Source organism: Apis laboriosa, unplaced genomic scaffold, assembly GCF_014066325.1.
Source record: "Apis laboriosa isolate Shangri-la unplaced genomic scaffold, ASM1406632v1 scaffold9_cov152, whole genome shotgun sequence".
In the NCBI taxonomy this organism is placed as follows: domain Eukaryota; kingdom Metazoa; phylum Arthropoda; class Insecta; order Hymenoptera; family Apidae; genus Apis; species Apis laboriosa.
Genome location: NW_025224966.1, coordinates 426,717 through 479,726, shown reverse-complemented (window position 1 = coordinate 479,726; position 53,010 = coordinate 426,717). Strand labels below are relative to the sequence as shown.

At 43.2% G+C, this 53,010-nt stretch overlaps 1 protein-coding gene across 1 annotated transcript; it reads right to left on the bottom strand.

Annotated features, from left to right (window-relative positions):
- Positions 1 to 1,612: 1,612 nt before the first annotated feature.
- Positions 1,613 to 51,801, bottom strand: LOC122719946 (uncharacterized protein DDB_G0283697-like). Its single transcript, XM_043946232.1, has 6 exons — positions 49,433 to 51,801; positions 30,418 to 30,757; positions 28,044 to 28,276; positions 3,596 to 3,780; positions 3,384 to 3,515; positions 1,613 to 3,316 (listed from the first exon to the last, which is right to left on the bottom strand). The coding sequence occupies exons 1-6, from the start codon at positions 51,101 to 51,103 to the stop codon at positions 3,175 to 3,177; spliced, it is 2,703 nt and encodes a 900-aa protein (XP_043802167.1). The 5' UTR covers positions 51,104 to 51,801; the 3' UTR covers positions 1,613 to 3,174.
- Positions 51,802 to 53,010: the final 1,209 nt, after the last annotated feature.

Below are 53,010 nucleotides of genomic sequence, written 5' to 3'. Positions count from 1 at the left end.
AGAACAAATAATAAAGAAAAGAATAGAGATATAGTAAAAATTAGAGAATCAACGCCATCTATAAAATGCTACAAACGAAATGCATTAAGGATAGCAAAATAGAAGATAAAGACAAGATAAGAATTAATCATTAGCGCTATCTATGAAATTCTTTTAAAAAGATGTCTTTGGCACTGATAATCAATTCTTGCTTTGTCTAATTTCACATTGCTTCTCTTATTATCGATTCAGTATAGAAAGTTGTTTCTACAATAGTTTTACGCTATTTACGAATAAATAAATCGTATATTTTTTTACACAAGTAAGAATTTACTTTTTAAACATTATGATAATTAAATTAATTAGTTCCTTGACTTTTTTATATTTTCTTATACTTTTATCTTCGATATGTCTAGTATCTTATATTATATTATTCAGTTATTCAATATTTTAATTTTGTTTCATAATCCTAATATTCATTTTTTTAAATTATTTGATTTCCAGAATAACATCGAAGAAATATTACAATTTATAATCAATGATTTTCCTTTATATTAAGTAATATTTTATTTTTTTTATATTTTTTATAAAAATAGATATAATTAAAATAGGACTTAATTATCTTTTTATTAATATCAAAATGAATATAATTAATTGTTAATAATAATTAATTTATTAAAATTATTTTATTATAAAATTAAATTATTTCGAAGATTCAATTTTTCGTTTCTAAAGTTTCTAAATTTCTTTCCTAATCTGTTTATATTATTTGTATCATATTTATCTTTATCTTAATTTATATTATATTTAAAGAATAAAGATAATTTTTATCATATAGTCTTTCAAAAAATTGAAAATCCGCGTTCGTAAACTCGATATATTTCGATTCGTGCCCTTTTCCCTCACAATTTGTAATTCGATATTCGATGTGAGTGTGATTATATAGTATGGATAATTATCATATTCAAACGTATCATTTTTTTCTTAAGATTATGATTTATTACGGAATATTCAGTTCTATAATTATTCTTCATCGTTCGTATATTAACATGCGATTAATATATATTTCTTATTTTAAATGAAAATTCTTTGGTAATTAAATTATTATTTTTCTTTATTTATTTATTTGACGATTACGAATAATTACGAATAATTTGTATTATATCTTTCTAAAATGAAATTTATGATAATAGATTTATTTTAGTTGAATCGATTATTTCTACATTTGAAAAAAAAAGACAAGAAAAGTGCTTTAAAAAATATAAATAATTAATGTATATACTATTTAAATTATAGCTATTTATAGATTATAAAATACTTTTAAATCGATATGTTAGAACATGCGACGCAAAATTCAGTAAGATGTCACATCTATTCTATTTTTCATCTATGTTTTATTTTAAAGAATAGGTCTAGACGTTTTTGAATCGTCTAGTGAATTACTAAAAGCATCGCTTCCTAACATAACTACTAGATGGCCATAGTGATCCGATGATGCTTAACACGGTTTTCTTTCTCTTGCTATAAAAAATATATAATTAGTGTTTGTGCGAGTAATTAGTAGCATTAAAGTGTTTTTGATTAAAATAAAATTCCACAAAAAATTTATTTAAAGTTATAATTTTATTGAAATTATATATATTCATGAATCTTTTTATACAACTTTATTGATTTATTGACTACGTCTATATTTATATATGTATACATATATGTATATTGGCTAGAATTGGTAGCGAGTACAACAGCAAGCTGAATGTTAAACGGCGTTCTATACATTTTCACGATTGATAGTAGAAAATTAGGCAGAAAAAAATGAAAGAACGCCTTTGACTTATCACGTACATACATTGGATCATAGATCAAAATTAAAAAAATTGCTGATTGCGCGGAAAATGACATGATTGAACGTCATCCGTTACAACGAATTTGTATTTGTTTTATATTTCGCATAATATGAAAATGAACGTGCATAAAAGTATCGAAAATGAAAAATCAATGCAAGTAAAATCTTAAAACATAGATCTATACACAATTGTACACGATGTTTCGATTGGCTCGTAAATGCTGGGCAAGCTGTCAAATCGGTTTCACGATTAAGTTGGCTACTAGATACGTAAGTACATAAGTACATACTACGATAATAAAGCGTAGAAAACACGATTAGGAGAATACGATACGAAACACTCACGAAGGATGCATCGGACAACTCGTATTTTTACTTCCTTTCTTTTCTTTTCTCTTCTCGTATACTTAAATACAATATTCTCATCTCGTATACTCGCAAGATCCATCATCTGTACAGATAGGCGATGATCCTACGGTGGGTTCATCGGAAAAAAAAGTTATTTATATCTCTCGCCTGTATGTGTTCGTATCGTTCGTTTTTCGCTTCTTTCGATTTGCTCTTCGATGAACACAAATATCTCTTGCACATTTACGCGTGAACATAAAATCGTAGGAGAATATCGAGAGATTTACGTTAAGTTTGCGCGCAATTACTTCTCGCGTTTACTATATTTCCTCGCTTTGGTATACGACCGTCGGTGTCCTTCGCACGGGCGATTGACTGTATAAGTTCATCGAACTCTCGAGGGGAATCGTCTGGCGCAGAATGGAGACAGGATCTCGGACTAGGCTCGTCGTCCTATGACAATAGAGTCTATTATTATATCAAGAATAATTCCATCTCTCTCTCAGATCTGTAACAAGTTTTCAGCGGTAGCCGAGCAAATCACGATTATTCACGATTTACAAGATCGAAAGATTCGACATGAATCACAACATGATTTGAATCCGTTGAATCGGAATCGACGAAATTTCATCGATTCGATCGAAGTATCAAAGGAAGACAGAATTAATACGAAGGGATGCGATAATCTCGAACCACTCGACGAATCTTCGCGTTTCATCGAGCCGTTTTGATCAAAATACCTCTTCTCGATTTACGATAACGATAATAGTAGAAAAATACGATATAATAGCGGTAAAATCCGGGATGGAAATATATGTAAATTGATTCGAAGAGTATTATTACATATACATATGTATATATCGAGTCTTTCGCAAAAGGCACTCGGAAAGGAAAATGGCACCGTTGATTATTCGTCGCGCTCTCGCGATTTTTCACGTTCCTCCTCTTCCTCCACGGTTTCTTCTTCCCACTGGCACGATTATTCTCGTTCCTCCTACCTCCCTCTAGCTCCTGTACCGGTGATGGTTCGTATAATGATTAACGATCGTGTCGAATTTGTCCTTTTTCCGGGGACACTTGCCTTGTCGCCTCATGTATTCACCAAATTCACAGCTAGGCATCGCGCACTCTTCGTTTTGTATACACCTGTAAATAAACGCAAGGAATTCGAACGAGCATCGTGATCGTGACAAATCGGAAGAGTATTACTCACAATCTATCGGCGAGAGAGAAATAACCTTTCCCTCGTCTGATCTTGATACAGTTTTGACGGTTCTCGTAGCAGTTGCACTGGCACACGCCATCCACGGTGATCCTCGGTGTGAATTCCGAGGGACACCGGCACCTGATCAATTCGGAATTGAAGATTAATTTTTTTTTTTTTTTTTACTCGAAAAATAGGCGAAAAATAAAGGAAGAACTCACGGTTTTCTCGGCTGTGCCCTTCTCATGTTTTGAGGTTGCGAGGAGGACGGATGGTGTCTGTAGACTCTGTGCTCCAAGGGTTTCTCGTTGCTCGCGTCGTACTCGGTCCTCTCTCGACACTCGCATTCCGTGTGATTGTAGAAAGACAGTTTCTCCACCACGCTACCGCCACCCACATTCGTGGTCTGCAAGAATAACCGAGGATCCCTCCTTGTCACATTATTCAGGATCGGAATCGGGAAATTTAATTATATAGTTTTTTAATCTTATCGGTCGGACGGTTTGAGGTTAGGTTGTCGATTCGAACTTATCCCCGATCCGCCATCGATCCACATTGACGATACATCGAAACGGGGGAATCGGGACACGGATACGAACGAAATACGAGATATATAGAAGTCGAAAGACATTGTTTTGAAAGTGGGGTCGTTGGAAAAGTTGGTTTCGCGTTTGGTTTCGTTAATTGCTACCGCTATCGACGCGCTCGGAATTAGCGGATAATTCTAATCTGTCTTGCATTTCAATTGCTCTCTTTCTCTCTCTCATCATCGGGTATCGGGAATGTGGAGTAGAAAGCTCGTAAATCTAATGAGAACGGAGGGGGAGGGAGAAAAGGAACGAAATGGCCGATCTCCCGTGGGAATACAGATTAGTCTGGCTGCGTTTTTTTTTTTTTCTTTTTTCTTTTTTTTCTCGAAACGCAACTGATTCGAGATCGAGGTTTCGGTTTAATCCGAGCGACAAGTAGGATCGAGGAGGAGTCTGATAGGTCGTGCGCGTAATTGAGTCGCAGTTTAAGTGGGTCGAGCATCTATGGATCGTGGCAAGGATCGAGATACGACAATGGGCTAGCGGAACGAAACGTCGCGATCACTTTGTCCGAGGGTAACTCGATCTCTTCTTCTCGATCTTTTCTCGATCCGATTTGATGGATCAGGCGGGTAGCCGGTGACAATCATTTGTTTCCGCCGGTTCAAAGGTTTTTCTCGATTATTATATAACGCGATAATTGTGATTATTATTATATTATCGACCGAGGGGCAAATTCGAACTCGTTGGCGATGTCTCTCAGCCTTCGCTCTCTTCGTGTATCCTTGTTACACGGGCGAAGATATATAGTCGACACGATTGGTAACGCGAATGCGTTTATAATCGTGTACAGAAGAAGAAGAAGAAGAAGAATAAGAAAAAGAAGGAGATTCAACGTGTTCTAGGTTAATAAATACTCGTTGCTTTAATCGAGATGCAAAAGTGAAGGGGGATCGGTGATTAGCGCGAGAGAGCGAAGGAAGGTTGATTTTTTTTTTTTTTTTTTTTTTTACGATGAAATTTCATTAGTTAACGTTATTCATCGGCGGTTGCGTACGGCTCGAAGACAGATAGACATTGGAGGGATAAACGAGAGAAAGAGGAGGAGAGCGGAAGAACGGGAAAATCGATAATCGTGGGTGAATAAAGAATCGTGGAGGACAAATCGATCCGAAGAGTAAAGACGGTCTCTTCTCGATCCTTGCCGGATCTTTGTAATACGTTTGCGCCGAGATTGAGGTTCGCGATCGTTTCTTGACGAATAGCCTGACCGTGGTAATAAATTTCATTCCCCAATGGCGTACTCCGGTGAATTCGCTTCGGTGAAACCTAACGGTCGAATTTAATCGAAACGATCCAACTCGATTATCGTTTACGATTTCTCATCGCCAACAAGATTTCCGACATCCGGATCGAGTCCACTTGGAACAAAATTCCTTTCCCTTTTATTATGCAGCAATACTCGTACGGGACGAGTAGAATCCGTTGAATCGAGAAAGTACGCGGGCTCGCCGCTGCCGCCACTGTCGCGCTCTGCCGTTTAATCCTCTCGGTAAAGTATTTATATAATGGCCACTACGCGCTATCTTCTCGCGACGAGTTTTCCGTTCCGAATTTTTCCGCATTTTTTCCGCGCGATAAAAATCGAAGTTGAAAAATCATGCGATCGAGCAATCGAGTATTTCCAGTTGCGGTGCATTAGCTTGTTTGCCTTCGCGATGGAAAGGAGATTTTAAACTTGCGGTGAATGCCGTATACACTTGTAATGTGCTTATAACGTATAACCAAGCATCGAGTACAATTTCGCCGATCCTTTTTCACGGGAAAATTGGGGAAACGATGGAAACGAAGCAACGAATCGAATTCTCTGTTTTTCATAGGTAGGGCCACGACCAGCAGCTGACCGGCCGGTTCTCATTAACATTCCCTGGTATCTCGCTCGGGGCATCCACTCGTGAATGAAACACGGGGGAAGCGAGCACGAAATCACGCGCGCACGAGTCCCGGGATCGGTGAACCGTGCGTTCTCTACCACGTATCATTATTTCGTGCCCCGTTTCCCGCAATTTTCGGGACGGCGCGTCGTCGACTTCGTGACTCGATTCGCCACGAATAAAACATAGAGCCTCGCGACTTCCATTACGTTCCGAAACGGTTGTAACCGCTTGTGTACAATATATACGAGATGGCGGTTAAATCGCCTTCCCGATTCCAACCAATGTTTGACCACCATCGACGAACTACTAGAGAGAGAGAGAGAGAGAGAGAAATTTTTCTCGTCTCGCGGGTGGTCGTTCGATTCGCCGTTATTACTCCAAGAAATGGTGTATCTCTCTCCTTTTCTCACCGGAGAGAGATAAGTGTATACTCGGCCGGCCCATTCAAACCGTACTACTCTCCAGGACCAGATATCGACTGGGGCGCGAGTCTAACCAATGTTTTGGCTGAGAAAGAATTACACCGCGCCGCCCTCCCTCCCTTCCTCCATCTTCGGACAATGTTTGTATATCTTTCGCGATCCTTCTTCCACTCGTTTATCTTTGCGCGTGAGATCTCGATCGCGTATTCGACCGCGGTCAGTTTTATCGGATTTTTCGCGAGATTCGATCTCTCCCTTATCGTCGCGGGTGGCGATAACGATGCTTGTTAGGACGTATAGGCGCCAACAGATACACGACGATACACGATCTCGTTACTCGGATAAACACGAAGCTTGGTATTTTGATATTTGTTAGATCGAAGTTTATTCTGTTGTAAGGAACATAGAAACGAATCTATACGTAGAAACGAGGCGAGAAGGTGGATTTGCCTCGAGAAAGCATCGATCGATCGAAGCGAATTCGCGAGCGTAGGAGTCCCGGAAGTTCGATCTTCTTTCTAGGAATGCGATTAAACGCGCGCACGTGCGAGCATCGAGCGAGTTTCTGCGAGTTTCTGCAAACAGCTTTCTCTCGCGTTTCGCGATTCGACGTAACGATCGATCGAATCATCGTTCGAATTCGAAAAGTGTTGCGAAACGATAATTAATTCGTGATCGGCATGAGAAGAAATGGCGAATCATTTCGCCTACGCGCTCGATATATTCCGTCGGATATGCTCGACCGTGAACTGGTTTTTACGACGCGCGCTTCGACATCGATTCTATCTGTGTAATTGCCTCGAGTCGACGTCGAGATAGAACGACTACGATTCTTTCTAACATTTAATAACTTCCTCCTCGAAATAATATATCCTTCGTGGAACGTCGATATTTTTCATCCATTCTTCGTTCTAACGCGCCGTTTAAGCTCCCGTTCATAAGGGAACTCTCATCTTTAATCTTTTCTCGTCGGTTGAACAACAAATCGACGAAGGGATCTTATATCTTATTATAGTTGGCTAGACGGAGAGCGAGAGGAATGAAGATGTTTCACGGGGAATTTCGATCGCGTCGAGGCGTACGTTGACGCGAACCGCACGAGCCGCCGCTACTCGGATCGGTTTACGCGTGGTACGGTCACGGTTTGCACGGCATGCGGATTTATCGACAGCGCCAACTCGCCTAATACCATTTCAAGCGGATATATATTCCGTGCTCGTACATGTATTGTTCGAGGAAACGACTTGAGAGAAAGAAAAGAGCGAATAATTCGGCTCGTGAATCGCGTCGGTAAAACAGTCGTGGCAGTTTTTCACGGGCACGCGCGGCGTAACCGATTCGCTTTCGATTATCGGTGGGCGTTCCCGCGACCAATCGAGATCTCTATCGAAACACCGTGGCGAAACAAGATTACACTCATCTTTAACGCGTCGCGGTTTATCAGTTTATCGACCGAAACGTATTTTCCGGGAGCGCGGAGATAGGAGTGTCTCAATTTGTCCCCCCTCGATGACAGGTCGCGTGTAATTTTAGTTGTCGGCCGATAAACAGTGTATAAATCTTGGCGGCCACCGTGTTCAACCTGCTCGAAACCAGTTGCAGATTCGGATCGCTCGAGGCGAGTCCGCCTCGCGATAATCATTAACCATACGACGACGTGATCGACGATTTCGCTTCTCGTCCCCGTCGCTTAATCGTGGCCCGGTGAAAGCGTTACGACCTTTCCACCGAATGGACGAATCCCTGGATCGAAGAAGAAAGCTCGGCTTCGATACTTTCCTTGCCGTTCCTCGCTACTTCTTTCGAGGAATAGTCTCGAAACAGGCGTCGGTCTATATTCGTACGCGTATTTGACGAATTGGAAATAGCACGGATTACGTCTCGAACATAATGGGACGTATGCAGCGAACGAGAGAAAGAGAGACGCGATATACATCCGGGATATCGATTCTTTGCCCTCGACATCGTGAGGTGGATAACGATCGATTCGAGTCATGCCGCGGATTAATTAACATTATACACGAGGCTAATAGCTAGTAGTATATAATGCCGCGAAAGATTGGTCGGTTCGCTCGTGCCAAGATTCGCGATTCGCTACAATACAAAGGAGATTAAACTCGATCGGGACTACTATGTATACTTATGTGTTCGTAAGTAGGATGAATCGGTGGCGGTTTTAAAACCGTTGGAAAAAGATGGTTAGAAGGTGACTCGGAAAGAGGGCAGGAACGAATCGCGTACGTTTCGTTCGTGCGCATCGTGATCGCGCATCGGTATCGCGCGCACGCGTGGTTAACACGGTAAGAAGTAAAGCGGACGAACATTTCACCGTTTTTTGCGCCATCACGGGCATGGAATGTGGTCTTGAACCGCGCACCACCTCCGCCTCCCACCTCCCACCGTCGTCGCCTCGCGACGCGGCGCGAAGTCGTGTACGTACATCGCGTGCACGTGTAATAACGACACAACGCGTTCGATCGCCTTTTAGAAATTAGCCAACAGGCCTTTCCTCGTCTGATCGGTTCTCCGATCCGTTTTAAACTCGATAGAACTCTCCCTGCCCTCCCTGATTCTCGAGGGAACCAGTTTTCGCGTTTATCCGGAAGAATATCGTGTCGTTGGACGGTAGTAGAGTGTACAACAGGGAAGAAACGAGGATATCTCTTATACCGCGTGGCGAGTGGAAATTTAGACTCTTCTCCAAACGAGCGTATCGCGTGCTCGTTTGAACGATTTTCAGTTATGAAATAGATCTTGTATGAGGAGCACGCGTCAAATGATAGGAGGGATGATGGAAGCGCGAGAAGAAGACCGATCGAGGAATTTCGAATTTGAAAGTCAATCCTGGCGGTTGGGCCAGTTTTTGCGCGCGTCCTCCGCTTTGGAGAAAGGACGAATAAAAAAACCATCCATCTCTCGCGCGACAATTTGTCGGCCGAACGTGTCCAACAAGGATTCGCCGAATCTAAACGTTTTTTCGAGGCGAGAGAAACCGAAGGATCGTATTTCCCCCCCGCTTGGATATATAATTCCTGCATAATTTGAAACGATAACAAAACGGGTGAATGGAGAAGCGGATCCGTGTTTCGAAAGCGGCATCGGATTATAACTGATACTAGTCGTCGACGCGTTATCATCGGATTATCTCGGTCGTTTGCACGCATCGGCACAGATCACGTTGCCGTCCGTTGTCGATCTCGACACCGTCTCTACCGCTTTGACACAGCCTGCTTTATTAATTAGCGCGGAGCTACCTCGTTTACTGTTCACTGATGGAAAGAAGGGACGGCACAGGGGAAAGAGGTGTTCTTCGTTGAAACCGCTTGTCTCCACCAGTATATAAAATCGTAAAAATTATTTCGATGTTATCTTAACTCGAATACGAAATTATATTTATAAATTTTAAACTGTCGTTACAAGTCGTAACAAGCCTACGCATATTATGAAAAAAAAAAAAATTTTTTACATCATATCGATACGTTAAAATTCTTCGGATTCTATATCTACGCTAATGGATATTTTAAATCATAGATCGTCATTTTAGACTGATATACGTGACAAATACTATAATAGAAACAAAAGTACGAGTGAAAATAGGCGTTTCCTTTCAAATTAAACAATCAGATTCGTATTCTTTCCATCAATCGCAGACGTCTTCCCAAATCATTTCTCTTAAATCTTTTCCCATTTTCAACATTTTTCTAATTACTTTTATAACTTTTTCCCAATTGTACCGCGAATAAGTAATAACAATATTCACTTGTTTGAATCTTTTTTCGATCGTATCGAAAGTATCGAGAGACTTGAACGCGTGAAAAAGTGGATAATTCAATCTTCAAGAAAATTTGTCACCGTAACGAACAGTGATAGATATCGGTGATGCGCGATGCGTTTTCGGCCATTCCTTTCGAAAAAGAGAAAGAGATTGCCTAAACGATAGGAAGGGAAAAAAGTAGCGGAAACACGGAGAACGCGAGCAGATGATAAATCAAGGGGGGAGGGGGGAAGAAGGAAAGAGTCGGGCGATTTGCGACGAGTTTCGGAACGGAGACTAACGCGTGTAAATGGAGCTCGATCGAGATTTGGAGCCGGTTGTAGAGAGGCAGGGCACTCGAGAGGAGGATCTAATTACAGGGGTCCGCTTCCTGCCGTAATTAATCGCTATGACCCGCGAGATTTATGTACATACCGGCTCGTGTAAGTCTTCCCTCCCTCTCCCTCCCTCTCTCCTCCTCCCTCCGCCCCACTGTTTGCCTTTCGATATCGACTTAAAAATCGACTTGTAAAATATATATATATATATATGGAGCTTCACGGTTTCGACGACATCCGTGTTTTTTTTACCGATCGAGCACGCCATCGATCCATCGGCCGCAATTACCCACCGCTTCTTAATTGACAATTCGCAATTCCCTCTTCCTCCCATCCCCGATTTTCGCGTCTTCTTCCCCTCCCGTTCTCTCGTTCGAAAGAGGGGAACGTTGAAGGCACGCGAGTTTTGAAGCCTCGCGAAAGGGCGTATCGCGCGCGAACGATCGAAATAGCAGTCGTAAGGAAGATTGTCGGGGGGAGGGAGGGGGGAGGGGGGAAGGGGGCTTGCGCAGAACGATGTACTTGAACCGGGTGGTAACAACGCGTTAATATTAGCGACGCTGGAATTCCTGCGAGGGAAGAAGAGAGGGTGAGTCGCTCTCTTCTCAACCGAAGGCAGAGGAAGAACAATGAATTTCCGGTTAGCTTTGTACGTCGTACGAGAAGCGACAATGTCCTCATTGTCCCGCGTGCCCCGCATAAAGATGCGCTTCCCCGTTGCCTCTTCTTCTTCTTCTTCTTCTTCTTCTTCTTCTTCTTCTTCCTTTTATCTTTTTCTTTCCTCTCCCTCCTCCCCCCTATTTACAAGTACTCGAATCAAGTGTTTTCCACTCGAAAGAAGAAAGTGACCCAGGTCGCGAATCCAGAGAGGGAGAGTGTAATAAAGGTGTCGTTAAACGCGTAAAGTCGCGAGCCTCGTAAACTATGAGGGGAATAATAAAAGGATCTTTGTTCCTTTACATTTATATGTTTACAACAGTGGATAACAAGAGAGGCCGTTCTTCTTCCCCTTCCCCTCTCGAGCTAATATCGAATAAATTTTACGAGTAATTATCGAGAAAGTGTCGATTAACAGTGTGTGTGTGTGTGTGTGTGTGTGTGTGTGTGTGTGTGTGTGTGTGTGTGTGTGTGTGTATTAGTTTTTCGAGGGTGAGTTTTTTTTGTCTTCCTCAGTTGCTTCTTCTTCCCTCTCCTTTCTCTCAAACCCGTTGGAAACTTGGAAACTCGGCCGCTGCGCGGTTATACACCCGGTCCTGGTGTACTATTTTCCGCGGCGGATCTTTGCACCCGGCGTCGTTCCGAGGCAACTTTAACGTCGCCTCGAGCTGACTCACGCGGAATATCTTCGGAGGCTGAAAGCGACTCGAAACCCGGAGGGAAAGCGGCGCGGTTTTCGGTGCGGATTTCGTGTGTTATATTCTCGTCGAGCGCATCGATCCACCCCTCTCCACGATTCCACGAGTCGTCGTAATCGCGCGTCGGCCGTGCAGAATCGCGACGAGGCGCAATTTCGCGCACGGTGGTCCGATAGGGCGAACGTGATTCGCGGAATTACATCGCTTCACGTTTTACGAGCCGTGTTCTCGCTCGGCCGAGACGAGGCTCGACGGTGTTTTCGACGCGTAAGAAAATTGTAGATAGCGAGTACTTGTACTTTTAAACGGAATGTCGTGTTTTTTTTTTTTTTTTATCAATCGCTGATAACAACGATGAGATCCATCGGGATACGCTATCTCGTTCGAATTTTTTCACGAGCGAGTTCTCTTTTACTTATTCGAAAAAATAAAAATGAATATATGGATATATTCGTTTATTCAAACAAAAAAAAGAAAAAATTAAAAACTCCTCCTTCAGAAAGTCATTTCGATTGATAACTTCGTATAAATCGGTGATTCGACCAAAAAAATATATACTTGCGTTTATTCAAATAAAAAAAAAGAAAAAATGAAAAACTCCTTCAGAAAGTCATTTCGATTGATAAATTCGTAGATCGGCGATACTTGGCCAAAAAAATATATACTTGCGTTTATTCAAATAAAAAAAAAAAAAATGAAAAACTTCAAAAATTTCATTCCGACTGATAACTTCATATAGATACTCGGTCAAAAAAGTACTTGCATTTATTCAAATAAAAAAGAAAAAGACAAAATGAAAAACTCCTTCCAGAAAGTCATTTCGATTGATAACTTTACGTTTATTCAAATAAAAAAAAAAAATGAAAAAATGAAAAACTTCTTCAGAAAGTCATTTCGATTGATAACTACGTTTATTCAAATAAAAAAAAAAAGAAAAAATGAAAAACTCCTCCTTCCTCCAGGAAGTCATTTCGATTGATAATTTATAATATAATATATATATATAATTTCGTATAGATTGGTGATACTCGGCCAAAAAAATGTCTCGTGAAATCGAGCACTGTGCTTGGAAAGAAAAAGGCGAAAGAAAGAGCATAAAGTTCACGGCCATTGCGCGACGATGATAAATCGCTCTCCTTCTCTTTTTTTTTCGGGCCGCATCTTTCTCCCTCGATCCCTCGCGCGACTCGCCTAACGAACAGGACAGGTGAGCGCGAGAGTCGAGTGGTGTAAGTGAAAACGTATGAATAGGCTGGTGAAGAGCGGGATAAAGGCACTCCTCGATAAGCCGCCGCTAAGAAAACATCCTTTTTTTTTTTTTTTTTTACGGCGATGCACCTGCGATCTATCGTTGGCCTATGTCTTCCACTATCCTGCCTGTACGTAGGTATGCGTGGATAATCGCGAATCGCCGGCCACTTTATTGTCCGTTGAACGTTGAACGACGTAAGAAGAGATAAACGGTATTTTAAATTTCGTGGAAAAAAACAGTGGTGACGAGTGACGGCGAAACGATGAAGAAAAAACTCATTCTCGCGGAACGTAAGCATCGATCATAAAGAAAGAGGAAAAAGAGGAATGGAAAAATGATGGTAGATTATAAGGGAGACGAAAGGGGCGTGCGCGCACGTAAGTACGCACGTGTCCCGTCTCGTCGTTATCGCCCACGCACGCTAACTGAATCTTCCTTCGTTTTCTTTGCCACGACCACGGTTTGCCCGAGCAAAAAATATTTCTCCGCAATTAAAACGTAATTAGCCTCGCGGACGTAAGCAAAGTTTTTGCAAAACGACTCGGTACCGGATCAATGATACCGACCGAGTAATCGTCGGTTCGTTACGCCGCGCGATCGTTCGAACAATATTAATTGGACAAAATTCAAATAAAAATGAAAAATAATTGTTTCGATGTAACGTATAACAACCGTACGTTAGAATCTCTTTATGAATTTGAAAAATTAAAATTTTAAATCCTCTTTTTAAACGCTCACAGATTAAATACGCGTATATAGACAACTAATCGGATAACTGATCGGTCACGTTTCAATTGTTGAGAAATATTCTGTAAATTTATCAAGAAGCATTTAAATTTCATCTGGAAATTTCATCTATTTTAAATCATTATAAATTATATAAATTATGATGAGTTTGTTATTTTCTTTTTGTAAATTAATCTTTTAAAGTTAAGTAATTACTTCGTATTAAAAATTCACGCGATGTACGAAAACTTTTTACTATCTTTTACCGTCATATTCGTTTCGTAAAACTTTGCAAAATTATATTAATTTCAACGTTTACGACAGCTTATGACATGTACAGGTGCGCTCGCCATCTGTAAAGCATTCTTTGGTCTAGCCACTGATATTTAATTTTAAGCTATCTTACATTATAATATATGCGTTTTTATCATTGTTTAATTTATTATATTTAGGAGAAACAAGCAATTATAATATTTCTAATTTTCTTTAGAATACCATTTCTCAAGATTCAGTTTATCGTACATTCATCAAATTCGAAACATTCCAAGTTAATTAGCTGTTACAACTTCTTTCCCACATCTGCATATATTTTACGCAATTACTTAAACGTAATTCGAATCACAAATATTCGTATATTTTTTTATACATCTATGTATCTTCCTTTTTATTCCATTATTAATTAAACGCAATGTTAATTCCTTTCTAAACATATTCAATCAAATATTTTTATATTTACATTTTACATACGAGGAGAAATAATTTTGTCCGATTAGCTATCCTATTATTCGAGCCAACTGTGCGCGCCGTGCACATTTCGACTCTATTCGAGTGACGAGCCATCGATCGTTATCTTCGCGCCACAGTCCATTAATCGAGCGTGTCGAGCACTTTAAGAGAACGGATAAACGTCGAATCCTCGTAAGATATAGTAACTCCAACTTTCCAAATGCATTCTTCGGATTTTTCAAACCTCGGATTTACCTATGGATGAATCGCGTCAATTTCACCTCAGCCTCCCTCTTCCGCCCGGATTCTTCTCGGCCTTTCGACTTCGGCTCTTGGCCGATATATACGAAGATACGAATCGCGGCTCGCAACAGGGGTCGCGGCAACCGTGTGTCGTGTGACTCTCGCCGTTATCTCGATATTTATACGATCGAGAAAACGTTTCTCTCGCGTTGACGCGTATCCCGATCGAAAACAAAGCGTGATCGCTCCGTGGAAAAATGCCAACGAGATCGAACGTTTGTGTGTGTGTGTGTGTGTGTGTGTGTGTGTGTGTGTGTGTGTGTGTGCCGGTACGTTTCCCGTCTCTCGGGATCGTGGGTGTGGAGAGAAAAGGCGTGGGTGCTTCCACCATTACGTGTACTACCTGACGTCGTGACGTGCTCGCGTGAGCTCCTCGAGGAATCGGTAGTCGCATGGAAACGAACAACAGTTTGTTCGAGCAATTCGAATAAAAACAACCTGTTTTCGCGCTCTTGTTTTCCGTCCCCGAGACGGAACCCACCTAAGGCGAAGAGAGATGATGCTTGACTTTCGAAAATGCTCGAGCTGAGCGATCATCGATCGATTTTAGCAAGTTTGAGAATCGTATAAAGCTACGCGATCAATCGATCATCAATCAATAATTATTAAATCAACGTCATTAATTATCCGTAAAATTCCATCACTCTCCTCGTCGAACGATTTTTGCACGTTGCTCGAATTTCGAATCTCTCGCAAATCGCCGTTATTCCGCAAATTCGATCGAAAAATCGCTTCTCTCGATCTCGCCGGACCCTCTTCTTTCTTTCTCGAGATACGAAACGGACGCAACGTGTAACGAATCCGTCACGATCCCCGAGCCGAGCTCAACGTCGAACGAGTCTTGTTCGTCTTGATGCGAGGCGATTTCGAAGAATCTTCGGCCGGCTGAAAAAGAGGCGGAGCTGTCTTTTCTTTTTTTTTTTTTTTTCTTTTTCGCAAGGACGCGGGAATCTTGTTGCGCGATTCTTCACGGGCAGAACCGAGAAAGAGAGAGAGAGAGAGAGAGAGAGAGAGAGAGAGAGAGAGAGAGAGAGAGAGAGAGAGAGAGAGAGAGAGATTTATAATCGTCGCCACGACTCGGTTCGTTCTTCGTTCGCTTCCCGGTGACCGTTTCGAACGGCCACGCATCTACTCCACTCCACGAAATTTTATACCCCGATCGACTGGTTTCAATTAAGTAATTAAACTCGCTCGCTTAATTTTTCCTCGCCTCGACTCTCCGGTCGATTTGTTCGATTCGCTTAAAAGAGAGAATATTGAGGAGGCGGGAGGGGGGAAGGGATATCCCCATGGGATGACTCTATCGGATGATCCCAGATATCGACGAATCGCATACCCATGCATAATGCATCGAGAATGGGATACGCTCGCGAATCGATTAAAGGGGGATAGTATTTTCGTTAGATTTCGCGCTCTGCGTCTTAGAAAATCCATCTAGCGATTCCCTCTTGATATATATATATATATATATATATATACTCGCGAATCAAGTTTAATGAATAATGCAACGCAGTTTTAGTGTCTTAGAACACGGAACGAAACGGACGAGCGTGGAGAGCAGCACACGCTTTCAACGTCGACGACCGCCAATCTCGTGGAAGATGGCGATTTCCTTTTTTCTCTTTCGTTTTCCTTTTCGTTCAGCGGATGCAAAGATTCGAGAGACACGAAGAGANAGAGAGAGAGAGAGAGAGAGAGAGAGAGAGAGAGAGAGAGAGCGAGCGTTGGAGGAGAAGGTTCGAAGGGTGTGCTCGAAAGGCGTGGATCACACGTTATTATATGCAGCGAGGGAATAAGTTATAAATTAGTCGCACTACTCAGCCGCATTGTCGCTAATATAATCGACGAATTCGCGAGCAAAGGTTATTGAAGAGATAAAAAAGGATCAAACAGTTAGAGAGGTTAAATTTAACCTGTTTAAAAAACTTTCTCGATCGAGAAACGTTTATTTTTTCTCAACCAATTAGTCGAACAATTACGGGTTAATTACCGTGTAAATTGGAAATCCCTCGCGGCATTGTATCCGTTAAATCGAATAATTATGACAAATTGTTGGTGTTGGAAACGGCAAACTGTTACAGGATCTAGTTGTTCGGCCATTGGCATCGCGCTCTGCTTTATCGCAGTAAATATAATGATCGTGGGGAAGATCGAACGTTTCGCGTTTTCAAAAATCATGTTAAACGGTAGACTATCATCGAGTTTCTCCTATGCTACTAAATCGATTTGAATCAATTTGTTTCAGAAAACAAATCGGTTGAATTCTTTTCCAGGCGAGGGAAAACGGCGAGAGAATCTATCGTTGCGACGGGAGGTCGAAAAAAGCGAGAAAGGTCGCATAGAACGAATGGGCCGCGAAATGCTGCACAGGCTCGTAGACTTCCCCCTCCCTCGTGTGTTTGAACGTGCGCGAGGAAGAGAGGGAGACGCGGCGTGTACAATGCCGGCAACTTAACTCGAGGAATGATCAAAGCCTTAACGAACGTTTCGCTGTCCGTGGCTGGTTGCCGCAATCAGGGGTTAGCCGAGGTTAGTCGCCGATCTATTCAGCGTAAATACTCGACGATATCCTTCTTCGTCGATCAAATTAAAAATTTTCGAATCGTCAAGGATCAAAGGGAAAGAGAGAGATATTCGGTTGTACGATCGATGGCCACAGTTTATCGAACTTTGCCTCGATGAAATTTATTCTTTCCTCTCCGAGGGAAAGATAGGAATAGAAAGGATAGGGAAAATTCAATGTTCAATTCGAAATTACTTCGATAATTTATCGTTCAAAACACGATAATTGCAAATAATTCTAATACCGAACGGAGATTATACGAGAAGTGGATCATCAATTGTAATAGAATAAATATTTAATTCAAATATTTTAACAAGTAAACTTTATTCGAAATTTGCTTCTTCAATCGGATTAATGCTTAAACTTTGCAACCGTACATTGAATTTCGTCAATTACAAGATTTATCTTGGATCGAATTGATTACATACCGCAAACGGGTTAATGCCTTCAACTCCGGACAGAAGTGACTAGGAAGTTCCTCTGAATTATGTATGCGGCCTAAACGAAACCGACGGCCACGCCTCTTACGACGTTTTGACGAACGACGAAGGAACGGAGAAAGAAAACGGACGACGAGCAACGAGTTGGAAAATTTATTATCCTCCTTCTTGTAACTACGCTCTTACGTTATTCGGACTCGCCTCGGCCAAACTTTCCGTATAAAATTATTGCACAAATTATTGCATATACACAGATTAACTTTAAGAGAGCGGATCGAGTAGCTCGTCTATTCCCTTTCCTATTATATATCGCGCAACTATATTTCGATTAGATCGAGCGGATAGGAAAACTATCGAGTCGCAAAACTGGATTCCTTCCCTTGCTCGATCTCTCTCCTCCGAGATTTATGACCGTTCGTCTTCAACGTCGTGGATCCAACCTGTGATGGAAGGAACAGTTTCTTATGCTTTCTTCTCCCTCCCTCCCTCCTTCCCCCTCCCCTCCCCGTCTCCAGCCGAGGAAGAACGCGTTTCGTTATGGTTTATTCATAAAACGTAGCGCTACGTCGTTTCGGCAGGCAAATTTAGACCCCGTTCGCGGAAAGAATTTTTTCCATTCGAATTAAAACTTTACCCCCACTTTTGTTTTTCCTGAATTGGAGAAAGGGGGGGGGAGGAAATATATTCGTTTTTCAGAACGTGCAGGTGGTCGATTATGCTCTGCAAGTTTCTCTCTCTCTCTCTCTTTCACTTCAAACATTTCAGGCGACGTAAAAGTTTAAGGTGGCGAGAGGCCATTGTTTGAACTTGGACGATAAGCTATCTTAAGCGACTCGATAACCGAGATAGGAATTTCTTTCTTTCTTTCTTTTTTCCTCGGGGAACGGATTAATCCCGAAGATTCGAATCTTTCCTCTTTCTCGAATTTTCTTTCGAATATTTCCGATCGCACGGCGGTGAAAAACAATTCCAATTCGATCGATGGATAACTTCGCACGAGTTAGACATTGAAGTTGGCGAGGACGAAGAAGCGTAAGAAGAGGGGAAAAATTCGTTCGATTTCCGAGGCGACCTATGGATAAAGGAAATGGAGGGAAGGGGGAGAAAGGGAAGATAGCGGATTTCGTGATTCTTTATTCGAGCGTGGACGGGGGCATCGGTCGGCGAAACGGCGGACGTGGCACTAGCTGCAAATAAATTGCATCGTCGAGCGGTCTTATGCTAATCCGCTTGGCACGAGTGTCTATTACGAAAGACAGCGCGAGAAAGAAAAAAAAAAGGGAAAAAAAAAGGGGGGGGGGGGAGAGAGAGAGACAGCGCCGCGACACGGAAAACGAGCGGTTGTCGCTTGAAATTTCACGCGACAACCGTTGCCACGTGTTCGTTAACACGGCGATACGTAGGGATAACGTAATTTCGACAAAGGAGGGAATAGGCGAGTCCGTACACCTGCAAAGCGAATCGAGAGGCCGTAATTTCATCCGACTCGCGAGATGACTCGACCCAGATGGCGCGCGATGCTTCGAACAATAGATTAGAAATTACTTATTCCCGATTTGTAGGGAGATTTAATTTTTAGAGGACAATAGTATTTTTTATTATTTCTTAAGAAATGTATATAAATAATATAAGAGAAATAATTAAATATATAAGAGAAATTAATATTGATTAGTATAGAATAAAAAAGAAAATACATAATAATCGATATATAAAAAAATATATAAAAATATAAATATTCGAATGGAATAAGAAAATTGCCAACTAAAGTTAGGAAAATTATTATTGCTTGTTTCTCTAAAATATAATAAATAAACAATAATATAAATGTTATTATAATATAAAATAGATTAAAATTAATCTAAATATCATTTAGATTTAAGAATCCGCTGATGACGAGCGTTACGTTGTATGCGGCTGTAAACGAAATTAATTTTAGTATAATTTTGCAAAGTTTTGGGAATTAAATTTGACGATAAAAAAAAAAAAAAAAAATAGAAAGTTTCTACTTTTCATATATCCAATTCTTATCGCATGGAACGACGTGGAACGATATAAAAAATCATTGACAAATCATCGTATTTGTCAATTTCTGAACGAACAAGAATAATGAAGTAATTACTTGACTTTAAGTTTAATTTGCAAAAAAAAAAAACTTATCGATAATTTATTTATATAATTTAACGATTTAAATTAACATGACGATTGCAAACGTTAAAATTAATTCTAATATATAGTTTTTAGAAAGTTTTGCGAATCAAATATGGCTGTAAAAAAAAAATAAAAAGTTTCTATTTTTTATGCATTCGACTTTTATCGTGCTGCGTGGAACGATGTATATAAAAAGTTTCTAATATGAAGTAATTATTTAACTTTAAGCTTAATTTACGAAAAGCAAAAAACTTATCGATAATTTATAACGATTCAAACTTAAATAGACGTTTAGAGATATTATATCCATTATAAAATTGAAATATTCTTAATAAATTAGAAGAAAGAATAATTAAGAATAAAATAAATTAAGAAATACAGAATATTTCTCAATTATTGAAATTAGTTATCGATTAGTTGTCTACCTACATACACGTACTTTGTTCAATCTGTTCAATCTTATTTATTTAATTTTTAGATTATTTGTTTAGTTTTTAGAGGATTAAAAATTTTAATATACAAGAGTTTTAACGTATGGTTCATCGAAACCGATTATTATTCTTTACAAATTTGAAAATGAATTTCGTCCACTCAATACTCGAACCATTGCGCGGCGTCTCCACGCGACTAACGTTCGTTTCACGTTGAACAACAAAGTTTCCGAAAGTAGAGCGCAGCAAAATTCGTTTGTTATCTAGAATTTTGATCGCGAGCGTTCTCGAGGATTACCACCTCTCGTGATGGCGGTCGCTCATCCGTCCCTTCGAAAACTCTCGTCCATTGAACGCTGTCGGTCGATCAACGTTCCAGTTTATCGAAAGCAGGTTGTAAACGGCCGTTTTCATTGACTGGCGTAAAAGGAGGGTATCTGATGGGAGCGAGGCACCATTCCGCTCGTTCGCGGAATGGGAAATGAACGATGCGCCGCGTTTATTCCGACGAAAATAGACATTGCGCGATGTGGTTAACATGTAAGGGCATGCCCGTACAACACGAGGCGGGAATATCGATCCAGATGTTCCCTCGTACCTGATCCCTCGTACGATCCGACTATATGAATATACGCAAAGGTATATAAAACCAATTGGAGGGGGAGGGGGGGGGAAGCGCTTCCTTAAGAGGTTATCGAACAACGATAAGAGAGGTTTTTATTTTTCCCACGGAGCATGGTGGGATATTTCACTCTTTAAAAGCGGAAGAAATTATTTTTTTGACTTGACTTTGAGGTCCTGTATTTATTCCTAATTTTTTTTTTTATGCTATTAGATATTAGATATTCGTGATCTTATGAAATATAAAATGATTGATAAAAAATTATTATATTATAATTGTATTATTATATTATAATTTAATTTTTAAGATTATTTATAAGTAAATTATTAAAAATTTTCAATTGTATAAAATTTAATGTAATTATGAAATATGCAATTTTTCAACGATATATTTTTCCAAAAAATCAAATTTTTCATCAAATGTCCCATTTTCATGGTATTGCATGATTTGATATAACTGTGTCATCGTTATTTTCATACAAGGATAGATTTGACATTTATAAGCAAATTTTTAAAATGTGAAGAAAAATATGAAAAGAAAATATAAAATATTCAACAAGTTACATAACATTAATTACTGTAATATCAATGATTTTATAATTTAATTTCTTATCCGCTTAATTCATTAATCAGTTTAATTCACAATATTTCATAAAATTTCACAAAATAATTAATTCTAATTATTAATTCTTAATTTAAATTATAATCACTACACTATTATATCCTTGTATTATTGTTATATTATATTGCTATACTATAACAATAGCATAATGATTAAATTAACTTTCAACGATTTAGACGAAACAATCTAATCTGTCTAACGACTAATGACTAGTGAGTTTTTTTATATATATAAGAATCTTAAAAGATCCTTTAAAGATCCATCTTTAAAAGATTTTCATATCTTCAAGTACGTGTACATCATCACCTCCATTCGTGCACACAGACATTTAAAATTTCTCATTCCCAATGTTCATGAAAACTCTCAGGCCGATTGAACGCGAGCCACTTCATTTTCTGAAGTTCCTCATACCTTGAGAAACTGAAACTTTTTCCTTATATTCAAAGTGACTCGAAGAACGGTAAAAAAGTAAATTTTGAAGATACATCAAACACGCGATAATTTTAAAAATTTCGTAATTAGTATCGATAATAATAAAAATTACTGCAATTACCTCGGTAGCAGCTAACAGCAGTTAATTTTCTTTTTTATTTCAAAGCTAAGGCTTTACATAGACGAAACAAGAAAGAACGCTGAACTCCGTTAAAAACTCGTTTTCTAATCTAAAAATTAAGATTGAAAATAAAAAATACTAAATAACGTGTAATTCCAAAAAAAGAATATCGCAAATATCAAAATGAAATTTGGCACGATACAAACCCACGATACATTTAATTCGATCAAAAATTAATGAGAATTAAAAAAATAGCAACATCGTAAATAATAACTTTATTTCTCAGCAATTTGACGATCGACCACTTTTAAAGCCGCGTAATTACGTTAATAATTAAAAAATATTAAAAAAAAAAATCATACTTGTAGGTCAAATGTTCAATTAATTATCCGTGTAAAAATGTTTTCATTTCGCGAGGCTACTCGTGAAAAGGGAATTTTGTCCGCTTTTGAGAGGCAAGTACCCCCAATCGAAACGAAATCGTGCTTCACGTTTCCTTCCCTTAGAATTTCGAACCGTTTAACCCGTAAGAGGCTTACGCGATAAGGAGATGGGATGGCATTTCTTCTGGTTCCTTTACCCCCCATCCCTCCCCAGACACACTCCACTTGTCGAGAAACTCGGTTCCTCGGGTGTAATTCCGAAAATAAGACGAGACGAACCATTAAAATGACGACGCACGTCTGCGACCTCCTCCTCCTCCTCCTCCTCCTCCTCCACTATGTTCTTGGACCGTTTGTTCACAATCGTTAATCTTGCGTTTCCAGTTATACAGAAGCAGCTGAGGTGGTTGTTCGAACGAACGAAACGATAACGATGGCGTTTTTCGTCTTCTTTTTCCAACTCGAGCTTTCTTTCTTTCCTTTTGATACATCTCTTTTTCTCAAGGAGAAAAGAAATATGTTCTCGCGAATTTTCATCGAAATTTTCGAATTTCCATGAAAATTTCAAACGCTTTTCGACGCTTGTCCGTGTTATTTAATTTTTCTCCTCGAGAGAGAGAGAGAGAGAGAGAGAGAGAGAGAGAGAGAGAGAGAGAGAGAGAGAGAGAGAGAGAGAGAGAGAGAGAGAGGAAAATAAACATAATTATTTTTCCGAATTTCGAGGATCGTGGAATTACGCGCTCGTAAAAGAAAAAAAAAAAGAGAAGAAGAAGAAGAAGGCAAATTTTATTCAGGAAAAAAGAAAAAATTCGTCGAAATGTTTCTTTTACGATCAATTTACGGAGGCACGAAATATCGGCACTTTGCCGTCCGAAAGGCACCTCTCTTAAAGCTTTCGCGATAACTAATGGTAACTAAAGGTATAAATAGAGTTTCGATAGGGGGGACGAAAGGGTTTGAGGAATCTCGGATACCTGAACTATTATCTGTTCGTTCGTGAGAACCGAACTCTGGAAAATTCGAAAAATTTCCCCCCCCCAAAAAACTCGTCTTTTTGGCATATATCTCGATCGAATTACTCTAATAAATCGGTACGACACTTTCCACTCGTTGGACTAAACTCATCTTTCTTGTGATTTCTCCTCTGATCACTTTCTCGCGAAAATTGACGCAAGCGAGTGACACGTAACATTTCCTTTCGAGATCGGGAAGAGAGAGAGAGAGAGANGAGAGAGAGAGAGAGAGAGAGAGAGAGAGAGAGAGAGAGAGAAATCGCTAAGTCTGCATTTCCGCGTCAACCAGTTGACGAGTTGATAATTCGTCGTACGTGAGAAAAATGTAAAAAATGGGGCGTTATCCACGCTTCCACGCATTATCAACCTCCGGTTTCCGCGGGAAAAAATGGCAATCCGATGCAAACGAGGCGGTGGTGAATTCGAATCGTTTCGGAAATGTTCGTGCATTTCCGTCAGAACCGGAATATATATATATATATATATATATATATATATATATATATTGACTGGACAAAATTCAAATAAAAATGAAAAATAATTTTTGCTTTGATGGAATGTATAACAACCATTGCATACATTAAATTCTTTTGTAAATTTAAAAAAATTGAAATTTTAAATCCTCTTTTTTAAACGCTCACGGATTAAAGGAAATACGTGTACACAGACAAGTAATCGGATAACTGAATCGGTCACGTTTCAATAGTTGAGAAATATTCTGTGAATAAAACATCTATTTTAAATCATTATAAATTATCGATGAGTTTTTTGTTTTTTCTTTTTTCTCTTTATTGCAAATTAATGTTTTAAAGTTAAGTAATTAACATTAATATCGTATTAGAAATTCACGCGATGTACTTTTTATACGTTCCACATCGTTCCATTCCGCGATAAGAATCGAATGTAGGAACTTTCTACTTTTTTTTACCGTCATATTCGTTTCGTAAAACTTTGCAAAACTATATTAATTTCAACGTTTACGGCCGCATGACATATACGGGTGCGCTCACCACGTAAAATATTCTTTAGTCTAGCCATTGATATTTATAGATTAATTTTACTCTTCTATATTAAATATATTGTATCATTATATTTAATTTATTTTGGAGAGAAACAAGCAATAATAATATTTCTAACTTTAGTTGGTAATTTTTTTATTCCATTCGATGTTCAAGCGACCAATACGTATGTCTCCTTACCATACTTTTTTCATTTTATAATTTTCAGTTTCATCGTTTTTTTATCATTATTTTGTTAAGTTATGTTTTGGCCTATATATGGTGCATATCTATCGGGTAATTTACAGATAAAATTTATAGATAGAAATAGTCTAGAATAGAAGGACATCCTGAAATATAAATATATTTCTTTAGAATACCGTTTCCAATTCTCAAGGTTCAGTTTATCCGTACGCTCGTCAAATTCGAAGCGCTTTCCAAGTTAATTACCCGCAGACAAGTTTTTTGCCACGCAGATATTTTGCGCGATTACTTAAGGATTAAAATCATAAATATTCATATATTTTTCTATACATATTTATTATGTATTTTTTATTCCATACTAATTAATTGCAATATTAATTTTTTTTTATGTATTTACTCGTATTTTTATATTATATACATTTTTAACGAAATATTGATTATAATTGATTACTATATATTTTCTTTTTTATTCCATACTGATTAAACCATACTGATTAAAATGTTAATTTTTCTTATATATTTACTCGTATTTTTGTTAAACGTACAAACTGAAAAAAGTAGAGAAAAAATAATTTTGTCCTAGGTTAGTTCCTATATATATATATATATATATTCAAACCAACTCGTCCTCGTTTCGATTTCGAGCGATTCGAATAAAGTTACCAAGTTTCAGTGTAACGATGTCTGACAAATTCACGTCCACGTCCATTATTATAATGGAGCCACGACGGTTTTAGGTGTTTGGCCATCGACAGACGTTAACCCAGTTAAACTCTCCGAGATTTTAGTCTGGGAGATTATAAATCAGCGTATTTCGGTATCGCGGAAGCCACGCTGGCTGCCTATTAATATATCCCCCCGTTTCGTGTCGCACTTAGTTGCACATCTGCAAGTAAGTTAGTAAGTAAGTAAGTAACTACTGTGAGTATGCGCGATGCGTTGTCGTTGGTCGCGCGAGACGAATTTGATACTCGGCCAATTTGAGCCGCGCGCGGTGAAAACGAAAATCCGTCCGATTCGTTTCAAAAAAAGGGATGGCCCGGCTAACGACAGGCGATCGTAATTGAGAAGCGACTGATTGATAATTGGAGCGCGCCGCCGTCTCCGACTGAACGCTTTTTCACCACCATCGATCGATCCGGGGGTTACATCATCGGTTTGTTTTTGCCCGCCTCGTATAATCGCGGCACAAGTTGCGCTATAATTCACGTATAACGGTTCAATAGCATCGCGCGCTTACATATGTATGTATATATATATGTATATTGCGTTACGACCGAGGTCAAGATTGCTCGCATTCCATATAGCTACGTAACGCTTGTGGTCGAGTCGCAAACAGAAAAAAAGTGTATCTCATTAAATTTATCTGCTCCCCCCTCCTCCGCTCGAGAGAGCGATCCTCGATGGGCAATCGGACAATCGGTTCATCGATCACGATCGGTTCTCGGCCGCTGATTGGCCCGCGTAGGTCCGCGTGGGTGTTCACCGCGACCAACGACGATATTATATACCGACCGATCCTTGCCTGAGAGATATAGCTACACGCTTTAGAAAGTGCGCGGCCACCGGACGGTTTGCAATTAACGGTTTCCACGTTTTATACGAAACGTTTTTAGCTATCGCTCGCCAACGTCGAATCAACGACAATAAGATTCTCGTTCGATTCTCTTTCTCTGTTTTATAAGGGGAAAGTGAACGATTGTCAAATCAAGTAAATTTCACCGGAGTTACGATTCATGGCGCGAAACATTATATATATATATAAAGTTATTTATGAATTATTCCCGCGTTTACGACGCGATCGACGGATTGATTGGATGGATTGCGTTTAAAGGGGAAACGCGGATTCGATGATTTCAATAACTGACAATGCGCAATTCTCTTTCTCAAGAGAGAGAGAGAGAAAGAGAAAGAGAAATCACAACTTGGATAATAATTACCGCGAAATGTAAATTGCATCCTCCGCGATTATATTGCGCGTCTGTGTCGCATCGACGATTTATATCACGCTGATTTTTCTTCTCGAAAACTCGACTCTCTCCATCAACGGAGATCTGCCAATCAACTCGTTGTAAAAAGTAACTGGTTAAAAATTTCGAACAAATTTGCTTTCAGTAGCTGTTACTGTTATCCGCTTCTCAGCCCTTTTTTTCAGACGTTACTTAATTATTTGCAATTATTATTGACCGATAAATAAATCGAAGTGAACTTTATTCAACTATTAAATTTCTCCCATATAATAGTAACGATCTCCAAGTATCGAATGACGACGCGAAAAGTAAGCGGACGAAGAGATGATTCGATGAATCGTTTAAGAAATTATAGTTCTATATCCAATCGACGACGTATATAGATCGCAGGGGCAATGCGATAGATCCATCGAAGTTAATCGATTCGTTAAGACCAACTAGCCAAGTTTAATTACTCGCTTCGAGTCTGCTCTTCTTCCTCTTCCCTGGAAATTTATCATCGATCCAATATATATATATATATATATATATCAACGAATGACCCAACTAATTCCGAACGATTTAAAATGTTTCGCGCGCAAAATATCGATACAGTAAGTTTGGCGATTCCTTTTAGGAAGAGGAGGAGCTCGATGCTCGTAAACACGGGTATAATACATGGGTATCCATAGCAACGCGATAGACCACCATCGTCGAAAAGAGGCGCGTGTCGTTCGATCAACAATCGTGGAGCATTTCGAATAGGTAATACAGTATAGCTTTATGAATCGAGTCAGAAGCGGGCGATAGGAATACAAATAACACCGTGGGATCGATCATCGATAGTTGTTACGGTTATATGCACGATAAATTCTAACACGCGGTATCGAACAGCTCCGGGGATAAATAGGAAAAATCGGAATTGCAACGGCATTCCAACGATCGCTTCGACCGCGCGCTCGACTACTCGTTCTCCGTGACACTAATGGGCAGGCATGAAAGCCGAGAAATTTACGCGATCGATTTTTTCCCCTAGTTGGCGCGAGATAAACCGCGCAGTCTCGCGCAGTCATCGAATTCGCGGTTCAGCCGATAACGTCGGTATTCATTAACCGGCACGGCGCGCTCGAGACAGAAAACTCGCCCGTCGCCCGTCGCCGACAATGTTTCGCGAATCATTTCGAGATACGCGTTTACGATAAATCGAGCGTTCCATAAATTACCTTTACCCGAAATACACGCGAGCTAATAAATCCCCCCCTCTAATACGTTCAACGCGATTAATCGTACTTTCTCCTTTCGCGATAAACTCTTCCTCGTTTCCATTTTATCCACGCTCGTAACACGCTACATCGTAACGCGAATTCGATCGATGAACAAAACGGTGGTATAAGTACTCACGTAGAAGGAAAGCTCGACTCGATGCGAATGCTTGGGCACGCAGGTGAGGGCTTCCGATCTGCAGCACCCGGTGTCATCCGAGCACCTGTGCAAGATGGCGCAGTGCGGGACGTAGGTGGTCGACGGGCTCGGGTACACGTCGCGAACCGGAATCACCCTTGGCCGTGGCCACTGGCAGCTCCCCTCCCGCGATACCTTGATCGCGTGTTGAAGAGCCTCTCGGATTTCCGCCGCTGGAACATAAGAAATTCCGTTCGGAAGAATTAATTTTTTTTTCTTTTTTTTCTTTTTTTCTCCGAAAGAAAGCATGGTCGGTAAAGAAATTCTAGCGAGAAGAAAGGAAAGGGAAGGAAAGAAGATGCGACAACTCGCCTCGGCATTTCGAAACGAATCTGTAAGCCACGGTGACACGAATCACGCGAGCTTTCTATTGATTCAACGCGAGGATACCTCTAATCGCTTTCTACGCGTTTAACGCAGCGTCGATAATTATGCCCCGGCTATCTCTCGTTGCAATTTGTATGGGCTCGGCTATTCGTATGAGAGAAATTACATTGTATCTGGGAATCGATTAATCACGCTACGGACGGATGACTGTATCGAAAATGCCGTGAAAGAATCTCGTGGAGGATCGTTGACGAATCCCGGTCGATAAAACATCGACTGTCGCCAGGAACGGCGAGCAGGAGACTCATTTTATTTTACGAAGCAAATATCGTCGGGATAATTACGGACTAGAGGTTTGCCACGTTGCCACGTTTACGTTAAAACGTCATCCAAGCCAAGTTCGGGCATAAGATTCGAGCGAGACGATTAAGCGACTATCGTCCGTCAATTGTGGACGAGTTGTAACGAGAATCGTGTCTTTGAATCGCGAATAAAACGGAGGGTTGTGCGAACACTTGAAACCGCGTTTCGAGGAAACGATTCTCGAGGAGAGAGTTTAACGAGAGAACGTCCGCCCCTCGTTATTTTATTCGAGGAAGTTATCTCATTCCTCCGGTCCTCCCTCGGTTTCCAACGATCCCAACGATCGACGAAAGTAAGGTAAATAGCAGAGGCAGTGGCTCTGGCTGTTCTTCCAGGTAAAACGTCCTCCGTTTCGTCCGGGTTTGACGAAAAGGATAATTTCCCACCCGTGAAATGGCGGGGCCCGATTTCGTCGATCGAGGCCGAATAAGAAGGGGAAACGCGAGGGAGGAGGAAGTTCGTGTCCGTGGAATTATTTCTCCTGGTTTTAATCGTTGCCAAGGATCTGGCTGTATGCTAATTTTCCAACGTAGGCGTTACAGCCGTGCCGCTGCTGCGAGAGATTATATCGGCCCGTTTACAATAGAGGCACGGCCGTCACCGGAGTTTAAAGCACGCTCGCGCGTCGAACATCCCAGTTTATTCAAATCCGGAATGCGAAGAAAGGAGAAGGTCGATCTATTAGGAGGAGATCCGATTTCCTCCCTTCGTCCGTTCCTTTCCTTTCCTTTCCTTCCTTAAAATTAAAATTAAAATTTCCAAAAAGGAATCCCATCCAAGAGGAGGAGAAGGAGGAGGAGGAGAGATGCGCGAGCATGTATGTATATCGGCGGTAGACAGCGTGTCGAAAGCGCGCCAAATCGATTCGAGCGGCTCGATACGAATTGGCGCGGGGAGAATACGGGGACGCGTCGGGTGTATTGTATCGTGCGAGAAAGTTGGAGTCGGAGGGCAAACTGGGATTGCCGCAATGCTCGTAATTAATTTGCATATTAATAGGTCGTCCATGTAAGTGAGCAAGTGAGCATTGGCGCGCTGATCGAAGAGGAAGAATCATTGGAAACGTGAACGCGGTTGCGCAATCGGTAACGGTTGTGCATACACTAGCGCGTACCATATTCTACCATACACTGTTTGTATTCGAGGAGATAAAGAGGGATCTGAAAATGCAAAAGAAAAAAAAAAAAGGAAGAAAAAATGAGTAATTTCGCGTACGTCGATTAGATCTTTTGACCCGTTTGCTTTTTTTCCCCTTCTCGATATTTATATCGGTGGAATAATTATTGGAGGAAGCTGGGAGAAGGATGGTATGTATCGCGTTGACGAGACCACCATCGTCGATTTAATAACGATCAATAACGATACCTTTAGGAGAGAGAGAGAGAGAGAGAGAGAGAGAGAGAGAGAGAGAGAGAGAGAGAGAGAGAGGTTGGAATACATCGTATTTGCATAAATCGACAGCGTGGAATTTCGATTATGATATTGCCGGGACAAGATTTTTCTCTGCGCGTAGGATTCTTCTCTGTGTGTATGTATTTCACGTACGTGTGCACGTATTATTTTTTTCTCCGATCGAGGCGAAGCCAAAGATACAAGTGCGGGGCATAAATCGAAACCAACTTACTCTTCCCGTTCTTATTATATTGCTGCATGTTGCTCCTGGTTTCTTTGACGCTTTCTCGAGTGCCCAGAGTCTGCCACTTGTGAACGCTGTGCGCCGACATCGGGGGATAGTCGTTTCTCGATTGGTACCCGTTGTACTGCGCTCCTGTCCCACCACCACCACCTCCCTCGTATGCTCTCGGATCCCGATAATCGTAATTCTGCGTAACCATAGGTCTGGCCGTGGTGGTTGTGGTGGTAGTGGTCGTTGTGGTGGTCGTCGTGCTGCTGCTCATCATTCTCGACAGGGTGGTCGAGGCTGAGGTTTCGTCTTCGTTCTCGTCCTCATCCTCGGCGTAGTCCTGAATGAACGAGAAAAAACAAATCTCGATGAATTTTTTTTCTCCGAGAGAAGTTACGGTTTGAAACACTGACTAACTGCTAAATAAGATTTGCTCGCGCGATAAACTGGAAGGGAGGGAGAAGGGAAGGAGGGGGTAGGAGCGAAAGAATCCAAAAAATATTAATCGCGATGCTTTTTTCTTTGGATCGTGGGTGGGCCAACACTCCCTTGGCCAACGCTGTGGCTGTGGCTGTGGAGATTTCCTGGCTAAGATAAGGTTAATAAACGAATTTGCATCTCATCGCGACGCGGTATTCTCGAGGAACGAGCCGTCCGGAAGGAGAACAGAGACCTACTTAATAGCAGTGCGCAACATCTGGATCCTTTGATCTCGAGCCGCTTAATAGAAACAATCCCTGTGACCGCGTATGCATGTACGCGTCACACGAATCCAGGGAGAATTTCACCGTGGATGCCGTGGTTCGGTCCCGTCGACGCTTTGCATGGTTGCCAGCTGCGAGCCTCTCGTCAACCGATCGACCGACACTCGAAACTCGTGTCAGTCTGCCCGTTTCTTTTTCGCGTGCCACGTACATTTTATGCCACACTCGAGATATCCCATTCGATTGCGCTTGCGCCGATCACGTGTGCGCGCACAGCCGCAAAAAACGACCTCGACTCACGAAAATTTCATTTCGTTTTATAACGCGAATGCAGACACCACCGCGCGCGTGGCGAGTGTGCGCTCGAAATAAATATCTGGCGCGGAGTAATCGAACGGAAACGATTCGAAAGCAAAGAAACGATCGTATGTTTTCGCTTATCCCTTGCCGAGTGACTCGGATCTGATAACGAGCGTGTCGGCAAGAGCCGGCGGGATAAAACTCGAAATAATTTATATGAGAGAAACGGTGAAAAGACGGGTGGAATTGACTCGTTCGCTGCTCGAACGTGCACACAATGCGTCCAATTACTCGAAAACCGATGTATCCGTCGGTTGTGCAACGTCGATTATCGTCGCGTTCTCTCGCACCGCGTCGATACACGCGGTAATTCACCTCGTGGAACATTGGACGGAAAAAGATGGATCTCCTCGAGGAGATTGTTTCGAAAGGTCGGTGAATAACGACGTTGTTATCGCAATTATAGATGCAGCTTCTGTCCATTCGCATCGCGATATTTATATACGATCGTACGTTTAACATCGTTACGCGTTCCCTCTCGAAAGGAATTTAATCACTGAAAAAAAAAAAAAACAACCTTACCACTCTTTGATCCGAAAGCATTTCGAATCCCCCTTCCTGCCGTACGAACGAGATGAAACGTAAAGATATCGTATCGTCCACGCTCTTTGATCCCGCGGAAAAAGCAGAAAGCGAATTAGGTCGTGAATAAATTGGTACTTGGTATCTCATAAATGATACTTAGGGAATCAGACTCGGGAAGAGGTGAGATATGGGCTGAATTTAAAAAACGCCTCTCTCTCTTTCTCTCTCTCTCTCTCTCTCTTTGCAAACCTTCGCTACGCGAGTTCTCTACGTTTACTCTTCGAGATCGCATCCTCTTCTCCCACTTATTTCTCCGCTCGTCGAACTTTGTTATGTACACGGATGAGTAAATACGGGGTATTATCGAGCCCGGCCGTGATTAGATACCAGTCTCTGTTGGAGAATAATTAAATTGAATGGTAAACGGTGGCGATAAAACGACGGTAAAAGGAGAATCAATTTCGAAGAATCGAGCGGCCGCCGTGCTTTACAACGGCAAGAGTCGAGTCAAGGGTCGTTCGGAGCTCGTGAAAATTCCCGATAAAAATTCTTGGACGGTCGTCGACGCGCTGTTTATTCCGTATCGATAAGGGGTTTCGCCCATTCATTCGCCGAGGAATTCTTCTTCCAACCGATAACCATCTTCCGTTTTACCAATTCGAAACTAGACACGCTCGCTCCCATCGATTTCCCTGCCAATTTGCGAGAGACTTCTCCGACGACGATTTATCGAAATACTCGATTCCTGAAATTGCGGCGATTGATTTACACGCGAGCCGGAACGAGCGGCCGATTTAATGGAAAATTCTTTCGCATCGATCGAAACCCTGGCGAGATCGTGAACGGAGATCAAGCTGGTTTATATGCATACCGGCCGGGTGTAGGAACGAGCACGGTCGTTAACTGCATTATCGCGCATTGTCTTCGCGCCGCTATAAAATATTAGGCGCGTGTATCTCCCTTATAAAAAGATCACGGTGTCTCGACGTGACTTTTAGGAAAACAACGCTAACGATTACATCGTACGCGTTTTCGATTTGTTCGCGTTTCATGGTTGAAATGGAACGCGGTATCGGCCGCCCATTTTCCGAACCGGAAACGCGCGCAAGCGTCCATTTTGGAATTCGTTTCGCAAATGTTGCGAACAATTTGCACCGGAATGAATATATTTTAACCCCTTTCTCTTTGAACGTTAACAACCGTATTCTGGCTGCATCTCCTGTTATTAAATATCGGAGCCAGGCATCGTTCGGACCGCCGGACCACCCAAATAATCCTAGTCCCGGTGGTCCTCCTTTAAAACCCCGTTCCTCTTCGAAACCCCGTTATTTGCATCATGGAAATTTGGCTCGCGTAAAATCTTCCGAAAAAAAAAAAAAAACCAAAAAGAAAACATCCGCTTCCGTTCTAAATCGTCCGTCCTAATTTTTCATTCGTTTCCTACGCTATTGAATTATTCTTAATGCAAAATTCTCTCTCCCTCGATTTATATTCGAAGATGACGTCAAGTGGATGATCAAAATTGAAAGCGGCAGCTCGAACGAAGGTTAGTCGAGTTTTTCGAAGCCAAAGAGGGGAGAAGGGGAGGGGAGAGGGAGAAAGGCGAGAGGGAAATGACGTTACTCGCTCTTACGTCTCTTTTTTTATCGATATTTTTAAGGATGCGAGGTATTACCCACGGAAAGATATATAAAGAGAATTACAATAACGAAAAGAGAGAGAGAGAGAGAGAGAGAAAGGGAGGGAGGGAGGAGAAAAATGCAGAAAGGTAGGAAAGCGAGTGGATGCAAAGGGGAAGGGATGGATACGTGTGATTCCCATACGAATGGCAGGTTGATCGTTCCGAGAAAGGGATCGCCTGGCTGCCAGGCTGTCTACCACGGCGACTCGCTACCATTGAACATGGGAGGCCATATGCCGACCATGATCGTCATTGATAATGCATTGTCGTAAGTTCTGCGAATGGATTCGCGCCCACCAGGCTAATCGATATGAATGACGATCGGCCGGGACACCGGTGGGCACTTTAATCGTCGAATCATACTCTCGCACCTGTTGAATCACCGTGCGAATCACCAATAACCGGATTGATTGATCGTGGAAAACCTATATTTTACAACCGCGTTCTTCTTTTTTCTTAACTCTTTATCGCGACTAGAATCGCTAGGTTGGCCGTGGTACAATCGCAATTGTCTTATCGTGGCCGAGACGAGTGATTTATTTGACGTTCTTGCTACCCGTAATAAACCGGCCGCCTCTATGTATATATATATATNATATATATATATATCTATAGTCGAAACGTTTAAACATTCGTTCGTGATCGTGACACATTTCTTTTTCCCTCGCACGAGGAGCAATCGCTCTACCAGAGTTCTCTTGGCGATTGTTTCTTTCTCGCGCGTTAATTGCGCGATAACGATCGACAGAGAAACGAGTTCGAACGAAGAATTTCGAGGCGAAAAAAAAGTCGTTAAATAAGAGCAAAGTACTTTCGAACCGTGGAGGTTGGCTCGGTTCCAAAACGCGCGAAAGTGAAATGCGTCGCGAAGCCGAAGTTCGAATAGCTTCCTTCCGTTTCTCGATGGTGGAACGACTTTGTCGATCGTAACAGCGTTAATAATTTTGCGCCGTTCGTATTTATCTTTGTGTGATCACGAACGTGAAAAAATTAGACTCGATCTAACGGGAATGGAAAACGTGAAATATATGTGACACGTAATCGACAAGTGTGTTACTCGCTTTCGAATATTCGAATCTGTATATATGTTAATTTATCAACGAATCGATACGTTCGACAGGATCCGTATAATTAATAAAGATGCGATGGATATATATGCGTGTAGTACGCGTAATATAATAGGAACGCATCGGTTTCGTCACGTGAAACTCGATTCTTGGAGTACGTGGCCTCTCGCCGGATGTACTTGTCAAACAGCTTTTTTCCATCACCCGCTTCCTACCAGTCGGGACATATTTTTTTCTTTCATTCTGCGTGCCACGAGTGTTCGGTACGCGGAATTTTAATTCGCAAAAGGTGAATCGGAAAGGACGGTTTACAGCTCTTCGCGGCGATCGATCGATTGTCCGCGTTAGTCACAGTTTCGCGAGGCTACGATTCACAGATAATTTATGATTCGACGTCTCTCTTTTCCCTCGCGACAACTTTACGTACATCGATCATACGTAGTCTCTTTCTCTCATAACGAATCCTTTCTAATTTCCGATCGATTCCGAGACGGAATTATCGAAACATCAGCGCGTTAAAAGAAATGATAGAAATGGTCAATTTTGATCGTTTCTGGTCGTCGTCGTCGACGTCACCCCTCCGAAATACCCTAACTTCTTTCCTCTGATGTCAATTTTTCGAATTATTCCGATTCTTGGAACACGGATGACGCGCTCGGTGTTCTCCATCTCAAAGGCAAAGGCTAAATCGGGGACGGTTGCAACGCTTGCGAAACATCTCATAAATCTTGGAGAGTGATGAATCTACTCCCGAATTCCACGAGCAGATCTTTTTTTTCCTTTCTTTCTTTCTTTCTTTTTCGCCATCTATCGCGATTAACGGGATATATAATGGGAACAATGAAAACGGGAAAAATGCCCTCGTCGGGGCTCGAAGCATTCGTCCATCGAACGAAACGAAACGAATCAAGTAGCGTGGTGCACTTTGACACGGTTCATTTGCGCCAACCAATGAGATCATCCAGAAGTTCTCCGACGCACAGTTGCCGGCCCGTTAATAGGGAGAAGGTGCAACGGGTGGATGACATCATCTCGTATTCACGCCTTGTAGACCACGGTACACACAAGCCGTCGACACTCCTTAGAAAGTCCTCGAGATAAATAAACTGGCTGGAGATTTATTTATCCGTGCTTCTTTGATACCAGTCACGATAAATCTATCGCGGAACCTCGACCGTGTGTATCGGCCGATCGATCTCAACAGGGAGGACAATAGCCGCCACTTCGTAGCTGAAAATTATCGTGGAACGTCATCATCATCGTCGTCGTCGTCGTCGTGATCGCCGCGTGATCGCCCTTTTTTTCTCGTTTCTATCATTTCGACCCTATCGCGATTACTAATTATATTTCGAAAATCCGATCGATCTGTTCGATCGGTCACACCGCTACCGTGTACCGACCGAGTATCGACCGTGGAACCATCCACGATTCGCCTTGTTCGCGCTTTAATTAACCGGACGTGTTCGCATTCCGCGGTGTGGGACGCGATATACACGGCCTTCCAAGCTTTTCTCTACCTTCGATCGGGATCGACACGCGCGGAATACGCAGCGCACGAAGCTGAACTGAATGAACAGCGACGGAACAGCGCGTAGTATTTTTGTTGTTTGGCTCGCATCGAGTTTCTCGTACTCGATCGAAGCGACGACAGGAGGTGCCGCGAGAGAGAAGGGTCACGGATGAGAGAAAGAAAGAGAGAGAGAAAGAGAGAGAAGTGGATTCGTTCAGGTGGTTTTCAATGAAAGAACTCGTTCCTCGGGCCAAATAGGGTCGCTCCATTCATTCTGTCTCGGAACGATCGAACGCGGAATATCTATTAGCGTTTGAACAAGAAATATAACCGTCTCGTCGTATATATATATATATACGATTTCTAACGAGTCGTGTCGCAAAAATTGGAACGCTCTTCTCGTCTCCCTCCCTCCCCAAGGGAGGAAGAAAGTCGAGGCAAAAATATAATAAATACGATCCCGTTTCTGTGACGATTGTGATCGAATCCACGCAACCCGTCCACGCGTATTCGAACGGCATCGGATTAAAAAATACGGAGAATTGACGGAGAATAGGATTAAACGCGTATCGCACAGAGAGGCCGACTCTTACGATATTATTAATATTCATAGCAGCCAGATGACGCCGCGCACGAATGCGGTCTCCGATTCGAGACGACCACGGTTTCGACCAATTGGACGATCGCGCGCTTTCAAAACGGTAGCGTGCATTTTCAACCGGGTCAACTATTTTTATCTCATCGCGACGTCCTCTCCCGGTCGTTGTCCATCGCGCGCCACGCTTTCCCTCGCCGACCGTGCCGCCCCAGCAGCGGGTAAGTCGCGCGCGCGCTCTTAATGCATTCGAAAAGTTTCCATCGCGACGCGGTTAAATTATTCATTCGCGATTCTTTTCCTCTTTTTTCCTTTGTCTCTCCTTTTTCGATCCGTGCACGCGTCTCGCCTATCGTTTACACGCCTACCTCCCTCGCTCAAGGATAATCAATCCGATCGCATCTCGAATCTTACTTCTCCTCTCCTCGTTGATTTATCCGCATGGATCTAGTTTTAATAATCGTAAAGCGGAAGGAAGAGAAATTCGTTTCGAACGATTCCAATGGAAAATGGAAAATTGTTTCGACGCGCGGATGTACGAATTGACGGATGCGTCATCGCGATCCACACATCGAAACTCTTCCATCCCTTAATTTTTTCGCACGGATCTCGTCTATGTAGAACGGAAGAGAGAAGAGAAATTCGAAACGAATTTTTTTGAAACGAATTTCGACGATTCTTATTACACGATTTAACGATTGGAAAATGCGGATATACAAATCGACGGATGCGTCATCGCGACATCGAAACTCCTCCGTCCCTTAATTTATTCGCACGGATCTCGTCCACGTAGAGCTGAAGGAAGAAGAGAAATTCGTTTCGAACGATTCCAAAAAGAAAAAATGAAAATGAAAAATTACGCGCGGATGCGAATCGACGGATGCGTCATCGCGATCCACACATCGAAACTCGAAACTTAATTTATCCGCTCCTTCCACGTAGAGCGGAAGGAAGAAGAGAAATTCGTTTCGAACGATTCCGAATGGAAAATGGGAAAAAAAAGTCTCGACGCATGCGCGAATGTACGAATGCGTCGACGGATGCGTCATCCATCCATCCGTCCATGCATCGAAATTTAATCGATCGGAGTGGAAGCAGCGACAGCCTGTTCCCATTCGACCGGGACAATGGAACGATGACGTTTTCTCGACGATCGAATCCAATTGACCCCCCCGTACCAATGGTAATTTAAACAATGGCAGAGATAAATATCGAATATACGGGTCGTGGAATAAAGGGTCGCGATCTCTCTCCTCGATCCGTGACGAGGAAATAATGCCCGATGATGCGCGCATCGCGAGGCCCGCGTTGCCGCTACCACCACCACCGCCACCACCGCCGCCACCAGCGCCACCGCCATCGACTCGAGCAGGTGTCCGGCCGGGCTCGCGATTTACAGCCGTGGTGGTGGCGTGAGAAGATAATTAAGATAATCGATGCCGATGGGGGCCATTGTTCCGCGAGCTCGCCTCTCCGAATGCCGAGTTACACGCCGCGTTACACGCCGCGTTCCACGCTCCCTTCGCCCGTTCCACGCACCTTTCTCCATGCGTATTTTATGCCGGCCGGTAATTACCGCTTTCTTCTTCTTCTCCTCGGCCCCCGACGACACTCTCTCTCTTTCTCTCTCTCTCTCGTGTCATATATATATATATATATATCGTATAGCATCGCGTTCAATCACGCATCGCGGCCTTTTTTCGACCTTCCACCTTTTTATTTTTTTTTTTTACAATTCTTGGAGAAACTTTTATTCAATTAGGCATCCTTGCTCGATCCGGGAAAGCATCGTACGGATATCGTATAGTGATGCTCGGTCGGTCGGTTATCAATCCTAGCTTCGTCTTTGTTCTTCGAAGTAAGCTTCTCTCTTTCTCTCTCTCTCGTGTCATAAATATATTATATATATACCGTATAGCATCGCGTTCAATCATCTTTTTTCGACCTTCCACCTTTTTATTTTTTTTTTTTTTACAATTCTTGGAGAAACTTTTATTCAACTAGGCATCCTCGCTCGATCCGGGAAAGCATCGTACGGGTATCGTACGGTATTGGCCGATCGGTTATCATTCCTAGCCTCGTTTTTGTTTTTCGAAGTAATCTTCTCTCTCTCTCTCTTTCTCTCTCGTGTCATAAATATATTATATATATATATCATATAGCATCGTGTTCAATCACGCGCGGCCTTCCACCTTTTTATTTTTTTTTTTACAATTCTTGGAGAAATTTTTATTCAACTAGGCATCCTCGCTCGATCCGGGAAAAGGTATCGGCCGGGCGGTTATCGATCCTAGCTATTCACTTTGTCTTTGTTCTTCTCTCTCTCTCTCTCTCTCTCTCTCTCCTCTCGCTTTTTCAATTCGAAATTCCGCTCGCCCGTATAGTTAGCCCGTTATTATTTATTCATCAACGCTTTATCGCGGTTTTTACAAGAGGCTTCCTACAACGAGGGTCTCTCGGCCGAGAGGATCGAGAAGAAGGAGAAGAACAAGGGCTTGATATCCGACGGATACAAGGCCGCTCCATTCCTGGACGGGTTCGGAAATACCCCGCGTGACTAATCATGCGCCCGTGACGCAACAAAAGCTGGCTTTTCAAGCGAGCGTGAACGTGAAAAATTCCATCGAGTACGCGTTTCTCCACGTGGCAACTCATCCTCTCTCTCTCTCTCTTTCCTTCGATATCCCCATCCAATTTAGGGATCGTAGGAACAGGAGCAAGCAAGCGTCAGTTAGGAAACGTCGAATGTATTCGCGAAACGACGAGGGTCGTTGCCTCTTATCCTCCCCCTCCTCCTTCTCTTTGTCTCTTCTCCTAGCTATTCGCGTTCCGCTATGATAATCGGTGACACGGGGATACGCGCGATTATTCCCTTCCCCCCCTCCGTGCAAAATTACCATTGTCGCGTGCGCTATTATCGTATACACCGTGAAAGATGGCACCTTTCCACGGCGTTCCTCATGTACGTGTTTTCACCTCTGACACGTTTGTTTGTTGTTTGCGCGCGAGGGCAAGGAGGGGGAGGGAGGGAGGGAGAAAGCGAAAAAGCGAAAGATCAAACTTCTTCTCTTGCAAAGCGCGGAAAGAAAGAAAGAAAGAAAGAAAGAAAGAAATAAAGAAAGGAACACGCATCCGGGAAAGAGTCCGTTTGCATTATCGACGGCTGTAAAGCGGCGAGGAGGTGAGTCCTCCTTCGTTAACGTTCGCGAACAGGTTTCTCGAGGAGAGAAGAAAAGCGGCGTGTAACCGCGCGTTTAACAACAACAATGAAGCAATTAAGCCACGACCGTGTCCGTGTATTCGTATACGTACACACAGAAGGGCAACGAGGCTGTCGAGACGCGCTACGTAAAAATTTCTACTCTACCGCTAATCGCATCCCAGATGTCGCGCGTGTCGCAAATTGCAAAAAAGGAGAGGGGGGGAATCCATCGAACGTTTCGCAACGCCGCATTTATTTTCGACGCGCGTATATCCACGATGACGCGCCGCGTCCATCGAATTCCTTTGCCGCGCTTCTGAATCGGTCACATCAATCGGGAATCGACCAATTCCCGCCATTAATATTCGCGCCGGGGGTTGAACGAGGCTTCGAGGAACCGACGCCTCGAGCGAATGCCAATCTTTCGTAACGCGAGATCCAAACTTACGAGTGTTATTTGTATATTATTCTCTTTCATTCGACATTCATTTTTCGGGAATAAAAGGACACCGCGCTTCGAACCATTCGTTCAGATATATATATATATACTCTCGTCTTCTCTCGTTCGAAAATTGAAATTTACATAATATATACATAATATATCGGGTCGATAATTCAGCGGTCGAAATGCTTGCTCTTGGAAACGTGCAATATCATATATATACATATATATAGGGAGAATACGATATACGGGCAAAAGCGAGATAAATTCGGGTTCGTTGACTTTTCCGCGAAAATTTCGAATTATATCTATTTAACACGTTGAATACCCAGCCGTTTCAAAAATTTAACGCGAAAAGTTACAACCTTCTGTAACGCAATGTACAAACGAACCACACCTTTCTTTACCTCGTTTCAATAAATTACATTAATGTTTTTAATGTTATTACATTCTTTTGAAAGCGTTGACCAAACAAAAACCGATGTCGCCTGAATTAAATTGTCACGGGTGTAAGAATAACGTGAACGAAAAAGTGCGCGACCGGTCCGTGGGGATCGATTTAAATGGCGATTCCGTTCGAAAGTTGATTCCATTGGCGGAAAGTTGTCGTTAGTCGGCAAAATGGTTACCGTGATATCGTTTCTCGTCCCCTCCCTCCACCGAAGATGGAGGACGTCCCGCGATTAATCGCGGCCGCGAGTAATCGCGCAACTCGATCGATCGTGCTTTCCCTCGAATTCTATGCTAATTAACCCATTAATTGGCCTTCGCATGCGTTACAAATTGAGCACGCCGATGCGATCGCGATAACCAATTAGACTTCGCCGTGTCGCTTTCCTCGCCAATTTACGACGACGCGACGCTGGAATATCGATTTACGACGAGCCGAATCGGCTATGAGAACGAAGAGAAAAATACCCGAGTCGTAAATTTGTGAAATCTCTCCGCGCGTAGTTTCTTCTTCCTCCTCCTCTTCTTCTTCTTTCTCCTCGATTATTACGCAAACCCCCCCCCCCCCCCAAAGCGGCGTCTCTTCCTCCTCCCCCTCCTCCTGTTCGCGCCTGTCGATCAGGATTTTCACGCGTCGATCGTGGATCGTTGGGTGTGGAACGCGAAAGGTGGGACACGCGAGGTGTAAAAATGTCAAAGGTGAAAATTCCATTCGAGGAGGTAATCGACGACCGGTTGAAATCACGAACGTGTATTAATTTTAAACGCGTCTCTCATTAACGCATGCGGCGCGTAAGGAGAAGAGTTCGTAAATGGGAGAATTTAATCAAACGTTTTATATTGAAGATCCATCCAGGTGAGAATTAACAGTGAATTTATAGATATAGATATAGATGGAAAGGGTGGAAAAGGGTGCGCGACCCTCCTCCCCTATATTTCCGCGCGAGTGTCACGATCCGAGGTTTAAATTAACCGGCAAAAACGACGCGTTGATTTATAGGCCGAAGTAGGGAACGTTTACGACCCTCTTAGCGGGGGGACGGTAAGGAGGCAGGATCGAAGGCAGGATCGATCCTTTTTTTACCTTCCGAGCATTGTACACCTCGATCACCTCGATTAACCTCAACGTTTACAATTTTAGTTAACAGTCGCGTCACGTTTCCCCCCCCCCTTTCTTTCTTTCTATTTTTCAAAAAAAAAAAAAAAAAAAAAAATGCTCGCAAACCGAGAGAACTCAATCTTTCGTCACGAAACGATCTTTCGTTTTATTACCGTGGTGATTTTAAATGGAGATTCGAGGATAACGCCGCCTCGATGTCGACTTATTTTCCGCCGATATTTTCATGCCAATCGTTATATTTCTCTTCTTTTCCTTTTTCTAGAATTCCAGTCGTGGGATTTCTCAAATTCGTGTCGATCAGCGGAAATTTATTATTATTATCGGTGGCGCGATTAAACGAAGCATTTGTACAACATCGATGAGAGATACGCGTGTAACTTGTTTCTCTTGGCGCTAACGTACCGCGTAATATAAATTATCGTGCTCTCGTATGAATTATTTACGAGACGCGGGACGTACGTACACATATACACGCGTATGTTTTTAATCGCGATTGATCGACGCGTCGTCTCGCGGGAGGAGAGAAAAAAAAAAAACTTGGAAATCGTTGATTCGTCTTCGATCGATAAGAATTCGAGTTAAACGAGCGATCGTTTAATCACAAGCCTTCGCGACGTTTAATTGAAAAAAGAAAAAGAAAAAAAAAAAAGAGGCATACCTATGCGATGAAGTATGCCCTCTCCCCGAGAAGACGGGGACGTAATCGAGTTGTCGCCAAAGACAAAACTCCCCTCGACGTTATCGGATAAAGTTGGCGCGCGAGATAAAGCGGCACATCTCTCTTTCTCCCTCTCGAGTGATCCGACCGTGTTGCATAAATATTGGGCGTGCGTGCCAACGCACGAGTATCGTCGTAAAGTAGCGTCGGGGCATACGTGTATACGACGAAGGAGCAAACAGACGGTTGAACATCTATGTAAACACCGTCGTCGGACAGCGGTGTAAAAGAAGCACGTGTTTTCTGGAAGCCGCATTCCGAGATCGCGCCTCGAGATCTCCTTCTTCTTCTCCTTCTTCTTCATCTTCTTCTCTCGTGAAAACGTGGAAAGGAGCGTAAACGTTACGCTCTTAGCACGACGAGTGCTAACGTCACGTTGCGTCATCAATAGCACCAGATCGAGTACAAATAAATATCCTGTCGTGGCGTATTAGGAACGACTTTTTCGACTCGTTCCACGATTTACGAAAATCGTTGCAATAATAAGGATCGGGTTCAAACGTTTAGTTCGTTACGATGATGATATTTGATCCGCTGGTAGTTTCAACTTTCTGGTAGTTTCTCGTTTATGGTTAAACGCGTGTCACGATTCTCTGTTTATCGAGACGGACTATGAACCGGCTAACAGCCTTCACCAGTATTCCAATCTTTGTTAAAATTAATTTCCTTTGCAAAATTATTATTTATTCTCCTTCTTCTCTTTTTCTCTTTCTCTTTTTTTTTTATGAGAATATAATATTAATGATTCGAAGGATTTATTCACCGTTACGTCGAATCGCGATATCTCTAGATTCCACCTGTCGGTAGATAGCGGTGGTGGCCGTCGCTCGATGTTATAATTATCTCTCGTGCGCGCATTAGCGACAGCCGCGACTAATCAGTCCCGGTAAATTGCGCGAATTACATCGAGTCGCGACCACTTGACGAGCACCGCGGTATAAATTGGATAATATATCGCGTTGTACGGGATAATTACGAACGAGGCGAAGGGAGATTCGAGTAATAAATCACGTTTTACGGCGCCACTAGTCGATCCCCCGATTTTTCTTAAAAATTCGATCCAACTTGAGAGCTCTCGAATCGGAGATCCGGTTAACGAGAGGGAGAGGAAGAAAGAGAGAGAAAAATCGAAGCAACCGACCGAAACGTTTTATTAAGACTCGTTAAGCAACGATGACTGTTTAGAGCTCCTAAAACTTATACCGTTCCCTGAATCGACGACGGCAGTCGTGGAGGGGATATAGCGCGATAAACGAGGGCCAATGAAAATAATCCCTCTCGTCGTAAATTAAAGAGGCAACGCAGCGTTCTCGGTGTGAAAACTGTTTCGAATTGCGGTGGTCTCGTCGTCGAGCGAATCGATCCCGTCCACGCCATCAATTTAAACGGCGAAAACGAAGCGTATATATGGATCGTTTCTTCTCCTTTTCGAAAAAGAAAAAAAGGAGATTCGTTCTTTCGCGGGATTAAACGAATTTAGGATAGAATCTAGAATAGATGGAAAGATATATACGCGTTAAATCAAATTCTCTCTCTCTCTCTCTCTCTCTCTCTCTCTTTCTGAAAGTTTGCCAGATATCGTTGATGGTTCTGCGGCTGCTAGTTATGCAGCCACCGTCTCCGCGTGCATTCCTTTCGGGATTTTCGGGCCCATTGTCATTCCCTCTGTTATTTTCTCTCGTAAACAGGCACATTTTCAAAGTTAATTCGTCGTTTCGGTGGATAGTATTCGTGAACAGGAGGACGTGATCGCCGTAAGAATCGAGCGGCGAAACGAATTCTTCTTCTACTTCGAAAAGAACGTTCCCAAATAATGCGGATCCTTTTTTAATCCGTTCGAGGAATGGAACGTCACGCGAAATCCCCTCCTCCTCCTCCTCCTCCTCCTCTCCTTCCTTCCGAATCGCGTCACGCCAATTTTTCACCACTGATCCTTCTCCCGAATTTTCTCCTCGAGAACGAGAAGAAGAAGAAGAAGAAGAAGAAGAAGAAGAAGAAGAAGAAGAAGAAGATGATGAAGAATCCATCCATCCAGCCTCGGTAGATTAACGGTTGGAGGAGGAAGGTACGGGCAAAGCGCGGCGTTCATCGCTCGCTCGTGCGTATATGGGATCCGTAATGATCCTGCGAGGTTGGCGATAAAGCCAACCTTATTAAGATCCCGTTAAGGTAAACAAGCTTTCTTCCTTTTCTTACACGATCATCCTTCGAGATAACTCGGTCTAATGCTTTTTCGAACGAAACGACTCCGTTCATCCCTGTTCTCGAGGCAGGAGGGGAGGAGAAGGAAGAACGTGTTATTTTAACCGATCGTTTCTTTAACGCGCACCTCCTGCCAAACGAAATTACTTCCAACTCGTTTCCGCTCGCCGCTTAATAGAAATTTCTGACACGGACCGGTTCCCTCCCCTCCTCGAGTAGGGGAGGAAGATAGAGCGAATGTAAACAAAATCAAGCGTTTAATTATCATCCACCGATTTCCAATCCCCTCCTCCCTCCTTCAATAGAAACTTCCATTCGTAATCTCCCCCTCCTCCCCTCGTTTGGCCAACGAGCGGGCTATGAAAATATTTTTGGATTCGATCGGTACAGTTTTTGGAAACATTCCAAAAAACGAACGACCCGAATTTTCGAAGTTCGATAGACAAGTTGGGATACAACTTCGTGCTTTTTTAACCTCTTTTGGGGAACGCAAGATTTTGATTTTGCCGCGCATACGCGACTCTCTCTACGGGTAACATAAAATAATTTTATACGCGTTTCCCGATAGAGAAGAAGTAAAGAGGAGACCTATTCGTTGAATCGATATTGCAAATCTTATTGATCGCAAAATCCGGCATAAAGCGCGAACGATCGATTTCGATGATTCGAGAGAGTCGGAATGTTATCGGATGGAATGAAATTATTCGCCGTGCGCGGGGAGATTCACCTGCGCGATATGCACGGTTCGTGATTCCTGGATCGACCTGGAACCGTTCCAAATTTTCAACGCGTACACCGGTTTGCATGGTTTAACGCAAGCCTGGAAATTTCTATACGGCCAATTTGTCGCGTTTGCCCAAACATCTCTAATAAGCCCGAGCGAATAATTGGACGCGAGGCTTATACGAATAATAGCGGGCGAGTTGTGTTTACCGACAATCGGTAATATTACGGATGGGATGTTAAATAACTCGGGGATTACGCGTACCCGATCCTTGGATCGTGTCCAAATTCTATACACAAATTCACGGATGCGTTCAACAGCATCCGTGAAACAATTCCTCCTCCGTTGACGAACTTCTTGGGAATTAATTGTAATACCGTATTGTATTCGGTTCGTGGTTTCCACGTACCGTTCCACCGTACTTACTTACCGATGAAAATCCGTGTGAATTATCGATTATAATATACGGCCAATTTCGTACCGCGTTTCACCGCGTGTTTCAAGAGCGCGGATATACTCGACCGGCCAATATAATTTAACAACCTCCCGCGACTAACGCGACATTGTTCCACTTTTAATCTTTCGAAAACCACCATTTATCAACCCAGACGTTTCTTGAACGTCGTTCCTGTCTAACCGACGATGACAGATTTAAGAGACGGGGCAAGGCTTGGGAAGACGTTAAAATCGATCGATGTCTACGATACGACGGCATTGGTCTCAAGGCTGATGTCGGTCGACCATTTACGATCCTTCCTCTCTTTATTTTTGCGCGAATTTAAATCGTAATAAGGCGTCTTATTAGCATAGCTGACCATGAATCGATGCGAACGCGGGATGATGATTCCACTTATTTTTCAATTCATCGAATTCGAATGCAAATTATCGGCGCTTATCCGCGATGCTTAAACGACTACGTCGATGAATCATCGTCGTCTCGCCAGATTACGTGGCGATATCCGCAAAATTGTCCTCTATACATCATCGAGGGATCTGTTTTACATTTTTTACATTTCTTTTTTTTTCTGTTCGTTGAATCGAAAAAATTATTAAAAATTGAAACCCTTAAAATTTATTCGTAGCTATTACACAGTCGATCCCCCGTTTCTCGTACGATCTCATCGTTACTTGGCATTATTTGCAATCGTTATTTCGAACGAAATAAATTATCGAAGCAATTACTTCAACTATTAAATTCTCTCCATCGTAAAAAAAAAAAAAAATTTTCATTACTCGATTTAGCGATTACTCGTCCAACGTATAAAGGGAGGCAAAAAGACCATTTTTTGCCGTCAAAAATTTTTTTTTTCCATTTTTTCGTTTCCCTTTCCCCTTCGGTGTTTTAGCGAGGAAAGGAAAGGAAAGGTGATCCTTAAACGAGCCGTTTAATCGAGTTTAGAGCGCGTTTCGAGCAATCTCGCGCGGGTGTCAACGCGTATTCGTTCTGACCAGTTAGCGGAGAATAACGATCGGCATTAAAATTTTATACACGGTCGTAGAACCGATAGAGAGCCGGTATCGAATGTCGCTTGGTCGACGATTGTTCGCCTGTTGTAACGATGTTGAAACGGCGAATTAATCATTGGAAACACGCGCGCGATCGCCTTCTCCCGCGCGTAACGATGATCTCATTAAGTAATGATGTTTTCTTCTACCCGATTGGAAGGAAGGAAGGTAGGTAGGTCAATCGTTGTCGCGAGTACAACGATCGCGCCGTCTGAATATATATATATATATATATAGAAGGAAAAACCGCGACTATATTCGGAACGATGATTAACGAGCGACGACGATTATTCCTTATCTAACCATTTTCTCCCTCTTCGTCGTCGAGAGCCTTCTTTGTTTCTCGCGAGCCGAGCCTTACACTCCCCGTTCGTTTTTCTCCGTTCATCATTCTTTTCATTTTTCGATTCATCGATTTGTCTTCTCCCTCGAATTTCGAATTTCGACAATGACGCGCAGGACGAGAGAGAAAGAGAGAGAGAGAGAGAGAGAGAGAGAGAGAGAGAGAGAGAGAGATCGGTGAAACCGCGCGCCGAGAAGCAACTGCACGTAGGATTGCTCAATTACCCCCTCCCTCCCCCTACGCGGTAATTCCGTCCGTGGCCGGCACGTACAAGTAAATCGCCGATGGAACGTGGCGGGTTTACCTTTGTGGCGAATTGGCACAAAAAGAGGGGAAGATCGCGACGACTCGATTTCTTTTTTTTTCCTCTGTTCCTTCTCTTTCCCTTGCTACGATATAGAATTAACGTATTCTCGTCCGCGGGATGAATCGAACGAACTGGAACGAAGTCTCGTTTCCAAGTCTCTCTTTAATTCCCTTTAATTTCTCCTCGTTTTCTTATCCCGTATTTTTCAACGTTACTCCTTCGAATATATATGTATATATATCGTTGACACGTTTCAACATCGAGGCAAACGGATAGAAACGTTGTTTTGTAGCGGCACGTGACGATCCCTTGGAATCGCAAATCTAGTCCGTCGCCTCGCGATGGATAACAGCTGTGCGCATTTCGATTAACGCACTCCATCGTGTAAACCCGCGCACGAAGCACACGAAGGAAACGAAACTCGCCTAAATTTCTAAATATTCTCTCTATCTCGATTATATTTCTTGTTTAAACATTTCTTTCGTACGCGTTTTTACATGTAAGTATATATTTCTATCGTGGCACGAGTGGTGGTTCGTTAGTGACGTTTTTTTCGCCGAGACGAGTGGTCTCTATCGTTCAACGAAGCATGTTAAAAAAACGTTACAGCGCGACTGGCCACTCGCCGTTACCTAAACTATAATATAATAAAACTATCGAGATAACCGTATCTCCAGCAAGAATCGAATTTCATTTTTGCGATGAAACACTCGGTTCAACTTTTCTATCTCGATAATTAATTCGAATTCTATCGAATCCTGCAGTTATATAAGCAACTTCTATAAGGATAATTCTACATTTATTTATTTTCTCGAATAACGAATTCGATTCGAAATTATGATTCTAAATTTCATCAATTTCGTTGTTCGTCAATTTCGAAATATAAAAATTAGGATTATCATCGTACGATATCGTGTGTACGTTTCTATCAGGAGAAGCGAAAAAAAGAAAGAAAGATAGATCCTTTTAGTGGATAAAGGAAAGTATTCTCGAGGTTGATCACGATGCGCGCGTAGTCTCGGTTCGACATGAAGGGAGAATCGCGGTATCGTTGACCGACCTCGCGCGGTGTCGATTTCTCAGCCAAGCTATCTCGAGGTCTCTCGTACCTGTGGATGTCAGGTCGAGAATATTAACTCGAATAAAAGCGGTTTGCGGTCGGTCGTTGCCTACATTGCCAAGGTCGGTCTAATCCCCTTGCAGTAGGTAGCAAGGGATGTTTCGTCTCGTCGATAGCAGTTGGAGCTTAATAGCCAGCTGCTGCCATAGGAAAGCGCAATGAAATAATTCTGAGAATCGGACAACTCTTGGAGAGCTTTCGCGAGCGATTCTCAACCATCTTTAATCTCTCGTCGACAAACAGGAATTCGAGAATGATTCCGATCGAAACGTATTCGCGGATATTATCGAAACTTGTCCGTAATAATCCGTTCTCCCATCTTTCCTCGCCCGTCCAACATTTATCATCGACCAACAATCCCCGATAATCCGGAACGCGCGATACGACGTATTACGTATTCGTACGTGTGTAAACGTTAAAAAGAAGGAAGACGACTAACCGTATTAGCGACATCCGCTTGCGTGCCCGTGTCCTCCTCGACTCCCCCGGTCTTAATCGCGTCTTCCTCTTCCTTCTCGTTGTCCGACGTGTTCAGGTACTCGTCGTAATCCTGTTCCAGACTCTTGGTCTTCGGTTGAGTATCGTCCATCTTCGACGACCTGGCATTGTTCTCCACCGTGCCACCGCCGCCGCCGCTCTTTGTCGGTTTACGCTCCACCAGCGAACCGGTCGACAGATAGCCGGGTAAATTTTCGTTCGTCGCGTGTGGGGGTTGGTGGTAATAACCGGACGAGTTTTTCCCGTATACTCGAGGAAACAACGGCCTGGTCAGATTCTTGGCCTCGTATCGGAAATTGGCCAACGATCCGTCGCGTCTCGCGTATTTGTCCATCTGGATGTTCCTGTAATCCCTCTTGATCGCGGATCTCGGAGTGGTTGGGTCGTCGGACGTTAACTTTCGGATGATCTCGTCGTAAGTTTTCAACGTTGATTTCTTCCTCTTCTTCTTCTTCTCGCTCTTGTAAAAGTCATTGTCGAGCTCCTCCTCCTCGTCGTCCTCCTCTTCGTTCGCGTTTCGATCCTCGTTGTTATCGTTCCCGTCCACGTATCCCTCGTCCTCCTTCCAGCCATCGTCCTCCTCGTCCTCCTCCTCCTCCTCTTCCTCCTCCTCCTCCTCCTCCTCCTCCCCCTCCTGTTGCTGCTCTTCCTGATCGTCGTCGACGTCGTCCACCTCGTCTACGCTACGATACTCGTAGTCTCCGAAATAACCGATTCTTTTTCCATCGATTTTCGAGTAGCGGCCAGTGGAATTGAATCTCCTTCGAATCGAGTCGTCGTGCCTCCTCGACACACCGTCCTCGGGATGACGGTATCTCTTTCTTCGACCGTCGTGGGGACGCCAGCCGTGGCTCGAGACGCCGAGCTTCCTATGCTTCCTGCCCACCACGTTTTTCCACCAGGATCGGTGCTTCTCGAGGATGTCCTCGTTGTAGTCGCGGCTAGGTTTACTCGAGTCGTAATCGAGCTCGTCCTCGTAATAGTCCAAGTCGCCGCGATTCCTCGAGTAGCCGAACAACTTTCGTCGAGCTCTGTCTTCGAATCTCGGCCTCGAGTAGGCACGATCCCCGTATCGAGGGGCCGAACCTCTGTGCCTCTCGTTCTCCTCGTGGTACCAGCCGGCCGCCTCGCGATAACCGCCTCGGCGATACCTGGGCGGGTAACGCGGCGGTTCCAACATCCGGCCGTGGATCCTCGAGATCCGAGGATAGGATCTCTCGTGATAGGAGCGAGCCTCGTAATCATCCTCCTCCTCCCCCTCCTCCCCGTCCTCCTCCTCGTCCTCGTCGTCCTCCTCCTTCCTTTTCCTCTTCCTCCTCTCCTCCCCCTCCTCGCCCATCCGACGATCCTCCCGATCGAGGAACGAGTCGTCCTCGTAATAGTCGAGCTCCTGCGACCAGGACGACGATCGCCTGTCCACGAGGTCATGACGATTCCTCCTCCCGCTCGAGGAGGGGGAGGAGGAGGAGGATTGTTCGTGCCTGTGCCTGTGCCTGTGCCTGGCGTCGTACGCGGTGTCCTCGTGGGGACGATGCTTGGCCTCGGACGCCAACACCACGTACGCTATCACGAGGATCGAGATTAACAACAGCCTCCTATCGTACCGTGTCATTTCTTCGTCTTCTTCGTCGTCTGTTCCCCCTTCGATTCACCCTTACATCTTATCGTCCCAGAGACGCGCGATACCCTCGATCGAGATCGAGACTCTCAAAGTTTCTCAGCGATGCATCGCGCGATCGCGACGCGCAACCTCGTTTCCTCGTTTCGATCGAACGAGATCTGTTATCGGTGGCCACGATCGAGACATCCAGATCGGTGGGCAAATTTTCGACGTCGGGGATAAGGAAGGGATGGGAAGGGGAGAAGGAAGATACAGGAGACGTGAGAAAGAGAGAGAGAGAGAGAGAGAGGAGGATGGGATTCCTTCGCCACGTGGTGGTTCGATATCGCGATTTAGTTCGCGATGGTTCGATGTCAACGATCAAAACCCGGGAATCTGTCTATCTATTTATCCATCCAAATGACCCGCAACGTTTGCTTTCGTTGGCCACGTTCCAGTTCGCTCGATTCCCCAGCACAAAGTATCCCCGCAACGGGAAACGACGACCTCGCGCGTAACGATTCCGTTCACGTTTCGCACATTTCTAGTTCGTTGTTCGCGCGGGTGTCGCGCCACCGTTCTCGCGAACCCTTTAGATCGTGGACAAAAAAAAAAAGACGGTGGTGGTTGTCAACACCTCGAATCGTCTCTCGTCATTTCCCCCTTTCGATGGACGAGTTCGATCCCTAAAATTTTGCTCACCGTTGTTCACTCGCCGAATGCCGGCGCGCACCGCTTCGTTCGACTCGAGTTCGGTTTCGACGAGACCGAGATAACGGCGAATCGTATCGCGGACCGAATGTCGCGGCCGACTGAGGCCAGCCTCTCCGCCGGCCGCGCTGCTTCACAGATCGCGGAACGCATTGCGCATGCGTGCGCCCGATATTCTCTCCCGCCCCTCACCCGCCTTTCTCCCCTTCGTCCCTTACTCACTACCTGTCTGCTGCTCTCGTGTGCACAACGGCCACGCGCACCTTCCATCCATGCGTGTGTACACAAGCTCCCAAAATTCGATATCGTCCTCCCGATCGCTTCTTTTCGCGCCCATTCTCTCTTCTCCGAGCACTTCACCCACGTGCTCTCTGTTAATTGCGCTATTTTTTTTATTTCATTTCTTTCTTCTGTTTTCTTTTTTTTTTTTTTTTTTTTTTTTTTTGTTATCGATCGAATCGATCGACCGGTCTCCAAGTCGCACGCGAAGTCGATCGAATCGCGATTTCACGATTCGATCGAAGAGATGGAAAGCAGTGACCGGTCGCCCTTTTCGGCTCCCATTCACTTTCGCGTCGCCATTCAAAGATACTGGTCGGGGAGGATCGAGCGGGGTCCAGCGGTGTATATATACGTACATATACCACACGAAATCCGGCAGGGACGCGAGAACGAGAGGTCGATAGGATCGCGTCTTACAACCGGTACAACGAGGACTGGTTTTTCGTCGCGTACTGGAGGTCGTCGCCTGTTTTTTTGTTCCTCGCCCCCTCCCTCTCCCCCTCACCCCCCTTTTAAACCGCTCGGCCCGGTACGCGCCGCGATAAATAAACACGGTAGTCTCCCTCGGATGGCTTCCGTTTCGATTCGATTCCCGATAAACCCGCCCCCGTTCGCCGTCCACCGTTCTCCTCCCTGCTCGGGACAGGATAGCTCGGTGTTCTTTCCGTCGTTATACGCTCTTCGAAGATGCGTGACGCGGCACGTGCGCTGAATTTAACTTTAACGTTTCGCCAGATTTCGATATATATATATATATATTTAATTCGACGCGATTTGTCGAATCGGAACGACGACGATTAAATTCGCACCCGCTGTTGCGTGGTCGTGGCTCGATGCCCGTGTAATCGGGCTGCCGGATAACAGGGACGGGTGGACGAATAAATGACGAGTCGAGTTGGACCGCGTGTAAGACACTCCCGTGGAAT

Bases quoted from the DNA above. Each gene is read 5' to 3' on its own strand.
- LOC122719946 (XM_043946232.1), bottom strand. From the start codon at position 51,103: ATGACACGGTACGATAGGAGGCTGTTGTTAATCTCGATCCTCGTGATA. The intron at 30,758-49,432 runs GTTAGTCGTCTT...TCGTTCATTCAG, and splicing joins AAGCGGATGTCGCTAATACG to GACTACGCCGAGGATGAGGA. The intron at 3,317-3,383 runs GTGAGTAATACT...GTTTATTTACAG, and splicing joins TTCTCTCTCGCCGATAGATT to GTGTATACAAAACGAAGAGT.